At 33.6% G+C, this 72,089-nt stretch overlaps 3 protein-coding genes across 6 annotated transcripts in view; 2 read left to right on the top strand and 1 right to left on the bottom strand.

Moving 5' to 3' along the window:
• The window catches only part of LOC100796864 (protein CELLULOSE SYNTHASE INTERACTIVE 3), a 10,709-nt gene extending 472 nt beyond the window's left edge, over positions 1-10,237 (top strand). The window contains exons 2-8 of the mRNA XM_006575110.4: positions 1-66; positions 618-714; positions 937-4,006; positions 4,906-7,450; positions 8,207-8,661; positions 9,001-9,117; positions 9,514-10,237. The exon at positions 1-66 is cut by the window's left edge and continues 200 nt beyond it. Of these exons, the coding sequence (XP_006575173.1) occupies positions 656-714; positions 937-4,006; positions 4,906-7,450; positions 8,207-8,661; positions 9,001-9,117; positions 9,514-9,675 (6,408 nt within the window). The 5' untranslated portion in view covers positions 1-66; positions 618-655 and the 3' untranslated portion in view covers positions 9,676-10,237. The remainder of the gene's footprint in view (positions 67-617; positions 715-936; positions 4,007-4,905; positions 7,451-8,206; positions 8,662-9,000; positions 9,118-9,513) is intronic.
• Positions 10,238-28,693: 18,456 nt separating this feature from the next.
• On the top strand, positions 28,694-60,029 carry LOC100817131 (kinesin-like protein KIN-7C, mitochondrial). 4 transcript variants are annotated; one of them, XR_001384411.3, is made up of 26 exons: positions 28,694-29,099; positions 29,272-29,369; positions 33,086-33,175; positions 34,789-34,841; positions 35,704-35,769; positions 35,846-35,899; positions 36,789-36,848; positions 39,743-39,821; positions 40,095-40,162; positions 40,554-40,616; positions 40,721-40,825; positions 48,878-48,982; positions 49,086-49,193; positions 49,280-49,426; positions 49,634-49,816; positions 50,008-50,178; positions 50,460-50,696; positions 50,813-50,953; positions 51,042-51,158; positions 56,305-56,355; positions 56,450-56,497; positions 56,569-56,811; positions 56,969-57,700; positions 58,976-59,065; positions 59,593-59,663; positions 59,744-60,029. XR_001384411.3 is itself a non-coding variant. In XM_006575108.4 (26 exons), exons 1-25 carry the CDS (start codon positions 28,843-28,845, stop codon positions 59,611-59,613), a joined length of 3,387 nt encoding a protein of 1,128 aa, XP_006575171.1. In that variant the 5' UTR covers positions 28,694-28,842; the 3' UTR covers positions 59,614-59,659; positions 59,744-60,029. The 4 variants fall into 4 exon arrangements, 3 of the variants coding, with proteins under 3 accessions (XP_006575171.1, XP_014621899.1, XP_025980920.1); XM_006575108.4 differs by having other exon boundaries at positions 59,593-59,659; XM_026125135.2 differs by lacking the exons at positions 28,694-29,099; positions 29,272-29,369 and adding an exon at positions 32,896-32,954 and having other exon boundaries at positions 59,593-59,659.
• Positions 59,930-63,350, bottom strand: LOC100796332 (aspartic proteinase Asp1). Its single transcript, XM_014766414.3, has 9 exons — positions 62,956-63,350; positions 62,255-62,372; positions 61,937-62,163; positions 61,240-61,473; positions 60,995-61,133; positions 60,686-60,880; positions 60,532-60,604; positions 60,277-60,364; positions 59,930-60,191 (listed from the first exon to the last, which is right to left on the bottom strand). The coding sequence occupies exons 1-9, from the start codon at positions 63,138-63,140 to the stop codon at positions 60,086-60,088; spliced, it is 1,365 nt and encodes a 454-aa protein (XP_014621900.2). The 5' UTR covers positions 63,141-63,350; the 3' UTR covers positions 59,930-60,085.
• Between the last annotated feature and the right edge of the window lie 8,739 nt (positions 63,351-72,089).

Here is a 72,089-nt window from a genome sequence, read left to right as displayed (position 1 = left end):
AGGATGTGGCGGCATTGGAGGTAGCGCGAGGAGGGAGGAGTTCTGCGGCATTTGCATTCCGGCGAGGTAGCTTCTTTTGGTTCAGTGGATTTTTTTTCTTCTTATTTTTACTTGTGAACGTGTTCCTCTGTAGTGTGATGAGTTGTGAAATGTTTTGTGGAATGTGGCATTTCAACCAAAGTTTTAAATTCCTTCTGTAGTGTATTTTGATATTGTGGGAAATTGCGAACAAATGCAGCGGATACAGCCACAATTGTGGTCGTGGTCGTGGATTTCAGTGTAATGTGTGGAACTTAGGAACTGAGATGTTGGTTGGGTGCTTTGGATTTTGGATCACTTGGCCTTAGTGTAAAATATTGTAGATTGTTGATGGCATTTTGATGCGGTGCTATCTAGACAAATATTGTTGTTGTTGCAATTGGTAGTGTGTGATTTGTTTTACTAAAGTAGGTTTCACTCAGGTATGAATGTTTTTAAACAACGGTTCTGTCAACTGGTCTTGCATGAGGAACTGAATGTATCTCCTTCTGATGTCTATGTGGCTTCTTTTTTTTCTATATATTTTTGGTTGTATGTCAATTTGGGATGGCTAATTTTTAGAATGTGTAAATTTTCAGGTGTCCTGCAAGGAGGGTAAACTGGCGAATTGGTGCAAATGTCAAAGTCTCCCTCTCATGAACAGAGGCAGTCCATTTATTCTGCCTCTCAGCCTGGGTCAGTATTTTAGTTTTTTTCCTCGTTAGTTAGGAATTTATTGTTGATGAAAGTCTGATGTAAAATCTAGAAATAACATTAGTGGTGAATGAGTGCTAAACTTTTTAGTAAGTAAAAGTAGTTTATGGTTGGTTATGACTTGGCTGAGTTTGATTGTACATCCTTCACTTACAAATGTGAAAGTAGTAAAAGTACTAACAAGTGGAAGTTAAATGTATGCAGGGAGTTTAATGAGGCAACAGGAATGGATGATCCAGAATCTACAATGGCAAAAGTTGCTAATTTTGTGGAGCAACTGCATGCCAACTTGTCATCACCAGTTGAGAAAGAAACTATTACAGCACGCTTGCTAGGTATTGCCAGGAGAAGAAAGGATGCTAGAGCAATCATCGGTTCTCATGCCCAAGCCATGCCATTGTTCATAAGCATTCTCAGAAATGGAACCCCTCTTGCAAAAGTTAATGTTGCTTCCACTCTCAGTGTCCTGTGCAAAGATGAAGACTTGAGGTTAAAAGTACTTCTTGGTGGCTGTATCCCACCATTATTGTCTCTTTTAAATTATGAATCCACCGATGCCAGGAAGGCAGCAGCTGAAGCGATATATGAAGTTTCCTCAGGTGGTCTTTCTGATGATCATGTTGGTATGAAAATTTTTGTTACAGAAGGTGTAGTTCCAACCTTATGGAATCAACTAAATCCAAAAAACAAGGAAGACAAAATTGTGGAGGGTTTTATTACTGGAGCATTAAGAAATCTTTGTGGCGACAAAGACGGCTACTGGAAAGCTACATTAGAAGCTGGAGGCGTGGATATCATAGTAGGGCTCTTGTCTTCAGATAATGCTGTTTCTCAGTCAAATGCAGCTTCTCTATTGGCACGTTTAATGCTGGCATTCAGTGATAGCATCCCCAAAGTAATAGACTCTGGAGCAGTCAAAGCTTTACTTCAGCTTGTTGGTCAGGAAAATGACATTTCTGTAAGAGCTAGTGCTGCTGATGCCCTAGAGGTCCTCTCTTCAAAGTCTACCAAGGCTAAAAAGGTCATTGTTAATGCAGATGGTATTCCAATCCTTATTGGAGCTATAGTTGCTCCTTCTAATGAGTGTATGCAAGGTGATGGTGGCCAGGCTCTGCAGGAGCATGCAACTCGAGCTTTAGCCAATATCTGTGGTGGCATGTCTGCTTTAATACTATATCTTGGAGAACTTTCACGTTCTCCTCGCCCTGATGCACCAGTTGGTGATATAATTGGCGCTCTTGCTTATACACTCATGGTCTTTGAGGAAAAAGTTGATGTTGATGAGAAACATTTTGATGCAACTCAGATAGAGGATATTCTAGTAACTCTTTTAAAGCCTCAGGACAACAAACTAATTCAAGAGCGTGTCCTTGAGGCTATGGCTAGTCTATATGGAAATGTCTGTCTCTCAAAGTGTCTCATTCAGGCAGATTCAAAGAAGGTTCTGATTGGACTTATAACCATGGCTGCCACTGATGTGCAAGAGTATCTGATACTTTCATTGACAAGCTTGTGTTGTGATAAGATTGGAGTATGGGAGGCCATTAAAAAAAGAGAAGGTATCCAATTACTAATATCATTGCTTGGATTATCCAGTGAGCAGCATCAAGAGTACTCAGTTCAGTTGCTAGCAATCTTAACTGACCAGGTCGATGACAGCAAGTGGGCAATCACTGCTGCTGGAGGGATTCCACCATTGGTGCAGTTGTTGGAGACAGGATCACAGAAAGCAAGAGAGGAAGCAGCAAATGTTCTGTGGAGTTTGTGCTGTCACAGTGAAGATATTCGTGCTTGTGTTGAAAGTGCTGGAGCCATCCCAGCATTCTTGTGGCTTCTTAAGAGTGGTGGACCAAAAGGACAGCAAGCTTCTGCCATGGCACTCACAAAGCTTGTCCGAGTAGCTGATTCTGCCGCAATTAATCAGCTATTGGCATTACTCTTAGGAGATTCTCCAAGCTCAAAAGCCCACATAATCCGAGTTTTAGGTCATGTTCTTACTATGGCTTCGCAGAATGATCTCCTTGAAAAGGGTTCTGTAGCTAATAAAGGCTTGAGATCTCTAGTTCAGGTCCTCAATTCATCAAATGAGGAAACCCAAGAATATGCAGCTTCAGTTCTAGCTGATTTATTTATTGCAAGACAAGACATCTGTGATAGTCTTGCGACTGATGAGATTGTACTTCCTTGCATGAAACTTTTGACTAGCAAAACTCAAGTTGTTGCCACTCAATCAGCTCGAGTGTTAAGTGCTCTGTCTCGTCCAACAAAGAACAAGGCTGCAAATAAAATGTCTTATATTGTAGAGGGTGATGTCAAGCCACTAATCAAGTTAGCTAAAACATCCTCTGTTGATGCTGCTGAAACTGCTGTTGCTGCATTGGCCAATCTTCTCTTTGATCCTTTTATTGCTGCTGAGGCTCTAGCGGAAGATGTTGTTTCAGCTTTAGCAAGAGTTCTGGCAGAAGGGACCTTGGAAGGTAAACAAAATGCATCTCGTGCACTTCATCAATTATTGAAGCATTTTCCAGTAGGTGATGTTCTCAAGGGTAACACTCAATGTCGTTTCACTGTGCTTGCACTTGTTGATTCCTTAAGAGCTATGGATATGGACGGCACTGATGCTGCAGATGCTTTAGAAGTAATTGCACTGCTAGCCAGAACTAAACAGGGGGTCAACTACACTTACCCTCCATGGTCAGCTCTGGCTGAAATGCCATCAAGTTTAGAACTTCTTGTCTGCTGCCTGGCTGAGGGGCATTCCCTTGTGCAAGAGAAAGCAATTAAAATTCTATCAAGACTTTGTGGGGATCAGCCAGTTGTTCTTGGTGATTTGTTATCTGCTAGTTCCAAATCCATTGGTTCATTGGCTAATAGAATAATGAACTCCTCCAGTCTAGAAGTAAAAATTGGAGGTTCTGCCTTACTAATTTGTGCTGCAAAGGAGAAGAAAAAGCTTTCAATGGATTCACTTGATGCTTCTGGGTTTCTAAAACCATTAATATATTCTTTAGTTGAAATGATAAAGCAGAGTTGTAGCTATTCTTTGTTAGAAATTGAAGTTGTTGCTTCTAAAGGTTTTATGGAGAGAAGTTCTTTTCAAGAAGTCGATGAGTTTGATATTCCTGATCCAGCCACTGCCTTGGGAAGCACTATTGCCATGTGGTTGCTTTCAGTTATTGCTTCTTTCCATATAAAGAGCAAGCTCACAATTATGGAAGCCGGTGGACTTGAAGCTCTCTCTGACAAACTTTCAAGACATACTTCAAATCCACAGGTATATTACATTTATGCTTTTTATTAAAGCTTCCTTTATCAGTTCTCTTTATCTTCTGTCTAGCCTCTTCTTTAGTGTAGGTACTCACATCCATACCTGTAAGTAGCAAATACTGAAATGTGGCATCTCAGGCTGTGTGATGGCAATGCTTTATGCTTGCTGGAAAATATCTATTTGCAATGTAGAATTCATTATTAGTGGATCAAATTTTGGATAGTGTGTAAGAAAGAAGCAGATTTGGGAAGAAAGAGAACAATGAAGAAAACTTGTGTTTTTAATTGAACATCTTTGATGAATGGCATATTGAAGCATATTAATTCTTAAAGTCATTCAGAAAACTTCAGTGTAAAGAAATAAGTGAAGTTTTCACCAAACAAAACTTAGAATTGGAGATTCACCAACCAGTTTCTAGCAGGAAAAAGATTCCAAGCTAAGCCTAGCCTGACATGAATCAACAAAAATATGTATTGATTTTAAACTTTTTATTAATATAAATTTAAATTTTAATATAGAAGTTCCTTATCTCATAATTTTAACATGTGCTCTCGAAACTGTGTATTTTCTTTTAAATGCCTTTTTTGAGAATTCTTTTCCCTCCTTTTGAATTTAATTATAACTAATTTTATTTTAATTTGGACTTCAGGCCCTCTTATTTCTATTAAGCTTGAGCTTAAGACTGAATTCTGAAATGATTAGTAAAGATTGAAAAGATTAAAGGCTCAATTAATGTACATTGTACATTCTGTTTTTTTTTCCAAATACTAGATTTAGGTCGTATGGTTGTTGATTTGTGTTACTGATCTACATATCTCAATTGCCTAGTCGCTTTTGTTTGTTTCATCATGGCATGAGTTAAGTTGGTGAATTAAATAGATTTCCTGCCTTACCGCTTTTGACAGGCAGAATATGAGGATACAGAAGGAACATGGATTAATGCCTTGCTCTTGGCCATTTTATTTCAAGATGCAAATGTCATTCTATCTCCTGTCACAATGCGCATTATACCTTCTATCGCTCTTCTGCTAAGATCTGATGAAGTAATTGATAAATATTTTGCTGCCCAGTCTATGGCTAGTCTTGTTTGTAATGGTAATAAGGGAATAGATCTTGCCATTGCGAATTCTGGTGCTGTTGCTGGATTGATAACTATTATTGGGCATGTAGAGTCAGATATGCCTAATCTCATGGCTTTATCAGAAGAATTTTCTTTGGTACAAAACCCTGATCAAGTTGTTTTGGATCACCTTTTTGAAATTGAAGATGTAAAAGTGGGGTCTACCGCCAGGAAATCTATACCCCTCTTAGTGGATCTCCTGAGACCAATACCAGAAAGGCCTACTGCTCCACCAGTTGCTGTTAGACTCTTGATATGCATTGCAGATGGAAGTGATAGCAATAAATTAATCTTGGCTGAAGCTGGAGCTCTGGAAGCTTTGAACAAATACCTGTCCTTGAGTCCTCAAGACTCAACTGAGGCGGCTATTTCTGAGTTATTGAGAATATTATTTTCCAATTCTGACCTTATTAAACATGAAGCATCAACTAATTCATTGAACCAACTCATAGCTGTTTTGCGTCTTGGATCAAGAAATGCTAGATATAGTGCAGCAAGAGCACTTCATGAACTTTTTGATGCCGACAACATTAGAGACTCAGAATTAGCTAAACAGGGCATTCAACCATTGGTTGACATGCTTAACACAACATCAGGTAATGAGCAGGAGGCTGCTCTCATGGCCTTGATCAAGTTAACTTCAGGAAATTCTTCAAAAGTATCTCTTCTTCTTGATGTGGAAGGAAACCCACTTAAATGTTTATACAAAATACTGTCTTCTGCTTCGTCTTTGGAACTGAAGAGCCATGCTGCCCAACTCTGCTTTGCTCTTTTTGGCAATAGCAAGATCAGAGCAGATCCAGTTGCCTCAGAATGCCTAGAACCCTTTATATCACTGATGCAGTCTGATTCTGAGACTGCAATAGAATCCGGGGTTTGTGCTTTTGAGAGATTATTGGAAGATGAACAACAGGTAGAGCTTGCAGCAGCCTACAATGTTGTGTATCTCCTTGTGAGCTTGGTTTCTGGTACAAACTATCAGCTTATAGAGGCCGCCATATCTACTCTTATCAAATTGGGAAAAGACAGGACTCCAATTAAACTAGACATGGTGAAAGCTGGCATTATTGATAATTGTCTCAAGCTACTACAATTAGCACCTAGCTCTTTATGCTCCACAATAGCTGAGCTGTTTCGCATTTTAACTAATAGCAGCGCAATTGCAAGAAGTTCAGATGCTGCAAAAATTGTAGAACCACTTTTCCATGTTTTGCTCCGCCGAGATTTCAACTTATGGGGACAGCATAGTGCCTTACAAGCACTTGTAAATATATTGGAGAAACCGCAAAGTCTTGCAACCTTGAAGCTTACTCCAAGCCAAGTTATTGAGCCCTTAATTTCTTTTCTGGAATCCCCATCCCAAGCTATTCAGCAGCTTGGCACGGAACTGTTATCTCATCTTCTTGCACAGGAACATTTTCAGCAAGATATTACGACAAAGAATGCAGTTGTGCCCCTCGTACAGCTTGCAGGAATTGGAATATTAAACTTACAGCAAACAGCGATAAAAGCATTGGAAAAGATTTCCACAAGTTGGCCAAAGGCAGTTGCTGATGCTGGAGGTATTTTTGAGCTTGCAAAGGTTATTATTCAAGAAGACCCTCAGCCACCACATGCACTCTGGGAATCAGCTGCTTTAGTTCTCTCTAACGTATTACATTCCAATGCTGATTACTATTTTAAAGTTCCTGTGGTGGTTCTTGTGAAACTTTTGCACTCAACACTTGAGAGTACAATTAGCATAGCCCTTAATGCTTTAATAGTTCATGACAGAAGCGATGCTTCAAGTGCTGAGCAGATGATGGAAGCTGGAGTTATAGATGCTCTGTTGGACCTTTTAAGATCTCATCATTGTGAAGAAGCATCAGGTAGATTACTAGAAGCTTTATTTAACAATGTGAGAGTACGAGAGATGAAGGTGTCTAAGTATGCTATAGCACCTTTGTCCCAGTATCTATTGGATCCGCAAACCAGATCACAGTCTGGCAAGCTTCTTGCTGCTTTGGCTTTGGGAGATCTTTCCCAGCATGAAGGACATGCTAGATCTAGTGCCTCTGTTTCTGCATGTCGTGCATTGATAAGTTTACTTGAAGATCAGCCAACTGAAGAAATGAAGGTGGTGGCTATATGTGCATTGCAAAACTTTGTCATGAACAGCAGGACCAATAGACGAGCTGTTGCAGAAGCTGGGGGCATACTGGTGATTCAGGAATTGCTTTTGTCTCCAAACACAGAAGTTGCTGCACAAGCCGCTTTACTGATCAAATTTTTGTTTTCTACCCATACATTGCAAGAATATGTGTCAAATGAGTTGATCAGGTCTTTGACAGGTACATCATAATTGTCCCTATTGACAGTGTTCCATGCTTTACACTTATGCATACTTTTAGAGCAACTACTTTTGGCATGGCTCAGCTCTAATCATGTTTTTTTACATTGTCTATTAGGTCTTTTGTTTAATGGATTACACACAAATTCATTTAATTGCACATTTTTTAATGGATCAATCTCATTCTTGTATAAAAGCTTCATGTTGATATTTATTTAATTTACAAGATCATGTTTTGAGAAATAATTGTAGTTGTTGATTATGGGAAATGCCTTTTATTTTAAATGTTTCTTTTAACTTTGTTGTTTGAACCAATATTATTAGAATTTGAAAAGATGTCTTCAACCTGTGATTCAGCCTATGTTTCATTTTGGACTTTTTGGAAGTAGAAAAAAAAATCAAGTTTCGATTTGTTGAGATTTTTACAAGCATTACCAAGTTACTATTTATAATGGATGTTTTTCAGAGAAATTTGAAATTGTCAATGAGTACAATCCTGTTTTCTTTTCTCTCCTAGTATATATGTTGTTCAACGTATATTCTGCTTTTAGTTTCATTTTAGAGAAATGGATGATGTCTAAAGATTTTCTGCTGTGTGACTGCAATTCAAATAGTTTTTTTTTTCACTGTATCAATCCTAAATTTATATTAATAAGAAAAATAAAATTTTCACACATAGATTGGGGTGTTATTGCAGTGCTTTTCTTTTACATCTATTAAAAAATTACATTTCATCGAAAAATATTTTGTTATGCAGCTGCACTGGAAAGAGAGTTATGGTCAACCGCCACAATCAATGAGGAGGTTTTGAGAACTCTACATGTGATATTCATGAACTTCCCTAAGCTCCACACATCTGAAGCAGCAACTCTTTGCATTCCTCATTTGGTAGGGGCACTTAAATCTGGTGGTGAAGCGGCTCAGGACTCTGTACTTGACACATTTTGCTTGCTAAGGCAATCTTGGTCAACTATGCCAATAGATATAGCTAAGTCTCAAGCTATGATTGCTGCTGAAGCCATCCCCATTTTACAAATGCTCATGAAAACCTGCCCTCCTAGCTTCCATGAGAGGGCAGATACTCTTCTGCACTGCTTACCAGGTTGTTTGACTGTCACCATTAAGCGTGGAAACAACCTCAAACAAACTATGGGAAGCACTAATGCATTCTGCCGGTTAACAATAGGCAATGGTCCTCCAAAACAAACCAAGGTATTGTCATCAAAATCTTGAAATCATTTTACTTAAAATATTTGTAGTTCAAGGAGTACCCTACACTTAGCATTCCTGTCATAATTTTCAACTTCTCAAATTTTCAGCAACTTAAAAAGCATTCAGTTTTGATTATAGAATTCCACTTGATTGAATCATATAGGGTGTAATTTAACTGTGAGTCACTTGTTTTTCATATGGCAAACTGCAGATTTATTTTTCTGTTGCCAAAATTTATTTACGAAGAAGTTATTAATTGATTTGTCTGCTGTCTCTAATGAGGATTAAATTTTATCATAGAAGATTACAAATACCATTTATGTCTTTTGCTTCTGTTAGGTGGTGAATCATAATACTTCTCCAGAATGGAAAGAAGGATTCACTTGGGCATTTGATGTACCTCCAAAGGGCCAAAAGCTGCACATCATATGCAAAAGCAAGAATACTTTTGGGAAGGTAACTAGATATTTATTCCGTAAGTGATTTACTCATTCTCTATTTTTCTGTGTGGTAAGTGGTGAGTGATTGATTACCTATTCCTTTTCTGAAAGGATGAATTATTACATTTCTTTGTATGATGGATACTAGTATTACTTTGTTGATATCTGGAAGGATCCCTATCTATTTCTGTCAATAACACTACCTTCTTATTCTTTATTCTACCTTGCCTGAGGGTGAAATACTTGGTCTATCTCGTTTGAGTCAGTGAAAATTGAGGTGGAAAATAAAATATGCTTCATTCTTGGTTGAAAATAATATTCTTTTTGCCTTTTTTTCACCTTACTCAACCAAGCACATGCTAAATCTGTATTGCTTTAAATACTCACTGGAAGTGTTGTGCTTTTTCTCCAGACAACTCTTGGAAGAGTCACTATCCAAATTGATAAAGTTGTATCAGAGGGGGTTTATAGTGGATTATTCAGTCTTAATCATGATGGTAACAAAGATGGTTCTTCCCGAACACTTGAAATTGAGATTATATGGTCCAACAGGATTTCCAATGATGACATTTGAAAAGTATAGCAAGCTACTTTTCGGGTGGAAGCATAGAAAGGTAATCTGCAACATGCATGAGATGTTGGAAATGGTTTTGCTTGTAATTATCCGCACATTTTGGATGATCCAATTTTGTAGTCTGGCAGATTAAGTTGCTTCAGTTGTAACTGTAAATTAAAATTATAAATGTCTAGAGGCAGCAAGCGTTTGAAAAGGATGGTCCCACGGTAAAGTCAAAAAATGTTTGCAATTGTACAGGTCAGTCCACAGGTATATTAGAAACTTGAATCATAGGGAAAAAATGGCATTTTAATTAAATTTGTCAAAAGTTTTTTTTTTTTGGTATAAGTCTTTGATGTTGGGATGTACACTAGCTTCTGCTGTAAAGTGGCTTTGTTTTATGTTTGTAAGCCACAAGAGATGATAAACTGACAATATGTCATTGTCCCCTTGTGTCGGGAACATGCTCTTTTTTCACCACCTTGGCCCCCACCCAATAAACAATTCCCTTTTTATGTAATTGATCCATGCACATTGTTGTAGGTTTAAATTCTATTTGAATATTAATTCTTAGGGATAAGCATAAGTGCATAACTGTTTATCATTATTTTTTTCATTTTCTGAAATCAATGGTTCGCATCCTCCTGCAAATTTCCCTCTTGTCATTTATCTCTCAATATATGAGCTCCATACCCTGGCCATCATTTTCTGTCGTCAAACTTTTATGCAAGACTTAAGCTACTATTCATTTTTTTGGCTTTAACATATTTTTCATACCTGAAACCTGAAAAATAAGTTGTTTTCAAATTACTATCTAAAATTCATTTTTTGTTAAATAATTACTTGAAAAAAAAATTGTTTCAAATCTGCCATCAATCTCATTTTGTTGAGTAATAACATGACATACAAAGTGTCACATCATTAAACCTAATAACTGATATTTTATTGTTATGTCATCGTCATGTCATTACCTTCTTTCTCTTCTTCAACCGAAACCATCACCACCATGCCACCATATCTTAGTGTAAAAATCAATAATCTTTTTACATATGATAATTTTTAATTAGATGATAATGTAAAACTATTTTATATTATCGATGTATAACTTGTTTTCAATCAAAATATGTGATAAGGTTAACCAATCTAGATTAAAAAACAAGCATAATGGCAAAGTATGTTTGTAACACATATTTTACACCATCAATGCATAATTTGTGACCAAGTATGACATAAAGTTGTTAAAAGAAAGTGAGAAATTGAATTATTGAATCACTCTTCCACACATCAATCAAAATGACTAGAATGTGAGCTTAATTTTCAATGATATAGCTTGTGATTCAGGATTTACATATTAGAAATAGTTTATTTGAGAAAAGAAAAAGAACATGAATTGTTAATGTAGATATAAAGCAGATAATAGAAAGTGAAGAAGCATCGAGCCACTCTTTGACACATTAATCAAAAATGTTAATGTGGCAAAAAAAGTTAATAATTGTGAATGTAATAATTTTTCAGGGTATGAAGCTGCACATGCCCTAAAAGGCAAGATGAAACAAAAGAGGAAACAGCACCCTTAGAGAAGAAAGAGTGGGGCAAGAGGACAGTGGCATTACGGGGCCAAGGCTTAGTCATAATAACTTAAAAGAGTCCCATATTGCAGATCGACTATCACCTAACGGGTACCTTGCAGCATGAAAATGACAAAGCATATTTAAGTAGGTAGAGGGGACACATCACTGATCATTTTGGCTGAATCATTCACAAGGAGAAAATAAAGAACTACACGAATTCATTCAGCATTGAAAAGACTTGAGTAGCATTATGCATGGGGGGCAAATCTGAATAGATCTTCTCACTTCCTGTCATTTTTTGAATTTACGAACAAGATACAGCTATTTATATCATATGCTTATTTACACTATCAAAACAAAATGAAATTCAGTCTCTTAGAAAATAGGCAGGGGAAGATAATATAAGTTTGGCCACCTTATTGATCTCCTCTTTAATGTGCACAGGCACAATCATATTTTTTTTTTGGTAATCATGTTATTTGGACAGAGTATTCACCATCTTATCTTTGTTGATGATTAATTTTTATTGAGAAAATCTGATTGATCACTTATGATAGGTTTTCTTTTCTAATCACATTTTTTTCATCCACTAGGCTGGAATCCCATATTTTACTTAAGAAAATCAAGTCCAACACTACTTGAACCAATGACTTATTGATATAAGCACGACCATATAAAATACAAGATTTTATTTCTCTGAAGATTGTTGATATAGACCCTTTCTCTGTATTTCTAATTCACATGAAATTCCACTCTAGACACTGCTCCAATTGCAATGTAACCTTGTCTTATCAATATTTATCAGGGAGGCGAGCACCAATAACGTACTTTTTAACATGTTTTTAATACTATTATTAATTAAAATTTATTGAAAATTACAAAATAAAAAATGAGACTCATTAAGTAAGAAATGAAACCCATAAAATTGTGATTTTGGAAAAATTTCAATCCATAATAAAAAAAATATGTTTAAAAGAGTGATATATTACAAGCATTTCTTTATCATGAATATATAAATACATTGAAACAAGTTCTTCCAAATCAGCCAAATTTATATGAAGATGTGAAGTTGATTAAAAATTGAAACACTATTGAGTACTGAACGTCAATTAGTCTCAATTATTACTTCGCAAATCCCATTTCAAGCTTCAGCTTAAGAATATAATTATTTGTGCACAATCTGACAGTAACATGTATAATTATTTGTGCATTTATCCCCAATGCAAAAAAAAAATGCATAGACTTTTACACCACATTTGAATATTAAATTAATTATACATTAGTTATTATTACAACTTCTAGAGAAAAACTGATTTTGTCAGACCACGCAGAAGGAAAATTAACATGGAAAAGAGTAGGATAGCAATATAATACTTTATGCCATTGCCAGCCAAATCATTTATCAACTAAACTTGATGAAACAAACCTGTGATACCAAGACAATGAAAATAAGATCAATTAAACAAACTGCCTAGCAATTGGACAGTCATCAGTGGCATAAGGCTTACATTGTCATTTCTCTTCCAATGTCTAGCAGGGCAATCCTTTTTTATTTTAAGCAAAAGGGGGGGATCGAGAGGGGCAAAGGAAAAGTATAGGTTGACATCCCAACTATGTTGGCACTCCAACCCCTACCTCACCAAAAAGACCCCATCTAAATATATTAATGAACTGAGATATACAAAATAATTTGGGAGGGCCAAACCATACCCAAACGAGTTAGACTAAGAAAATCTATAGATAGGCAGCCCCTAGCAGGGCAATCCTTTCTTTGTCTTGATTTTTATATATTCCTATCTGAAATTCAAGTAAAAAAGAAAGCAAAATATTTCTTAGAAATGTCTTATTGACAAAATTGCTTAGAAATGTTAAAAACCATTATGAGTAAAGAAAAAACTATTTTTTGTAAAAATATCTGCAAATTGTTCATCTAGAAGCTAGTATGATTTTATTTTTTTTAACACATACAAGCTAGTATCATATTTGCTCGTGTTTTTGGCAATGGATTCCAGTGCAGATAAACAGCTTCTTCTGTTATCTGCAGAGAAGCCATGTGTTGACTGCACAAATTGTAAAGCAGCTGAATGTCATCTAGGATCCACCTGATAAAATCAAACATAATTGAGCATATAATTATGGATAACACCGTTCCCATAGTTGAGAATTTCAAATTGATAGTTGAGAAAGAAATACGAATAATAACAAGCTTTTGGATCCAAGAAAAAGAAAATGAGAAGAATAAAGGGAACAATTACTTAAGAAATGATGTGTCCTGTTTAAGCATTAGAGTTTGTTATATTCTATTTTGCTTTACTTTCCTCATACAATCCAAGTTCCAAAGGACAAGACTTTTAGAAGCATTCTTAAAATATGAAATGAAAAACTTGCATAAAATGTTTCAATCAGAAAAAGAGCAATTCATCTCCCAAAAAAGGCATCACTAACTATATAGTTGTGGTCAATTTAGTTGACAACAGAATAAACACAAAAATACGAGACATATTTAAAGACAAATACATTGCATATATACATCATGGAATAGATATTATCAATGGATCACTAAATCATGTATCCAAAATATATAATTTAATAGTGATATATTCTTGCTAGTCAACAAAGTTGGAGAATTTCAATAAAACTATTTAAGAATCTTTTGCCGGCAATCTTAATCTTTTGTCCTTGAATGAAAATCCTAGGCTTTCTAATCAGAAAACACTGGTAGTATGTACTTTATTTGTCATGTGAAGACTTCACCAACTCACCAAGTATCACCCTAGCTTCTTTCCTTGTTTCTTTCTATTACTTGTATGTACTTTATAGTCTTGGAGGCAATGATCTGAACATGCATACCTGTAACTGTATGGTTCCGTAGTCCTTACACATGTGTGAGTAGGAGAGGGTGTCTCTGAAACATTATAGTACTCATTCCAAAATGTAGTTTGATCCAGCACATCAGGTATAATTATTCCTTTATTTGAAAAATAAAAACAGATAGAGTATCCGATTTACATATCTAAGAAAGCTGAATCAAATTTAGAAACAACCGGAATAATGTTCATAGCCTTTCCCACATATTATCATTGTTTTTTGGTTACCAAATTATTGGTACGGAGCATATATCTACTACCTTTATCCATAACTAATCTCCATCAAAGAATCTGACTAATCATCTTTACTAGGATTCTTTCCTCCAACTATGTTTTTTCCATTCGCAGAACTTGAATCCAAGACTTTGCTTAAGGGACATATCATCATTATTGAGTAGAACAATTGATGCCAAGCCACTGTCTTCAACATCAAGTCTGGTCAAATTACAATGTGATAATCATCTTAGCCAAAAATTGAATCACAATGTTACTACTCTCAATAACAAGATAATAGATTGATTTTCCCGTAGCAGGGGCAAAAGCATTTAAGAAGAAATAGATTCACTTTTTGTTCTGATTCATATGAATTGAACTCAAGTACTAAGGGGCTTACACACTACTCAGCCAACTGAGTACCAAGTTTGAGTTACATCAATGCCTTCCAATATTATAATTCAAACCCATTATCAAGGTAGATCATGAGAATAAAATGTTATGCTGACCAAAAAAGAAAATGGCTAGCCTTATAGATATATTATATGTTTGAGAAACACAAAAATAATCAATAACACAACATTAATGTAATATTTTGACCACACTAATCAACTAGAAGAACCAATTAGTTTATAGTTTAATAACGGTTCCATTATTAGAATTAAGGAAACAATATTATATATCCATTTGCACAGGATTTTTTATATAGATATACATGAAAATGAATCTTAAGAATCAAGTAATATTTATTTTTGGTGAGGAGAGGTGATGGAAGGCTCTCTCCACTCCAAGACCAGCACTATCCACCAAACAGCCAGAAATTTCAGTGGGATTACAGATTACTACTATTGGGGATCTCATGAATCTGAACCTAAATCAAGTAGTTATCTTAAGTGGTAGGTTGACTATGCAAGTCAATCCCTATTGGCAACATATATTTTATCAGACAACTTAAGAATAAGATACTCATATGATCACTGAAAATCAATTATACGTTTTAGCAACACAATGCGCAGGTCAACGTCTAGTTGTATATAAAAGTCAACAGTCATAAGAGGTCCAATCTTGCATATAAACTATTTACTAGATGAGTTAAACACTAATTGTATAAACTCAAATTATTGGTAAATGCAATTAAAGCTTCCTAATTTCCTTAGTCGTCATTATATTGAAATTTAACGAGCACAAATCTCCAACTAAAAATTAATACATCACAAATTCTTGCAAACAAGATGTTGGATAATGTGAAAAAGCAATGCAATGGAATATATCTTCACACTTGAACTAACAAATGGATACTTGCTAACAGTGATAAGACTGCTTATAATGCTGCTGCTGAGAGATGAATGGCAACAAGGCTGAAACCAATTTTTATCGAGTAAATAGTCAAACTTGTTCCTAAAAAGTATGAAGTGCTAACAAGTTGACTTTAATATTTGAATGTGTAAAAAGTGAGATAAATTAATCTTGCAGACAATTTAATGATATATTGATCCCTAAACTTTGTTATTTAATGTCAAATTGATTTTTGAATGTTGCAATTTAATGACAAAATAATCTCATAAATTTAATGACAGGACTAACTTATCGTATTTTTTAGACATTTAAGAATTAAATTTATATTTTTCATCTTTCCATGATCAACATATCACTAGATCATACTTTCAAGGACAAATTTAGCTATTTATCCAATTATTTTTATCACTGGGGGTATCTATTGAACCAAAATTAACGATGCAGTTCTGCCCCCAGAAAACATATGATGTTTGGAAGAGCTTATTGAATGTATATTTTGGGTCCCCTCTCCAGGGGTCTTATTTGGATCTGATTCTCAAAACAGCATCCATATCTTCATCTTTTTTCTCTAATTTCGTTGGTCATCGAGGCCAAGGTCATGGTCGTTGTGGTAAACATATTAATATTATATTGGTCCATTTACTAAATATTATTAATTTGATTTTGTTGTTTTAAGGATTAACGGGATAGAAGGAATAAAAATCAAAAGATCTAGTTGGTATAATGTATGATAGAGTTCAAACAAAATTTGCTCCTTTTCTATACAGAGAGGTCTAAAACCTATTTTTGTGAATTTAAAGGCAAATGTAAAGTATACGACCGGCCAAAGATAAACAAGGGGAATGCCTTATCAGAGAACATCGTAATAAAGTTCAACTTAATTGAAAAGGCAGGGTCAAAACATCATCACAAAGCACAAAATCCTGGATAAGGGAATAAAAAATAGAACAACCTAAAAACTGGTACACAAAAAACAGTTACAAAAACTGGTTTCCTCAACCATGTCCATTATAGGATAAAATAAGTTAACCATAAATCAATAACAACAATTCACAAACAATATTTTAACTATAGTTGAAGGCTCAAACGCCCATGATCGGGATCAAACCTGCAAAACCACATAATATAGTTTCCGTAGCATGTGGAAATATTCTTCTTTGGGTGTTGGGCCTATCGGGCCACTGCTACCGGGTCATTATCAAATCATTTGCAAATGCACATTCGAGATGTCTACTCTTCAACCTGAGAGGGGTGTATTGAAAATCTAATTATAAAAATGAACCCTAATATTTAACGTGAAAAACCTTTCCATACCGAGAAAAAAATCACGGGACAAACTCCAAAAAATGTTCCACTGGAACAAATAATATTACAATATTCTCTCAGTTCTCTTTGACACACAAGAAATACAATATAATATTTTCTGTGAAATCTGCTCCTATTCTAACACTGTACTTTTACGGTACCAAAGAGTTATAAAGTTGATATTCACCCCAGTGTATTTTTTCCACACTTAGGATTTACTCAACACTTTAATTTTTCTCTCACTATTTTCTCACAATTATGCAGAAGCTTTGTTTTACTTATGCTCGATGCATTCCACCATCTGCAAAGCCCTCTATTTATAATGCGTACAATTGCACAACTTGTTGGCAAAAGCTGCACGGTGAAAAAAAAAACATTTTCAGAGTCTTTCAACAATAGCCTACACTGCAAGCTACAAGGCTGAGGGAGACTAGTAAATTTTTTCTACAAGTGTGCAAGTGCCTTAAATGCACCGTGACTTTGGCTGGCCTCTATAAATTGATGAGTTAGACTTAAACTCACACACATTGAGACATCCAAAAAATGTGCAAAACCACATAATATAACTATAACATCCTAAAAAGTCAAAGCCATCCAAACACGATACTCAAAAAGAATAAAGAACAAAAAAAAAAATATAAACACCCATTACCATAAAATTCGAGAGCCTAATAACCAAGGGAATACCGCGGCACAATTTGAGGTGACATTTCCTTGCGTCTGTAAAAAGGAACTTCATTATAAATTTTCAAAGTACAACGGTTTTGAACAAGGTGCACGCATGGCTTAAAAAAATAAAGTAAAACAAGGTGCATGCATACACGAGGCATGCTTGCTAACACCTATGTCATTCCAAGTTCCAATTGTGCCCAAAATATCTTTAACACTAGCACTCTCTTTTTTTGTTTGATAAACTCTGTTGTGTTCATTTCAAACACACCTCAACCATTTTTTTTTAAAGAATTAGCAATATCACACATGTTTGTATGATCTTCCATCACTTTTTCTTTTTTCATGTCTCTTAGTCTTCGATGAGATTTTGCTTCTGGAAAATTGCCAGCAAAAGACCTTTTAGGAGAAGTGTTGGAATGGACTTCAAATTTAAATGTAAAGTGTAACTTTATTGGTGGATATGAAGTTGTCAACCTCTTCTATTCTTCAAATGTTGATTGTCATGAACTTCAAGTTAGAAAAATCGAACAAATAATGCATAAAATTTGGCAGTAATGCAATAAGAGATAAATAGTAAAAAGATTTAAATCTAACATATTCCGAATGCTAAATGCTAGTTCATTCTTTTAGAATTTTAGAATGTGAGTTTAGGTCTATCTTATTTCCAAAAGTTAACTCAAGTAGTGAGAATTGTCCCTCACTTATATACTTTTACATGGCTTTATCTTTAGCGAATGTGGGACTTATATTTTTTTCAAATCGAGTTCTTAATCATTTGTGCACTTAAAGATAGGTAATTGATTTCTATACCCACCCCTAAGCATAGGTACTTGATTTTTATGTGTATATTTTGTTGACTAAATTTTTATGTTTTTATAATTAATAGTTTTAAATTTACTTATTGTAATTTTTTTTAATTTCTTAAAATAGTGTAATTTTTATTATATATGTATAGGTTTAAATGTTTAATTATTTTAAACTATTATTTTAAATCATTTTAACAATATTATGCGAGTAATCTATAGATTAAAGATTAGTATTACACTTGCAGTCAACTCAAATGATCAAAGATTTATGAGGATAACTCATAGTTCCACCAAGAAAGCAAAAACGCTAATTGCAATGGTAAAAAAACTTATAATAGACTAGGATTAGAAACATGAATATAATAATACTTTGCAGCAAGAAAAAAATACAGTAATATTATACTAGTCAACAATCATCACTACTAGAAAATCAAATTTTAACGACGATTATAATATATATTTAAAGATGGTTGTGGAACCATCTTTGAAGCTAATGACGTTAAAAGTGATTGACATACCACGATGGTTATGAAATAAACCGTTTTAAAAAATATGTCTCTTTTAAGGCAGGTTGTTATGTAAGAACCGTCTTAGAAGAGACACATTCTAAGACGGTTATTATGTAAGAGCCGTCTTAGAATGAGTCTCTTCTAAGATGGTTCTTACATAACAATCGTCTTTGAATAGACACATTTTAAGGCGATTTTTACATAAAAATCGTCTTAGAAGAGACTTATTCTAAAATGGTTGTTATGTAAGAACCTTCTTAGAAGACTCCCTCAGGCTGCTGACATTTATTCTTTGTTAAGTACCTTATAAATTCTTATTGAGAAGCTTATCTATTATGGGATATTGTATGAGTTGGGAACTCATGCAATGTGTATGAAAAGTGGAAAACATTGTTGTATTAACATGTGGTGGTGATGCAGGAATTTTTCCAAGACCAAGGTCTGTTCGAATATGGCTTATGCATCGAAAATAGTAATGGTGCTTGTCATTTAGCAAAAACAAATTGTAGAATGGGATCCCCTCATGCAAAAGAAGCTGAAGCACATGCATTGGCTGAAGTTCTTTATTCATAGAGGAGTTGAATTATCAACATTATGATAAACCAAGACAGGTAGTACATGGTTGATAGTGTTAATAGCAACAATGCCAATCTCTCTAAATTTGGACTTGCAGATAATTTGTTACAAGTATTAGTTACTAAGCTAGTACTACCTAATCCTCACATGTAACCAGCAATTATGCTTCTAACAATGAAAGTCATTATTAGACATGACAATCATAATGGAAAATGCTAGGGAAGCCCAAAAGACGAAACTTCCACAACCACATCAACATGTCACTGTCTAACTTAAGCATGTCTGCATAAAAGGCAGATGCTGCCTATTTGAAATGTAAAACTGAAACTGTTAAAAGAATACTGAAAAAAAAATCATTGTTCATGATTGAGATAGCAAGGTAGCTCCACAGTCAAAAAGAGTATATAGTAGTACTATATATTATGTGAATGTCACTTTAGTATTCTACAACCTGATCCAATTGGAGAGGTCTAAGTTGTAGGCATCCCTTTTTGTTTAATTTAATTTCATCTTAAAGACTCATGCATTCTTTTGCTGGTGAAAAGACATGATGAAAAACAAAAAATGATCCCAAAAGTTATGGGCCCAACAAAGTCATGGGTCTTCAAGGCTCAAGTGTAAGTAAGAGTTATTTCCATAATAAATCCAACCCAAAGTTTTTGTTGGACAACAGTTTTAGGCATTCATAGTGGCAAGTCACTTTCTCTAAGAGATACAACTTCATCACATGCCAACAACAGTGAGAAGGGGACATGGATATGATGTGCTAGGACAAATGCCAATCTCTGGTTACTATACTTCCATTATCAAATTGTTTTTCTATTGTTTCAACATCAGCTTAGGTTGTGGGAGACCAGAGTTCACACATAATGCATGTTCATGATATTCATCCTTCCACTATATATGGCTATTAGATTGAAAATTATAGAAATCATATATAGCTGCATCTTTCACTAAATCTAAAACCATAGCTTATCCAATTAATTAAGGAAACAAGTAACAATATTTACTTGCAATATATACAACAATAACTTGATCTAGCCAACAAAAATTGAAAGGGTATACTTAGGTTAACTTAATAGATTACACTGTCAAACATGAATTCTAACTTTATAAGTGTACAAGTTGCAGCAGCCAAACAAAACACTCATTTGATTCAGAATGTGCCTTATTTTTTTTATCTTTGATCTTTGAATGACCAATTATGAGCCTCACAAGAAGAAACAATGGGATAAAATGCAATTTTTCCTTTTGCCCTACATTTAGGGTAAAAGGGTTGACCAAAAGTTCTATAAATAAACATAAAGTTGTTGGATCAAGTGGCCTCGGAATAATTAAGAAGGGGGAGTTGAATTAATTATTAATGTACCTTGACTAATTAAAAACTTATCCTTCTTAATATTACTAGATTCAATTAGGCTTTACTACTAAGTTATGTAACTTAAACAAAAGTAAAGCATAAAAGTAAAGTACACAGCGGAAATTAAAAAGTGTAGGGAAGAAGAAGACAAACACAAGAATTTTATACTGGTTCGGCAACAACACGTGCCTACATCCAGTCCCCAAGCAACCACCGGTTCTTGATATTTCTTTCAACCTTGTAAAATCCTTTACAAGTAAAGATCCACAAGGGATGTACTCTCCCTTGTTTGCTTTGAACAACCAAGTAGATGTACCCTCCACTTGAACCGATCCACAAGAGATGTACCATCTCTTGTTCTCAGTTACAACAACCCAAGTAGATGTACCCTCTACTTGTACCACAAAGGATGTACCCTCCAATGTGTTAAGACAAAGAATTCTCAGGCGGTTAGTCCTTTGAATCTTTGTAAGGGGAAACAAAAGATATCTCAGACGGTTAGTCCTTTGAAATCTTTTGTTTAAGGGAAAGGGAAGAATCAAAAGAATTCTCAGGCAATTAGTCCTTTGAATTCTCTTGGAAAGAGAGAAAGGGAGACACAAAAGAATTCAGGCGGTTAGTCCTTCGTTCTTTTGAAAAAGGAAGAAGAGAGACACAAAAAGAATTCAAACGATTAGTCCTTGTTGAATTTTTTTTGGCAAAGGGAGAAAAGAATGAAAAGATATAGCACACTTTTGTTTTCTGCAGAATTTTCACTTGCAGAAGAACAAGGTTTGGAAAACAGAAAACTTAGAAATTTTTTTGGCAAAAGAAGAAGAAGAAAGATAAGTAGGAAAGAATTGTAAAGGTAGTAAAGGTTTTAAAGGTTTCTCAAAAGTTGTTTAAGAAGATTATTGAATGCAAGTCAAAGTCTTGATTTTATAGACTCTTCATGTCTGGTCAAGAAAACCATTAGAAGAGTTATAACCTTGAGAAAATCATGTCAAGAGTTACATATCTTGACCTTTTATTCAAAACTTGTTACTGATAATCGATTACCATAATCATGTAATCGATTACACAATGCATTTTATGAAAAGATGTGACTATTTTCAATCGATTACCAGAGAGTAAATACTCTGGTAACTTAGAAAAATTTGAGAAAACTCTTTTGTAAAACAAAATTGTGCTAAGTTTGCTTTTTGAAAAAAACCTTTTCAATACTTCCCTTGTGAAGTCTTCTTGATTTCTTCTCTTAAATCTTGAATTCATCTTCTCTTGAAATCAACTTCTCTTGAATCTTGAATCTTCTTGATTTCTTCTAATGAATCTTAAAATTAATCTTGATCTTGAACTTGTTGACTCAATCTTGAAGTCATTCTTTTGGGCTTTTTGTCATCATCAAAACTATTTGATTCATACTTGAATCATCATCATGAAGCTTGCTTCTACAAAAGCAAATTAAGCAAAAAAATAACTCTTTGTACTTACATATTACAACAGACCTTTGATCTGTATGTGATGTACCGAGGTTATAATCACCTACAAAGTTTGAACTCAGTCAAGGCTATTACAAGACTTCTAATGATGAATGTCAAACTTTGTGAGAGATAAGGGGCTGAATTTTCAAAACAACCACCACGATAAAATATGGACATAGCTTAATGACCTAAAATGACTCTCCCAATGTTTGCAACAACACCATCATTGTAACAACATAAATGTAAGAATTTCTGGCTAAGTGTAAGAGAATGTAGATAAGGATCCTTTTCATTCTTTAGGCATAATGATTACTGGGTAAAAAAGGGATTTATGTGAAAAAAGAATTTCTACTAAGTAGATTTAGGGTTTAAAAAACACAAATTCATAATATGAAATACATCGAAATAAGGGAGCACGAACAAACAAGAAATTATATTAAGGAGCATGAATCAAATATTGCTACTTACTAAATGAAGGCCAGAGCCACCTAGAAACAATACTTGCCACAACGGAGTGAAGGAGAATCCACTAGCTATCAAGACCTTGGGAGTGTCGAACGATGACAGAGCTTGTGGCACACTATCAAGGTCACAGTGGAGGGAACGAGGTGACAATGGAGCTTATGGCACTGTGCAGGTCTTGGTGAAAATGTAGATGTACGTTCAACAACAAGCTTAAGGGTAGCAGTCACGTTCAACAAGGTATGCACCTTCGAAAGTGAAATTAGATGAAATTAAAATCGCATGACTTCAAAGACGGGTGATTAAAAAATCGTAGTAGTCTATATATGAACAAAGATGGTTTTTATAAAACCGCCTTCGTAACATACACATCAAAGGTGGTTTTATAAAAATGCCACCACATCATGTACTACATCAATTTTTTTATAACCGATGTAGATAGCGCGATGTGGAAGGTCACTTTTGTACTAGTGCATAAATTGGATACATAAGGCCATAAGTTTGATTTCTATTATCATCATTATACACAAAAAAAAAAGTGAGTTTCAATTAACGAACCATTGAGTTTTTCAACCCAGTGTCCACTATAGCATGTGATTTATCGCGTGTGTGTATATGGTTAATTTTATTTTTACTAGTTATAAATAAATAAATATAATTGAATACAATTATTAATATATGGTTACTTTTTGCATAAAAAAATATTGTTACTTTTTATTAAGGGTAAATAACCATTTTTATTTTTGAATGTGTAGAACGTTGACAAATTCGTTTTCGGAAGATGGAAATTCAAATTTTAGTCCCTAAAAGTGGAAAAAAAATGTGACAAATTCATTCATCCACTTTCATCTATTATCGTTAATAAAATAGCTTATGTGACACAAAGGGATGAAAATGTCACAAAAATGATGGCCAACATGAATGTTGAATAGATTTGATCAAAATGTTACTAAGTTATCATTTGACCAAAATATCAGTAATTTTTTTAGACCAAAATATCAGTATGTTTCCATTGGACCAAAATGTGAATAAGTTACCATTGGATCAAAATGTCAGTAATTTTTCATTAAATCAACATGTCAGTAATTTTTTTTTGGACCAAAGTGTTAGTACATTTCCATTGGACTAATTTGTTAGATCCCAAATTTCATTTTATTTAAGAATAAAATATAATTTAATGTTTATATTTTCCTTTTTTATCGTTACAAACATAACATTACAATAAATACTCAAAAAATAGGAAAACAATCATAAGTTAGAACAAACATAATAATAAACATAATTACTTTAACAAATATTGTAACTCAAATGCAACCACAACAACACCAATAACATATTTTTTAAAATTTGATTAATTATTTTTATTGTTGCTTATAAGTTATTTATATTAGATGTTACATATTTATAAGATGAGATTAACTGCTCTCAATCTACTCCTCAAGTTGAAAATACTCCGACTCCTAATGCTAAAAGTGCTCCAACTCCAACTACCACTCAAAGTGCTCCAACTCTAGTGATGTGAGTGACTTTTACATATAACTTATTAGTTATTGTTAAATTATGTTATGCATAACTAGTCATTATTTATAATTGTTGTAGGAAACAAGCTTCATACCTCCACAGCTCCACCATTATCAACTATGTTTAGACCACCTCTGGTTAGGCCTTCAGCACCAATTTGAATTATATTTCCAGATGTATTATCTCATAGGATGAACCAACCGAATTACACGAGCTTCATACTCACATCAGGGCTTCCCCGCCGCCAAGATTCGAATAAGTGAAATATGAGATATGATTGTCTTTTGTTTATAGCAGATTCTGACTAATTATTATAATTTGGATAAATTTGTAATGATTGACACACAGTTATAATGTTTATTTTTGTACATTGGTAGAATGATATTTTGGAAAATTTATACTGTAACAACATTAGGTAGTGACAAAATCAAGTTGGGTCTCATTTTTTTTGTAATGATTAACTTAATAGTTGTGCATTTTGTTTGAGTCTCATATTTTGAGTAAAATACTGTCACATTAGTAATTTCATAACAACGGACAAATTATGCTTATTATTATGTTTGTTTTAACTTTTGCTTGCTTTCTTATTTTTTTAAGTATTTATTGTAATGTTATGCTTGCAACGATAAAAAAAAAAGAGGAAATGAAGATTAAATTATATGAAACAAAATTTGAGGTCTGACAAATTAGTCCAATGGAAACGTACTGACATTTTGGTCCAAAAAAATTATTGATATTTTTGTCTAATGAAAAATTATTGACATTTTGGTCCAACGGTAACTTACTGACATTTTGGTGCAATGAAAAATTATTGACATTTTTGTCCAATAATAGCTTAATGACATTTTGGTTCAATAATAACTTACTAACATTTTGGTCTAATTTATTCACAAATCATGTTAACAATTTTTTTTTATGTTTTCGTCCTTTTGTATCGTGTAGGCTCTTTCATTAACGATAACATACAAAAGTTAACATATGCATGAATTTGTCGCACTTTTTTTACTTTTGAGGACTAAAATTTAAATTTTCATCTTTCAAGGACAAATTTATTCGCGCTCTACACATTTAGTGATGAAAATGACGATTTCTCTTTTTTTAAAAGAAAACAAAATATTGTTACTAATATTATAAATTTATTTGGATATATAATTTTAATTAACTTTGTCTCACAAATATTACTTAGTAATATCACGAAGTTATTCACCATCATGTATGATTTACTATGTGTATAAATATAATTAACTTAGTTTTGTAAGAGGTCAAAAGTAAATGAAGATAATTGTGTACACTTAATGATGCAATTAATATTGAAATGTCTATGGATAATTAATTTTATTTTATAAGTGATTAATATAGTCATAAGATTATTATTTTTTGTTTTAACTCCCAATTCATTATTAAAAAGAAATCTTGACTAATCAAAATTTAATAATAAAATAAGTAAAATTTAATTAAGAATTATTTCTGATAATAATCAGATGATACCTGAATCATTCAATTTGAATTAATATAATTTTATTGAAATGTTTAATATAATTAATGTCGCTTCACAAGTAATTTTTATTAATGATAATATAATTTTATATTGTCATGTTTATTTATCGTTAACCACTTAAAAAAATGTTCCCTTAAAAAATATGTTCGAGTGGATGTTGAATTTACATGAGCCAGAGGAAGGATAAACTTTTTTTCCAATGAAAACTTTGGTAAAGGAGTTAATCTCAATTTTTTAAAACTTAAATTAGATTACCTATAAATATAATAGAAGATAAATACATGTTTAAATGGAAGCAAAGAAAATAAAGAAGAAAGGTTATACGTATAAAAATATTTTTTTTTATTGAGTAAAGAAAAAAAAAGGAAAAAAATGATTTTTAAAAATGAAAAAAAGTTTTCAAAATTTCAATTTTTATTATTTTTTTTCCTATAAACATGATTTCTTTATTAATATATTAATTAAGATTTACATTCTTACTTTTTTTTTTATAATATGCTTTCCAAAAATAACGCGACAGACCTTGATGTCCGTTTCCGGCAACGTACAACCAAATAAAATAATTAGTTTTTGAATATTTTGTTTATTGGTACAGTTGAAGGGGTCAATTTGTCTATTAATGACAGACAAAGGGTCTTGTGGTGTAGCAGAATTTAAAATCTATTTTGGCAGAAAAGCTCGAATACCAATGTTACCAACCAACAACATTCACTCAGTGACACTCTCTAAACAAACAATAGCGCCATTACCATACCACATCGCTCCACTTACACCACAAACCACTGTTGAGTGTTGTCCTGGCTCCACACTCCCATTTCACCCCCATAAAATAATTCATCGTTACTTATTGTTTAAAGATTAAATCTCTTAATTTATCTTTAAAAAAATTTCATTATTTATTTATTTATTGTGATATGCAATTTATAACCAATAAATTATTGATTTAAATGGAGTGGAATTCCAGTTTCTTAAACAAGTTTTTTAGATCTCATGATAAAAACCATACCAAAAAAATGATATTCTATTAAACTCAATAGATATTAATTATTGATAAAATTAAAGAATATTTTTAACAATAACATAATAAAAAATGTTAATTACTATCCTTAGTATTGATTAAGAAATTAATTTTTTTAACTAAAATATATAAAATTACATTATTCATGATTTTTTTTACGTTCTCTTATGATTTTTATAAAAATATTTACTTTTTTAATATTATTTAATTAATGTCTTAAAAATAATGATTAACAGAACCCTAACGAAATTATCCCAAAAAATACATAATTTGTAATCGAATGTGTGGATCAATTAACATGCAAATTTTCTACCTTAATTAACTAATAATCTTTAATTCACATATAAATATGTAACTTTATTAAATACTTAACTTTGTATTTATACAGTGATAATTTCAGTTCAAAGAATTTTGCTTTTAGCATAGAATAGACAAAATACACAATTTGTATATAAAAAAAAAAACACAATTTATAGTGTTAAGCTATGAGTCTTCTCCTCAAAAAAAAAAAAAAAACTACGAGTCTTCTTATGCTCTTGATTAAGCATTCTTAATATTCTTTTTCTTATATGCTTTAGAGATGTATTTCACAATTGATAAGAAAAAAAAAAACAGATATGTATTTCACACTTAACTAACAATTAGTTAAAATTTTCTCTATTACAATTTCAAATTACATTTATTTTATTTTTATAGATATAGGTAATCCTTTTTATGCAAGACTAGTTAAATGGGAAAAGAAAGTAGAGATTGACCTGCTTTGTATATACTTGATATTCTTAATTATGTATTTATTTCAATTTATTATCTTTTATCACTATCTTTAAATTAAATTTTGATACTTTTTAAAAAATGGTTAGTATTTAAAAATTACCTTATATTATTATGATTACTATTATTATTTCAATTATTGATTGTAAATCTAAAATACAACTTTATATATTTAAAGATATTTATTATTACAAATTTCAATTATAATAAAATTTATACATACAATTACAAATAAATTTATGAACATACTAAAATAGTAGTGAATTTTTCAAAAAATAAAATTTTTAATAATATTTTGAGCAATACATGTTTGAACTTTTTTCAAATTATTCATCACACTATTCCTTTTTCTGTTTTTATATGAATATTTCCAAAAACATTATAGTGAATTTTTTTTATATGTTATATTAGCATAGAAAAAAATTATTAAAATGATATTCTAAAAAGTTTTGTATAATCATTCAATTATAATTCATCATATATAATAAGTTTGTTAATCTTTAAAATTATTATCTTAAAATAAGTCAAACGATAATAATTAAATGATAAGATAAAATTATTATTTTATTCTCTTATTAATGCATAACTCATATTATCCTTTAATTATATATTACACTAGTACTTTCACAAGAAATGTTATTGTGATGATAAAAAAAAGAGATATTTGTACCATTTTAAAAAATCTCATGGATGATTATTATAATTTATTCTAATTTTTTTAATCTATCTTTTTTATTTCATTTATTATATGCCATAATAATTAAAAAAATAAACCCAAAAATAATATTATATAAATTATTGTATGAATATCACATTCCATCTAAAAACTTATATCAGAAAATCTAATTCAATCTATTGAAAAATATATATGAATTATTATAAATTTTTTATATTCTCTTTAATTTTTATGAATAAGAAACATCTAAAAATTAATTCTTTTAACGTATAATTGATCTAAATAAAACTTATTCAAACTTCTTAAACAATCAAGATGAATAATAAATACTTTATATCAATAATATAATTTATAAAAAAAATCCTTTTTTTTCCCTACACAATCATCATCATGGGACTAAAGTTTGGCTTTTATTTAAAATTTAAAAGATACTAAAAAGTAATTAAAAAATCAAAATAAATTGTGCCCTTTTTGGAGGGAGAAGACAGAGTCCAAACTCCAAAGTCTCTGCATTTCCATGGCCGGCACGTGATCCATTCACTCTCTCTCAAATTCTCACTCTCTCTCACACCTTCTTCCACCTCTCACCTCTCTTTCTCCGTCAATGTCTTCCGCTGCCCGCTCCTCCCTAAGAGCCTCCGTCTCGCCGCTCCGCTCAAGGAAGTCGCCGGCGGGAGCCGTCAAACCCGCTGGAAGACCTACCACTCCGTCGTCGTCCTCCACCGCTTCGAGGCCGTCCTCCTCTGCCGCGTCGAGGCCTTCGTCGAAGGCGTCAGTCTCTCCGGTGACTACCGCCGCCGCGCCTGACGTCAGCAAGGCGAAGGAGAATGTCACTGTCACCGTCCGGTTCCGTCCCCTCAGGTATAAAAGTTCATTAACGACTTGTTGACTGTATTTTTTATTTTTATTTTTATTTTTAATTCGTATGCTTTTTTAGTTTTTTTTAAAGGCCAATATTAATGGTTAAATAGTTAGTTTTTTTAGTTATTATTAATATAATTAATTTTGCGGTTATTGTGCGTGTTTTGGTTAGTGGGAGAGAAATTAATAAAGGGGACGAGGTGGCGTGGTATGCGGATGGAGACAGTATAGTCAGAAATGAGTACAATCCTTCCGTTGCTTATGGTTTTGGTTAGTATTTTTATTTTTTTATTCTCTAATTATTACTAATTTGTAATTACTAATTGTTCACACACTAAAAAGGGTTTGATTTTTTAGGCTAAAATATGTTTCTAATACTTAGAAATATGAAAATATTCGGTTTCGTCCTGGAAAATTTTTTGTTTTATTTTCGTCCTCATATTTTATAAATGTGTCATTTTTTGGTTTCAAGCCCGGTTCGATTATATCTAATCTTAAACGATATTATTTTTTATTTTAAAATTTAAAATACGAATTATGAGGTTGAAACTCATCACAAATTGTATAAAAGATAAAAAATACAGTAATATAGTTTGTGGCGTTTTTTAACTGCCACAAGTTGTATATAAATATGAAAAAAAAAAAACAAGCCACCAGCTGAACCATCACCACCACACCTGAAGCAAACAACCACCACCTCCAACCCAAAAGCCCACCATCTTTAAGTAGCCAAGCCAAATCCTAACTCCCAAATCAGAAATCTCAAATTTTCCAACTTTACCGTCTCTCATTCTCTTCCTCTGGGTACAATACTAACTCGCATCGGAATGATTCACAAATTAAGAGTGTGTTTGGATGAGACAATTTAAAATTTTAAAAATTTCAAATACTTTAATTGAAATTTTGTCATTTTCAAAATTTTGTGTTTGGATAAAGAAATTAAATTTTTTCTTTTTCAAAATTGGTTCCAATTTTGACCCATCCACACCGCAAAATGATTGCATGAAATTGAAAAGATTCTCTCCGACCTTCATCACCAGCCCCTCGATTCACTTCTCCGTTGCCATGTTTAGCGACGACAATGATGCCAGATCTTCCACCGACGGGGGGGGGGGGGGGAGGGATTGGGTTTTTTTGGCCGAATATTTTAAATCAGGCATGGTTTTACCCCAAAAGGAAAATAATGGGACCAAACCCCAATAAAAAACCCCAAATCCATGGATTGGAATCGAGATTAAGAAACAAAATAAAAAACACAAACCAATGACAAAATCTGATTCAAGAAACCCTAGATTAGAGAAGAAGAAAAAAAAGTAGAGATGAGAAATCAACGAACTAGAGAGAGCGACGAAACTGCCAAAGTGATAGTGAGGGAGGGTCAAGCGAAAGTGTGAGGGAGGGTCCAATGAGAGTGTGAGGAAGGATCGGAGGAGCCAATGAGAGTAGTGAGAATTTTGAAATCCTCTCCTTTTTAGTCAGGAATTAAAATTCCTTAATTTTAGTTAACTGAAACTTTTGTTTAAAATTTCTTAAATTTTAAAAATTTTCAAATAAAATATCCAAACACCAAATTTTATCTTAAAGAATTTTAAATTCTTGTTTAAATTACTTTCCCTGTTTTAAATACTCTATCCAAACATACTCTAAATGAATTTCGAATGCACCTGCAATTGGCGATCAATCTGCATGGCGGGATCCTTCATGGTGTGGTCGCGCATGTTGAAATTGAGGGACGAGAAGAAGGGCACTAAGAAGGCCTGGGCATGGCGAGTGTCAGTGTCGTGAGGGTTGGTGCTGAGACGATCTTCGAGGACCCTCTCGACTTCGTCCTCAGTGAGGGCAGTGCCAGTGTCAGGGGCAGGGGGAGTGAGTAGGGCAACAATGATGGCAGGGTGTGGTGGAAACGCATGAGTAAGGCGGTGGCAACGATGAGGATGCAGGTGGTTTTGACAATGGGGGAAAGGAATGAGTTTAGGGTTTGGAGGAGGGGGGGTCATTTTGGGAGGTGGCTTTGATGGAGGGTAACCTGAATGATGAGGAAGAGGGTAAGTGAGGTGGTGGGAGGGAGAAGAAGGAGGAGGAGGAGAGAGAAAGGGGTTTCTGGCGAAGAAGAGGAGAGAAGGAGAGAAAGAGTTCTTCTTCTTTAGGAGAAAGAAAGGAGTTTCCAGTGAAGAAGAAGGAGAGAAAGAGTTTTTAACATGTGTCAATATTTAATTGGCTAATGGACCGACTTGCCTGCACAGTCAATGCACAGGTAGGCTTGGAGTTGACCGAGTATGACTTCTGGCCAAAAAACAACACATTTATAAAATACAAGTATGAAACACAAACCAAAAATTTTGCAGGGACGAAAACCGAACATTTTCATATTTTCGAAGATTAAAAACATATTTTAGTCAATTTTTTATTATGCACCATGAGTGTAAGCTTTTTGTACACACATTAAAATTTTCTATAATGTGGATTAATAAGAAATCATGCTAGGAATGACTTTTAGGTCTTTATTATTTATTATTTATTATTTAAGTGCATACGCTATTTTGAAACTCTATTATTACTAGTTACTACTATTATATAGCATTTTTTGGTAATTATATACGTTCATTCTTTCATTTGAAATGCTTTTGTTCGAAAAGGAGAAACAAATAAAAATATGTAAATGTGCCACTTGGCTTGGCTCAGGTAGTTGGGGTGTTGGGATTTATGTTGGGAAAATGGCAATTTCGTGTGGCTTGATGAAAGTGTTCTATTTCAGTTTATAAGCTAATATATGTTAATTGATGGATTATCGAACTGATTTAATCAACAATGTTCTTATACTTAACCAAGTATCAGAATTCTGAATGTTGGTAGGTTACTTATGGGTTAAGTAAGTAAGTGAGTGTTTGAAAGTTTATTTAAATTTATAAAAACGACTTGTTACTTTCTTATAAGATTTATATTTTAACTTATTTGAATAATACGTACTTCGTAGCATATTTCACTAAGTTTCACCGTTAATCCTGGGATTAAGCTCATATTTAATAAAATCTTATTGAAGAAGTAATTTATTAAGCTGAACATATTTTAAATTAGTTTAATGCTTAGTTAATTGCTATACAAATTGAAAGTGAAAACATCTTGGGGTGAGCTGAATTTTCTGCTCACTTTCTATTTATGTTAATCCTACCATCCATTCATTAAGTGCGTGCTCAAATTAGTTTATTTTTGAGAAAATGATACTACCTCCTTCTCATATCTTTAAATGTTTAAGGTTAATATACATTAATAAATAGTTAATGGAAGTAAGATATTATAATATTTGGACTAAAATGTCCTTATTTAATGCATTGATCTTTGATGCCAATACCACTAGGAGTGGATATTAAATAAGGATATATTTGAGAAAAAAACATTAATTGAACTTTGAAATTGTAAAACATCAATTATTTTGGGATAAAAAAAAAGGTTAAAATATCTAAAGATGAAGATGAGGTAGTATTTTTTTTGTGCATGTTTAAATTAAATTGTTTTGAAAGAAGAAAAAAAACAATTATTTTTACCTGTTTATTGAAATTAGCTTATTTTAAGAAAAAATAACTTTTTTGGAAGTTTTTTTTAAGAGAATTATAAAAAATTATTATTTGTCAAAAAGAATCCATTTCAAAACATGTGCTAATATATTTAACATATTATAGTTTCTTTTCTTTTTATTTTAAATATTTGGAGTGACGCTAGTTCATAGAACAATTTAAGTTACACTACATTGTAATCCGGCTATAATCACAACTTTAAATTACAAAACGTCAGAACATTTTATCTGTTCCATTAATTCAGAAAGCTGTTGTGTCAATGGTAAAAAGTAAAAACATACAGGTGAGACATGAGACTTTTTGTGGCTTCTGAATTGTGTCAAACCAGCATTACTCAATTGCAGAGTACATTACTGGTTGATTTTGTGCTTTCTTTCTATGGCATTTCTTGTTACTATATTTTTCGTGTCACAGACAAGGTATTTGGGCCTGCAACAACAACTCGGCATGTTTATGATGTGGCTGCTCAGCATGTTGTCAGTGGTGCTATGGAAGGGATTAACGGTAATGCTTTTTCTGTTAGTTATACTTGTGTATATTAGATTGTCTTTTTGAAAGAGGAAGAAATTAATGGATTAAGGGCTTGTTGTAAGTTAATGATTGGAATAGGTGGCTTGACTATTCATTTATTCGTCCTTTCCTTTGAGTTTTAATTTTAACATACTTTAGTGTATATGATCTGTAAGCTGTCTGCATGAGCAATTGAATACTAATAATCTCAGTTGATGATGGTGACTTGGTTGGAGTATATAATCAAATCAAATTTAAGAATAAAACTCCTGTTCCACTTGCGCTTGAATACTGTACAGTGTATACACATCACAATGCAAAACATACTTATATAGCACAATTCAAGTACCTATTTTCTGGCTCATATTGATACATAAGGTGATAGACTTAATGGTTGAAGAATATAGGTAAGATTGCCTATTTTACAAGTTCTCAATTGTTTCCAACTAAGGTAAAGTTGTGCCTTGGTGACTTGTTGGTCATGGGTTCGAATCCGGAAACAGCCTCTTTGCATATGCAAGGGTAAGGCTGCGTACATTATCCCTCCCCCATACCTTCGCATAGCGAAGAGCCTCTGGGCAATGGGGTACGAAGTTTTTTAGAGGGCGAGCCCTGGTGCAGCGGTAAAGTTGTGCCTTGGTGACCTGTTGGTCATGGGTTCGAATCCGGAAACAGCCTCTTTGCATATGCAAGGGTAAGGCTGCGTACAATATCCCTCCCCCATATCTTCGCATAGCGAAGAGCCTCTGGACAATGAGGTACGCTAGTTATCACTCGTGAGACAACTATAGTTCATGGCAAAGTAAGGAGACTATGGTTCCTTTCCCCATCTGTTTACTTTTTTGGTTCCTCTTGATTACTTACAAGTTACAAAAGAGATGAAGGTCAAGATACTACACAACCTTATTTTCCTTAGCACTCTTTTGGCATAAATAAACATGGTAGTGCTTCATTTTACCATGAAATAGCCTGACCTGCAACTCATATTTGTAAGGCTAAATTGTAATTTTGGTCTCTCTTTAATTTCTATTCCATGATTTTAGTCTTTCTATTTTTTTCTTTGATTTTGGCCCCCTTATTTTGGAAAATCCATAATTTTGGTTCAGACCTCAATTTTGCATCTTTTATTTTGGTCTAATTGAATCCTAGACCTAATATATTAACTTAAAGTACCGTAAAAAATAATTCATTAATTAAAATGTAAAAATAATACTACCTTCGTTCCTTTTTACAAGAAACAAGTCATAATTTACACTATAACTTGTTTCTTATAAAAGGAATGGAGATAGTGATAAAAAAAACATATGCAAAATTCAGGATTTGATCAAAATTACAGATTTTTTTAAATAAGGGACCAAAATTGCGGATAAAAAATTAAAAGGGGACCAAATTTGCAATTTGGCCTATTCATAATTAGACTTTTATGAGAAGGGATGCTGGTCCCTCCCAAATATGGCATTAGTTTAGTCTTAATAAATGTTAATGTTGTTTCTGAGGTGGAATCATATTATTTTCTAGCAAAATACGTTGGTAAGCTCTCTCTCTTACACAAACCTAACATGACACCTAACACAATATTGACTGAAAGTTGCTTTGATGATCTGCAGGTACTGTTTTTGCATATGGTGTTACTAGTAGTGGAAAGACTCATACCATGCATGTAAGTGAAAGACACTCAGCCCAGGAATATATATACAGAATAATTACATAGGAAAAATAAATACAAGATGCAATTTACAAGAAGGAATAATTAAGTTAATAATTCTAACTCTATTCCCCAAGACCTAAGTTACAATAAATCTAGACAATTTGGAGAGTGGAGCGGGCATGTGTACTATTTTGTGGTTTCCAACAGTTATAAATCTAGTCCCATAATGAAAATTCACACTGTTGGAGAGTGATATATATGCATCAGCATGGACTAGGGGAGTAGGAGTCTAGGAGTTTAAGAAAATAATAAGTCATAAAATGAACACTATATTAACAAGAGCCAAAAAGGAAAAAACATAGAATCAAGGCAATAAACTCAAATTCTGATAAGAGATATGTCTATATTTTTCAACCAAATATTCCCCATCAAACAAAATGGTACATCTTCCATGGACAATGAACTTTTGCCGAATCATCTATTACAGCCACAGGGAAGCAATATAGTTCAAAGCATATCTAAATAGATGCCAGAAACAGAAATGTTAGGGATTAAAGATAAAGAGGTCAGGTCATACGTATGACAAGATAGTGCTAAATCTTTAATTATTTAATCTTGCCCCTTACTCCTCTAATACAAAATGTCTTGTTCAAATTTTCTTCTAGAATTTAGCATGAGCTGTTTCCCTAGCAAAAAATAAAAGCAATGTTCTTTCAAGTAAGGTGATCATTCTGCAGATCAATAGTCCTCCTTTGTCTTTAAGGACTTTAGTTGGTTGACACTAGAGTAGCTGGGGCATTGCTTCGAAATTAAAAATTTTATTTTCTGTTTCCTGACCTGTATACTTTCTAAATTTGCTATATATTTTTCCCAGGGGGAGCAAAAATCACCTGGAATTATCCCACTTGCAGTGAAGGATGTCTTTAGTATTATACAGGAGGTAAAAAGTTAAAAAATTTTCCAGACTGGACTTGAAATCCATTCATATCCTTGACAGGTCATGTTTGTCATTTCAGACTCCTGGACGAGAATTCTTATTACGCGTCTCATATCTTGAGATTTACAATGAGGTTAGCATCATGTACTAATGCTATGTTTTATTGAGCTCTCATCTTTATGTACCAAGATTGTGGGAATTCATCTTTGGATTGATGACCAAATTAACTTCACTATTGTCTGAGAATAGCCCAGGCAGGATATGAGGGACACAATCTAGATTAGTTATTGCATAAAAATGGATAAAAAAATGAAGTTTGTTTAAATGCAGGAATGACATAAACTCATATGAAATGATTGCAAGTGACATAGGATGGCGGCCATTGTCATCAAACACTTTTGGTGGAACATTATGTGAGAGTGATCCTATTATACAAGTAGAAGCATGGAAGTTTGAAAACAGATTTTTAACAGTATGAATAGTATAGTTATTTAGTCATTTAGTGCTTGTTTGTTTAACAGATGAAATGGAAGTTACATGTTTTCCAGCACATAAAACCTCTGTTGGAACTTGGAACCCAGTTTTCCGAAAGAAAAAAAAGAAAAAGAAAAAAAAATTGCTTTGCACAAACTCCATTGCAAATGGAGATGCCAATAGGCTTTGTGCAGTCAACGTTATAGTGACAAATAAATGAAATAATCTTTGGCTGCTTGCGATGGACTGAAAATAATTTTGGCCAAGACTTATCTTGGTTGCATCAGTTGTTACTTGTTAGGGAATATAAACATAAGAGGGTGTTTGAAAAAGGAATTATTTTAAATATCTTTTGGCACAATGTCTCCAATTTGACTTGCAACTACAAGCCTCATTTTTGGAACCATTTCTTTTTATTTTTTGCTTCCCTTCCCTCAAATTTCTATGTAGATTAGTCCTTCAGGCATGAATCTATCATCTATCCTTGGTCATATGTATCTATATCTTAATGAGTATCACTTTTCAATTTTATGTGCTCTTTATTGTAGGTCATTAATGACTTGCTGGATCCAACTGGGCAGAATCTAAGAATACGAGAGGATGTTCAGGTATTTATACTTCTTAAATTAATATTGGATAGTCAAGAGCGGTCATACTGTCATTATTTATTTTTTGTTTTTCATGTCAGCAATTGCTTATCCAAGAGTCTTTTGGCTTTCCTTTCCTTTTTTTAAAGCACACTATGTTGCTAGCTCCTTGTTCTCATTGCCAAAAGTTTCACTCGGTGAATTTTACAGGGCGAATTTATCTTCAACTCTGAATGTCTGAATGTTTGCCTGTTGAAATTATAAGGTTTAAATAGGGAAGGGGAAAAGAGAGAATTGAGACTCTGAATAATAGGATATTAGATTTTTGTCTTAACCCTGTTCATAAGGGGAAAGAGACCCTGGTTAATCTAGAGTTCGACCGGGAGGTAAGTGAAGTCTGATTAAGAATTGTTTATGCCAAGGATCGAACTCGGGTAGTATTCGAATGATTCAACCTTAACTTCAATACATTAATCACCTGTGTCCAATCACTTGATTAATAGGATATCAGATTAGTATGGTGTATTCTAATTTGATTTTGACAACCTTAGTCCTAATTCTGCCGAAAGAGATCCTAATTCAATTCGATATCAATATAAATCATAAATTTACTTAAAACTTAATTCTTACTGTAATTACTTCAGTTGTAATAGCTAGAAGCTAACCATATTTGATATCTATGTGACACCCTCTACCTCGATATACATATAGTGAAAGGAAACATAGAATAACAGGAGTGATTTAAAAATATTTACTTCACAACTTAATATAAAACTTCTCAACAGAGTAAAAGATTCACATTCGCCGATTAACCAAGTTATAACTTATCGGTAAGAATATAAAAATATGTTCCAGCTTCAAACAAAGACCGTACCAGTATTACAATTGAAATTCCAATGAGAAACATAAAAATAAATCATGTTCAACTACATATCTCAAACTGACATATAATAAAAACAACATAAAACCCTAAGTCCCGATGTCACAACTTAAGGTGATCGACGGCTCAAAGCTCCCATTTTGAGGGGGCCTCCCAACTTCTTAAAAAAAAATATTTTTTTTATTAACTTCATTTTGGTGAAGTTTTTGATATATAAGAGTTTTGTGTATTATTTTATGATGGTTGAATTTATAAATTCATGAAATTTTTTGATGAATTATTTATGAAATACGTTTCCATTGTTTAGGGGTCCCTTTTTAGTTTTTGCTTTGGGTCCCAAAAACATCCGAGATAGCACCGCACAATGTTATAATCCCAAAACAACATGTTATCACACCTCATGAATCATATAAACATCACACAATATTAATATTTACATGACACAAAACATGTATATATTAAATCAAATTATGTTATTTTAAATTAAAAATATTTAATAAATAATTAAACTAAAAAATGCATTGAAAGTATTTATGGTTGAATCTTAATATATTAATTTTCTTCAATTTAATTATTATTTGAACTATTAATTCCTAATTTATTTTAACAATTCATATACATATATACGTGTTATAATCATCAACAAGTAATAAGCTTATGAGACCAAAACATGACAAAGAATGTTTCCAACAATTTAATTCTCATGCTAATCTAATAAATTTTGTCCTATTCTTGATATAACTTTATGCTTATCCAATTGATTCAAGAGCAGAGCGCAACCTTGCACATTCGCATGGTATCATGAAGTATTATATAAAAATCTTTCCGACCATCATCAATAAGCAAAATAAGGAGGTTGTTGGTAGTTAATTGAACGATAATATATTAAAATCAAGTAGATATTTCATGACACAAATATACTAAATGCGCACTCAATTCACGATAATAAAACAATCAAACATATATTTTATAGGTACGAGAAACAAGAGAAAGACACACATTATAATCACAGATAAATTTTTAAAGCACGGAACAAGAGAATAGAGCACCACAATTTCACAATAATTTCGCATCGGGACATCAATGGGTCTGTTAAACACAGTCAGTTCACGATGAAAAGCATGAGAACAAAATTGAATTTCATAAAACAGTCCAAAATAGCCCAAAATTGATCTTATAGGGATCTCTAGACATGTTCATTCTAATCCCCAACTCATTACCTTTAAACGGGTTCACGTGTATAGTCTGACAACGATAGGGGCGTCTTTAGCGGTTCCCTAAGATTTCTCAACTTTTTTCTCTGGTTGTTCTACTAGGGTTCCCAAGCGTTAGAGAAAAAGAGAAATGATTGGAGTCTCAATTTCACTGTCTGTGCAAGGGGCATATTTTTCTCTACAATCATTATTTCACAAATCCCAACGACGAGAATGTGTGAAAATGAGTTCCGAAGATGATGTCCAAATTTCAGGACGATCCAACGGTTAACAAGTACGACATCGTTGTTTTACTGGGCCTATCATTTATTCTATTTTTTTAATTTTATTATTTTATAAAAAAAAATTATATTTTACTCTTTTATTAAGTAAATAACCAATTAAACACCCCTTCATTTTTTAAAACATTATTTTACTCTATTTATTTTTTAATATTATGAAACTCTTATTTTAATTAAAAAAATCTTTTTCTTTCATTTATTTAATTTCTAAAAACTATTAATTTCTTATCCACATGACTAATCATTAAAACTCAATTTCAACCCAATATCTCACTCCAAAATATTTACTTAATTTAATTAATTATAAAAACTCAAAAAAGATACTTAATAAATATCAAGATATATTTATTTACGGAAAACTGGAGTGTTACAACCCACACCCAATATTGAAGATTCTTAAAAAGAGTGTGTTGCTAGCAATATTGTTTGTTACACACAAACATCTATTGGTTGTTATTGTTCTTATCTCAGATATGCAGCTTGATATGCGTTTTAATTGAATCATATAATGAGACTACAAGGTATATATAATGGTGACAGGGTACATATGTTGAAGGAATCAAAGAGGAAGTTGTGTTATCCCCTGCTCATGCCCTTTCTTTGATTGCTACTGGCGAAGGTATAATAAACTTTATGTTTGTCTTCCCTTTCTAGTTTCTTCTCATTTTAGACCATTTGTAGCATTCATTTCTAAGTTTTTCCTTCACAATGCTTTATGTTTCCTACTGAAGCATGACCATCTTTTGTACTTAAAATTTGCTGCCTACTGCAAATTTTATGACCTGCTTTCGAGAGTCGTTTATGGTTGTTATATTTTCTTTGGTCTTGTATTGTTAGATTCTTATTTCTTCTAATTCATGCATTTTAATGTCTAGTTTCTGAAATAATGCAGAGCATAGACATGTGGGTTCAAATAATTTCAATCTAGTCAGCAGTCGAAGCCACACTATTTTCACCTTGGTATGCCAAGATAATCTCCATATATTTTAAGATTTGAATGCATGGTTCTTTGTCATTTAACACTCCAAAATTCTGTTTAGTGGGCTTAAATTTAAAATGTGTTCAACATTTGATGGTCTTATAATAATAAAATTTTCTATCTGTTACCAAAAGTCCTTGCTAGAAATTGATGACATACATGAACATATTAGATATTTTAAAATTCATAGGAAACAAGGCATAACATAACTATGGTATAACATAAAATTAGTTGCATTGAGTAGCTATATGTTAAACGCTATTCATTATGAATGTGTTTTCATCAATCATTACTTAATGGATTGTACTTTGTTGTTGTTTCTATTTCTTTATGGGGCTCATGCTGCTTTACTGATTACATTATTTCTTTCAGACTGTTGAAAGCAGTTCCCGAGATGAAAATATAGGGGAAGAGGATGTGACATTGTCCCACTTGGTAATACTGATAAGACCAGGATTATTCATTACTATATTGCTCCAGTAAATGCATCCAGCATTTTGTTTATTACCACTTCTAAAAGCTCCTTCCTTCTTTTCCAGCACTTAATTGATCTTGCAGGGTCTGAAAGTTCTAAAACCGAAACAACTGGTTTGCGGAGGAAAGAAGGCTCCTATATTAATAAAAGCTTGCTAACTCTTGGAACGGTAATATTATGCCAAATTTTTGCTTGTCTTAAATTTTTTTGAACTCCTTTTACCAGCTGTGATCCTAGTTTTAAATGTTAGTTTTTCTCTTTCCTTCGTTTTACGCACAATATTATTGTAGTCATTTCAAATGTTTACTTTTGAGGTTAGTCTATTAAATATAACAATTTCCCCCTCTTTAGCAATAGCTTTGGTAATAATTTGTTCTTGAGTTTTGTTTGATTTTCTTCATCAATCATTTCTTAGCCTTTAAAAATCCTTATTTGCCCCCATGCCCTGTGAGTGATTTAATGAGTCCCTTCGTCTCTAAACACTTGTTTGGAGGGCATCACTGAGTGCAGTAAATCTATACCATAATGTCAAACTTAGAGAAATTGGGGTGAAAATTATGCGTTCTTGTTTGGAGAATACAATCTGATTTTTAGTCTTGAAGTTTGTTAAAAAGCTATAAATGGTAACCTATAGTTGGACTAACTAATTAAGGATATAATTACACAATTACAGTTATACAATCATGCAAGATATGTTGGATTAAAGGGCCAACAAATCTGCACAAATAATGCCAAATAATGTGCCTATTAATTCTATTGACATCCCCCCTCAAATTGATGTTAGTGAATCTACAAGCATCAATTTACTGACTATGAAATTATGCAGTTGACGTGTCAAAGATTTGGTGAGGGTGTCGGCTTGTTAAACAAATGTTGAGATATGAGGCACAGTGATAATTCTGCGGTCATAGGCTTCCCTGATAGAATGACAATCGACCTCTATCTGCTTTATTCTTTCATAGTATACAAGATTTGTTGCAATCTGTTTGACACTTGTATTATCAGCATGCAATGGAGTTGGTGTTTTTTGTGAATAACCTAGTTCTGAAAGAAGGCTCCGTAACCAAATAATTTCATAGCATGTTGCAAACATGGACCAATATTTTGCTTCATTGGAGGATTTAGAGATCGATTCCTGTTTCTTGCATTTCAAGGAGATAGAGACATCTCCTAAAAACTTACACTAGTCAGTAGTAGACTTTCTTGTGTCGGAACATCCAGCCCAATCAACATTGTTGTATGCTTGAATTTGTATTGTTGCACCTGTAGGAAAGAAGAGACCACGACCGGGAGTGACCAACAAATATTTAATGATTTGTTGTACTGTTGTTGTGACACCTCTACCCTGACGTACATATAAATAACAAAAACATATAAAAATACGGAATTAACTAAAATGATTTTATTCAATTAACATAAAGGAGTTTATGTGAGTAAAAGGATCCCATTCGCTTTAATATTACCAAATAAAACTTATTAAAAACATATCCGGCTCAGAACAAAGTCGTCAAAATTTACAAAAGAAATTTTGTTAAATCAGTGAGGTAAAATAAAAAAATAAAATAACATCATACAATTAAAATAAAAAATCATCCTCAATGTCACATCTTATCAGAGCATTGTGTCCCGACGTCCTCTAGCATAGTCATATGCTCCCATGAACACAAGGTTCGAGATTATCACAGGTTCCAAACACAAATAACACACAGAGAGTGAGTTATCACATTTCTAAAAAAAATACAAATAAACAAAGACATGAACAAAATAAATTATGGAAGTATTTATAACCTAGCTCAACTTAATATAATCCCCGTTACTTCACCACTTTATCATTTAAAATTCATTTTTCAATCATCAATCATATTACACATAAATCACACACTCTAGTGAAGACATAATAACACTCATCAATTTCATAATAGACAATTAGCAAGTGTTATGCAACAATTATACTAAGACTTAAGCCTATAAGCAATGTGATACTATGTCATGAGAAAAAGAAAGGGTTTTGGAAGAGGAAGAAGCAAAAAATGAAATTAAGAGGAAGCGTAGAGAAGTATCGTTATTCCGAAAACTGACCTAATATGTCTCTATTTATAATCAGGTACGCTCAGCCTATTATTTACTCTATTTTTCTTTATTTTTATTATTTTATAAACAAGAATTCTATTTTATTTCTTATCAATGAATAAATAAAATATCCTTTTTATTTTCCTTCAAACCATTATTTTAATTAATAAAATTATTTTTCCTTATTTATTTAATTATAAAAATCCCATCTTTTTTTAAAACTCAATTTATTTTAAAATAAAAAACCTTTTTAATTTTTTTTTTACGAAAAATAGGGTGTTACAGTTGTAAGTGTCTAGGATTTTGCATGAATTTGCTGACTGTGTGGACAACAAAAGAGATATTAGGTCTTGTGATGGTTAGGTAAATGAGACTTTCAACCAACTTTCTATATAAAGTTGGGTCTTGTAGGAATTCACCTTCATGATGTCTTAACTTGACTTTAAATTCCATGAGAGTGTCAACCATAGTTCAATGGTGAGACCAACTAGTTGAATTAGATCCTGAGTATATTTGTGTTGATTGACAAAGATGCCTTTTTGTTGGAATTGTACTTCTAATCCTAAGAAATAAGTGAGCTATCTAAGATCTTTCATGTGGAAAGTTGTATGCAACAACTTTTTTGATTGTAGTGATAGCCTCTTGATCTGAGCCAATGATGATAATGTCATCCACATAAACAAGGAGGATCACAATTCCTTTTGAGGTCCTTTGTGGAAAGAGAGATGGACCATAACTACTTTAGATGAAGGAAAAGCCAAGTAGTGTTGTTCTAAACTTTTCAAACCACACTCTTGGTGCCTGTTTTAATTCATACAAAGAACATTTTAGCTTGCAAATAGTATTAGGCAATGGTGAGGGCATACCAATAGGAAGTTTGATGTAAACTTCTTCTTTGAGGTCTCCATGAAGGAAGACATTTTTGACATCTAACTGATAAATTTGCCAAGATTCAATTGCAGCAATGACAATAATGGTCCTCACAATAGTCATCTTGGCCATTAGTGCGAAGGTCTGTTCATAGTCTAAGCCAAATTATTGCTTATTTCCAAAAGTAACCAATCTAGCCTTGTATTGATCTATTGATCCATTTGAACACAATTTTATAGTAAATACAAATTTACTGCCAAGAGGTTTAACCGATGGAGGACATGGAACAATATCCCATGTCTGATATTCCTCTAGTGCAAGAAGTTCAATTTCTACAGCATCTTGCCAACATTTATGCTCCATTGCCTGTTTATATGAAGAAGGAATAGGAGCATATGCTAAAGTTGTTGTCAAAGATAAAGGTACAGAAAAATCATACTTTTTTGGTGGTTTACGAATGTGAGTACTGCAATGTAAAGGGGCTAGTTCTAGTTGAAGTGCTGGATCAGCAGCCAAAGAATGATCGGGAGGGCCTTGGAGGGATTGAAGGATGAATTTGTGAAACAGTCGGACGTCTTTGGTAGACCATGAAAGTAGGACAAGCTTGTTCTTCTACAAAACTATTAGGAAACAATGACAAAACAAATTTGGATGTAGAAGAGTGAGTGTCTTGGTTAGTAGCAAAAAAATATGTATCTTCTTGAAAGATGACGTTTCTAGAAACTCGAATCCTATGTAAATGAGGATCATAGCATATAAAACCTTTTTGATGGGTTGAGTAACCAAGAAAAACACATTTAACAGATTGAGCTGTGGGTTTGGTGTGTTCTAGTGGCTAAAGATGAACATAGTAGACACAACCAAAGGTGCGAAGAGTGGAATAATTAGGTGGCTTACCAAATAACCTTAAGAAAGGGGAATCATTATTTAAGGCTTGAGAGGACAACCAATTAATAAGGTGGATAATAGTTGAGAGAGCTTCACACCAAAAACAGGAGGGCACAAAGGAGTGCAATATTAAGGTATGAACAACATCAAGAAGATGGTGGTTTTTTCTATCAACTACCTTGTTTTGTTGGGGTGTAGAAGGACACGAACTTTGAGATAATATATCATTTGCCTGCAAGAACTCTTGAAACAAATGAGAGGTGTATCCCCCCCTCCCTCCATTGTTAGAATGCAGAGTTTTTGTAACAGGCATAAAAGAATTTGAATGCAGAGAATACTTCAGCTTTAGAGTGCAAAAAAAAAAGACCCATGTGAAACGACTATAGTCGTCAATAAAAGTGATAAAATACTTGTAATGTTATAGGTGCGATTCCCTATAAATCACTGTGAATTATGTCAAAAGGCTGATTTACATTTGATTGATGAACTGGAAATGGTAGAATTTTACTTTTACCAAGTTTACAAGAATTGCAATCAAATTGAACAACACTAAAAGATGGGGAATGTTTATTGCCGAGAGCTTTGGATTTCATAAGTCATGAAGTACATTGGAATTTGGGTGACCAAGATGCTTATGCAATAATTGGAAATTAACAGTTGCAGAATTACTAGAAATAAAAGGCAAAAAAGAAGGTGACAACGATGAATAAAGAGGAAAAAGACATCCAACTTTAGGCCCTTTCGTGATCATCTTTCATGAGTGTTGATCTTGCACAAGACAACCAGATTTTGAGAATTCAACTTTGCAATCATTGTCAACTAATTGACCAACTGAAATAAGGTTATTGGTGAGATCAAGGAAAACATAAACATTGGTAAGAGATGAGGAAGTATCACCAATTGCTGTGATAGGTATATTATTTCCATCTGCAGGGTGTCTTTGCAAATTACCAGAGTAATTTGTAACATTGGTAAGGGCAACAACATTGTTGGTCATGTGATTGGATGTGCTAGAGTCAAAATACCAAGAAGAGCTAGGTAAAGAAGCTTTACCTCAAAGACCCAAAGCAGAAAATGTTGAAATGATAATTTGTTGAACCATTTCAGGGGTTAAAGTTGGCATAGAAGCAGGCAGATTTTGATCCACAAAAACAGGAGTAGTAGAAGAGCCAACAGTGGCAGTGAAGGCTGTTGCATTTCTCCGTGGTGGTCTGATTTGACATTCTTTTATGATGTGACCTTTTTTGCAGTAACTGCAAAACTTTAGGACAGTGGAAATCAAAATGTTCATGGCTTTTGTAGCAAAAACATTGGACAATACACGTTTCGTCCTCGAGGTCCGCCTTGTACTACATACGTCACAGGAAGGGAGACAAATTTCTGCTGTTCCATGTTTGTCTGAGTGAGGAGACGTTCTTCACGAAGTAGTTCATTTAGGCATTCATCCAAGGAGGGGATAATAGCCTGGTTCATTAGGTTGGTTTGAATGCCCTCAAAATCATATCTCAATTTCATAAGAAATTGATTTCGTTTTGTGGTGTCATGAACGTTTTGGACTACAGTTTGTCCTTCAGTTGACAAATCTTTATAGATAATGTCAGTATATTCAACCCAAAGATTCATAAAATGAGAATAGAATTTAGAAATTGAGAGACTATCGTGTTGAAAAATGACAATTTCATGTTCAAGTTGGAACATGCGAGCAGTGTTGTTCTGGTTATAAATTTTCTTCAGGTAGCCCCACATCTTTGTTGTCGTGGTAAAGGTTTAAGGTTGAGGACGATATTAGGCTCAACAGAGCCTATGATCCAAGTTATGACTTGTGCGTCTTTGACCTCCCATTTGGCATGTGCCTCCTTGTGTGTAGTTTTGTTAGTAGCAGGATGAGTTCCGTCAACATGACCCCATAGCTCCTTGTCTTTGACAAAGATTTGGAACTGGAATGCCTAGGTGGAGTGGTTCTTTCCATTAAGACAAACAAAGAGAACATCGTACTTTTCAGTAGACATGATGCTAAGAAAAATCACAGGAGGAGAAAGAACAAGAAACTGGAGAAATCGAGAGCAGAACCAAGATCGACTTGAACAATAACCCTGCTGTGAACAGTACTGCGACGTGAACAATACCGCTTAAGAGACTAGAACTGGGAGTGTAGCGAAAAAAAAATAGGTTAAGATCGATACCTAGACTGATACCATGTCAAGCTCAGAGAAATTGGGGTGAAAATTGTGTTTGGATGGATCAATTCAGCAGGGGAATTTATTTTTTCAAGGAATTTAAAATGATTCATTATAAAATAGCTTGTTTGGATAGAATATTTGAAATGAAACTTAATTTTTGATATTTTTATGAATCATTTTGATTGACTAAAACAATAAGATTTCAAATTTTCTTAAAAAATGTAGAATTTGAAATTCTTTTTTTAGAGATGCTCACTCTAAATCACGTTCTTGCTCGCGACCGTTTCTCGCTCAACACTCACAACTACAGGTGACCAAAGTTTTTACGGTTGACATCGACATAAGTTGTTTTTCACTAACGTTGGCTGAGGTTTTTTCGGTCAGAATTTTTTTGTATGATGTCAACCAAAACTATTTTTTATCATATCGGCTAAGATTTTTTTTAGATGATGTTGGTTAGGGTTATTTTCTCACTGACGTCAATTATAAGAATTTTTTGCTGACGTCGGCCAAGGATTTTTTAGTTGATGTTGACCAATGATTTTTTTGGCTGACGTTAGTTAAATTTTTTCTACTGACATCGGTCATAATTAGCTTTTGAGTAGACACCTACTAGGGTTTTTCAGCCGACGTCAATTAGGTTTTTTCAGCCAAAGTTATTTTTTAGCCAATATCGGCTAGGTTATTTTTCAGTTGATGTTTGCTAGGGTGTTTTGCCTGATGTCAACTAGATTTTCTTAGCCGACATTGATTAAGATTTTTTTTTCCAACATCGACTAGGGTTTTCTGGCTGACATCAGCCAAAGCTATTTCTTAACCACATTAGTTAGGTTTTTTGGTTGATGTTGACTAGAGTTTTTTCTGCTAACACCAGCTAGGTATTTTTTATCGACATCGGGTATGACTATTTTTAGTCGGCATCGACTAGGTTCTTACAGTCGACATCCACTAGAGTTTTTTCGGTCGACATTGGTCAAACCTATTTTTTAGCCAACATTAGTCAAGGCTATTTTATAGCCGATGTTGGGTGGGGGTTTTTGTCTGACATTGGTTAGGGCTATTTTTTAGCCAACTTCGACCAGGAATTTTTCGGTCAACGTTGACCAATGATGTTCTTCGGCTGACATCGGGTAGGTTCTATTGGTTGGCATCGACCAAGCTATTTTTTAGCCGATATTAGGTAGATTTTTTTGTCAACGCTTGCTAGGATTTTTTAGGCTGACGTTGGCTAAAAATAGCCTTGATCAATGTCATTCGAAAAGACCCTAGCCAGTGTCAGCCAAACAAACCCTAGTCGACGTTGGTAAAAAAACCTAGCCAACATTGGCTGAAAAATATACTCAACCAACGTTAGCCGACAAATAGTCCCGGCTGACATCAGTTGACAAATATTCCTGGCATACTTTGACAAAAAAACCCTATTTGATGTCGACCGAAAAATAGCCTTGGTTGATGTCGGTTTAAAAACATCACTGGTTGTGGTTAGACAAAACAACCCTAGTTAAAATTATCAATATTTTGTATTTTTAAATTATTAAAAATTGAAAAATATATATTTTTTAATTAATATTTCAAAATTAGATTGTGTTTGTTTTCTATAAAGTTTAGTATTAAAATTTCATCTATTTAAAATATAAAATTGAAATTTTGCATATGGAGGAAATTGAATTGCTCTGTCCAAACAAAGAATTTAAAATTGAAGAAATTTGAATTGATTTATCCAAACAAAGCATTTGAAAAATGAAAGAAATTAAAATCAAAGCAATTCAAATTCTAGGCATTTCAAATTCCCTGAAATTTTGAAACTTCCAATCCAAACACAAGGTTAGAGAATTCTCATTTAAATAGTATGATACAATTTGATTTCTAGCCTTAAAGTTTGCTAAAAAGCTATAAATGGTAACCTGCAGCTGGGCTAACTAATTAAGGATATAATTACACAATTACAGCTATATAATCATGCTAGATATGCTGGTTTAAAGGACCAACAAATCTGCACATATAATGCCAAATAATCTGCCTATTAATTCTATAGACACATAAGGCTTTACTTGACTAATCTTGGTTGCATTTATGCTGTCAGCTTGTAGTTTTCTCTACATTTAAAGAACTATTCATGGATGCACTGATGTTCTTATGGTGTGTAACATTCCCATTCTCAAATTTTGTTAAGTGAAGTAATTAAATTTCTCTATCTTGTTTCTGCATTGCAGGTAATTGCTAAATTAACAGATGGAAAGGCAACTCATATTCCTTATCGAGATTCAAAGCTCACTCGGTTGTTACAATCATCCCTTAGTGGCCATGGACGGATTTCTGTTAGTACAATTTCTTTTTGAATTTTCTGCTTGTTGTAATTTGTAAAAAATTTTGCATGGCTAACTAATGTTTGAAAATGACACTATGGTTTGGTTGTTGAAGCTCATTTGCACAGTTACTCCTGCTTCTAGCAGTAGTGAAGAGACACACAACACATTAAAATTTGCACACCGGAGTAAGCATGTTGAAATTAAAGCTTCCCAAAATAAGGTTAGTTTATGTGAAATGCTGAGAATGATAACCACTTGGTACAGTGATTTCATGCTTGTAACTTTTAGCTGATTCCCTTGTGCTAGATTATGGATGAGAAATCTCTGATCAAGAAGTATCAGAAGGAAATTTCTGAGTTAAAGCAGGAGCTGCAGCAGTTGAAGCGTGGCATGGTTGAGAATCCCAATATGGCCGCATCTTCACAAGAAGATCTGGTTACTTTGAAGCTTCAGGTTTGTGCTGATGCATATATCTTGGATCATCTAATAAGTGTCACTGTACTTGGTGGGAGACTTTATAATATGCCAGAATAAAATGTTGTGTCTTGAATCTTAACCCAATGATATTTACTTTCCTCACTGCATATCAAAACTGATATCTTTATTTGGCATGGTGTTCCTTCACTTCCCCATAATAAGCATTTCTTCATTATGTAATAGCTTGAAGCTGGGCAATCCAAATTGAAGTCGAGATTGCAAGAGGAGGAACAAGCTAAAGCAGCATTGATGGGAAGAATTCAGCGACTAACCAAATTAATCTTAGTTTCTACAAAGAATGCAATGTCATCAAGCATTGCAGAAAGGCCCAGTCATAGACGAAGGCATTCTTTTGGGGAAGATGAGGTGTGTTTTTCAGAAGGGTACTCTAGTATGTGCAGCAGTCAATTATATGCTTTGGAATTTGATCTTTTAATGTCCCGACTTTTAATTAATGTCCTGTTTTCAGATACAAATTTCCAGTTTCTTGGAATGGCCAGTGAAATTGTAAATACTATTTGTGATAATGACAAATGTTTGTCTTTCTCTGAATGCAGCTAGCATATTTACCAGATAGAAAACGTGAGACCTGGATTAATGATGACACAGGGAGCCATGCTTCAGTTCCTTCACCAGAAGAAAAGGATGACATTACCAATTTAGATGAATTGGGGAAGGATTATAAAAGAAGCAAAAGGCGTGGAATGCTTGGTTGGTTGAAGCTGAGAGTAAGTTGTTTTCCTTTTTTAATTTGAACTATATTAATTTTATGTTGAAATAATTGACTAACTGATTGATAAGTACAGAAGTTAATATCAATGTATAAAATAATAATATACAAAAACCCCAATTCATAAATAATAGGTCACTAAAGATTAGGGACTTTCTGCCAAGCTGAATTTTGTGTGGATTAGGATTTGGCAATTGGTATTGCTCTATATAAATTTTATGTGAATTTAGTATCTTATGTATATTGTTATCCAACCAACAATATTTGCTACTGACACAGAAACCTGATAATATTGATGGATTATCGCCAAATGTTGATAGTGAGGGCTCTGGAAATGGGTCACCTGCATCTGCTTCAAAATTAACTCCGAACAGAGTTATGCTTCATGACATGAAAGATTCACGCAGGAGTTCAGTCAGAAGAAAGGATAATGCTTCATCTCTAAATTCTTTTCCAGGAAGAACTCAAGCAGGTGACTTGTTCAGTGTAACTGTTGGAGGTCATCAACTTCCTCCGGTGAGATCTCAAATACTAGTGATTCATATTGCTGGAAAGGCACATGATACATGTATCTTGAAACCGGTGAATCTCATGGATGTGAACCATAACTGTGTTGAATGACTATCTTGCAGACTGGAACTACTGTTACAGATCAAATGGATCTTCTGCGTGAACAAATAAAAATGTTGGCTGGAGAGGTGGCATTTTGTATTAGTTCTCTGAAAAGACTGTCTGAACAAGCAGCTAACAAGCCTGAAGATATCCAACTACAAGTGAGCTTTTTATTTAAGATTGACAAACATAGAACAATTTTAATATTTCATAATAAAACTGGGCGGATTATTTTGGTGATAATGACAGGAGGGCATGCATAAGTTGAAGGGTGAAATTAGCCAAAAGAAGAATCAAATCCGTATCCTAGAGCAACGGATGATTGGATCAATAGGACATGCACCAAATAACAGTGAAATGTCTCAGGTAACTGAAACTAAAATCTACTTTAGACCACCTTATAAAGGCAGCTATATTTGGTGAAAGACAATTGAAAGAATTCTATCTCAAAACTTGTAACATCTGGCTGTTCTTTCATGCTATATGAATTTGCATTGTGATAAGAAGTTTAATACCACCATATATCATTATAGATGTAATTGTTAAAATCCCAGAGTATATATTTCATATTATCCATGATGAACAAAAACAGAATTATGTTTAATGCAGTGTGCTACAACCCATGGTGAACAGGTATATATAATTCAAGAACAGTAATAAAGAAACACTCAAAAAACTTGACCTGATCATTTATCTCTTATTTAAGCTTCATGGATTTTTTTTCTTTCTCAAACTAGTAATTGTCATCATCAACCACCACATCGTCATTTCATCCTTGCTTTCTCACATCCAACATTATGTTTTGTGGCCCTCAATCACCTCTTTTTACTGACTTGTCCCCTTTTTTTTTTGACATCTCTTGCTCTGGAGTTAAGTCTTTGAACTTGTTTTTTCCTTTTTAACACTTCACTTCAGACTTGTTTATTTAATATTTCAGTATTGTTTTTTTTTGGAATAAATTGTTATACAGTTTATATAATTCATACTAAATACATATAAATGCTCAAAAATTAAAAAAATACTAAAAAATCTTGACATGTTCATAATTAACAATGAAAATTTATAGGTCTTAGCTCTTAAGCAAACATACAAATAAATAATAGTAACAAAGGGTACCACGTCTAACCAAAGAGATAGAGAAAAAAAGAGTGAATGAGTTTGAGTCTTTAGGATATAGATGACCAAAATTACCTTCTTAAAATGCCCCTCTAACCATAGTCTGGATTTTGGACACCGTCAGCATAGTGATGCTATAATGCCGATAAATGCTGCTATTGCGGCCACTACAACTGCCACAGCGAAGTGTAATGGCAGTGCACTATGCACCTCTACGCCACTATTGCACACTATTGACAACCCTGATATTAACTGAGATGGACAGCAGTATATAGATGTATTGATCTCTTTGTAAAATTTGGAACACTAACCCTTATTTATATTAATCATAATCCTAGTTAAGCTAATTAGGGAAACAAATTGTGATAAGGGAATGTGACCAATTCTAAGAAATAAAGAGGAAATAGGGAAATTAATCCTTGACCATAATCTAAGATATTTTCATATAGCACCCCGGTAATTGAGGTGGGCAATGGGGACTACTTCTGCTGTTTTGTTTGGGTTATTGGGTATTTACAGGGTCCTATACTTGACAAATGAGAACCTAACCTATCATTTGATTGTCCTCTCCCTTGTTGAGAGATTCTTCCCCACTTTTTTCTTTTGGGTGAAAAATAAAACCTTTTGGACCCAAGGTTTTGTTGGACATTTTAGTGTAATTGATCTCTTTATTGTGTTAAAATAAGAGTGCACGCTTGTTTTAATGTAATAACGAGATGTTCGGTTTAGGCAAAGGTTGGAAGTTACATGGAAGTTACTAAAACTTCCATCAACGGTTGGAAGTTACATGGAAGTTACTAAAACTTCCATCAACGACAATTTTTAAAAATAAATAACTTCCATCAACCGCCAATAACCACCTGTTCTTTGATTATAAATAATCATCCTGGTTCAGAAAGCATAACGTGTGAAAAACTCACAAGACCAAAACAAAACTCTTGAATTATAATCTTCTGATTTTATCCGATTGAACAATTTTGGTTGAACCCCGAAATTTGATTCAATCTGAAAGTGTTTATACACGACTTCAGATTTATCCAGGATTATCTCGATTTTCAAAATTAACCAACAAAAGATTGAATCAAATCTTTCGAGATGACGAACGATAGTTCGAAGATGACAAGCAAGTTTGCGAAGTTGGACAAGTTTGAAGGGCAGGATTTCAGAAGATGGCAGAAGAAGATGCACTTTCTCTTGACAACATTGAATGTGGTGTATGTGCTGAGTACACCGATGCCGGTGTATATGGAAGGCGAAACTCTGGATCAAACAAGGAAGCGTTCAAAATGGGAGAACGACGATTACATTTGTCGTGGACACATTCTGAACGGTATGTCTGACTCTCTCTTTGATATTTATCAAAATGTTGAGTCTGCTAAGGAATTATGGGACTCTCTTGAATCCAAGTATATGGCAGAAGATGCCTCAAGTAACAAATTCTTAGTTAGTAATTTCTTTAATTACAAAATGATTGATTCGAGGCCTGTTATGGAGCAATATAATGAACTGCTGCGGATTTTGGGTCAGTTTACTCAACATGATTTGAGAATGGATGAATCCATTGCAGTTTCATCTATAATTGATAAACTGCCTTCTTCTTGGAAAGACTTCAAGCATACCTTGAAACATATGAAGGAAGAGTTGACTCTGGTTCAACTCGGTAGTCATTTCATGATTGAGGAGTCGCTGAGGGCTCAGGAAATTGACAAAGTCAATGATAAAACCGTAGCAGGTTCCTCTTCCGTTAATATGGTAGAGGAAAGTGGAACAGTTAAGCAAAATTACAATGCTAAAGGTAACAAACGAAAATTTCAAGGAAATAAGAACAAAGGTCCAAACAAACAGACAAAATTATCATGTTGGAAGTGTGGGAAACCTGGTCATTTAAAGAGGGATTGCCGGGTGTTCAAAGGAAAGAACAAGGCTGGTCCAAGTGGGTCTAATGATCCTGAAAAGCAACAAGGTCAGATTGTAGTGAATAATTTTAATTCGAATACGAATTCGAATTATGTATCACTAATATCTGATGCATTCTATGTGCAGGATGATGACGTTGCTTGGTGGTTTGATTCGGGAGCAACAAGCCATGTGTGCAAAGATCGTCGTTGGTTCAAGGAATTTAGACCAATCGATGATGGCTCTATTGTGAAGATGGGCAATGTTGCAACTGAACCAATCCTAGGATTAGGTTGTGTTAATTTAGTTTTTACTTCCGGAAAAAGTTTGTATTTGGATAATGTCTTATTTGTACCTGGTATTCGTAAGAACTTATTGTCTGGTATGGTTTTAAATAATTGTGGTTTCAAGCAAGTACTTGAAAGTGACAAGTACATCTTGTCAAGACATGGTTCGTTTGTTGGATTTGGTTATCGTTGTAATGGAATGTTTAAATTAAACATTGATGTTCCTTTTGTTCATGAATCTGTTTGTATGGCCTCGTGTAGTTCTATAACTAATATGACAAAATCAGAAATTTGGCATGCTAGATTAGGACATGTTCATTACAAAAGATTAAAAGATATGTCAAAAACAAGTATGATTCCTCCTTTTGATATGAACATTGAAAAATGCAAAACTTGCATGTTGACCAAGATCACTAGGAAACCTTTTAAGGATGTTAAAAGTGAGACTAAAGTCTTAGACCTTATTCATAGTGATTTGTGTGATTTGCATGCTACTCCATCATTAGGTCATAAAAAATATCTTGTTACTTTTATTGATGATGCATCAAGGTATTGTTATGTATATTTATTAAATACAAAAGATGAAGCTCTTGATAAATTTAAAATTTATAAGAAAGAGGTAGAACTTCATCAAAATGGGCTAATCAAAACTCTTCGTACGGATAGGGGAGGTGAGTATTATGATCCGGTTTATTTTCAATCTACTGGAATAATACATCAAACTACAGCTCCCTATACACCACAACAAAATGGTGTAGCCGAAAGGAAGAATAGAACCTTGAAAGAAATGGTGAATTCCATGTTATCCTATTCAGATTTAAGTGAAGGATTTTGGGGTGAGGCTATGTTGGCAGCCTGTTACTTGTTGAACCGAATTCCTAACAAAAGGAATAAGGTTACCCCATATGAACTTTGGCACAAAAAGACACCAAATTTGAGTTATCTCAAAATTTGGGGATGTAGGTTTGTGAGAACTCAGCATAATTTGGCCGATCATTTAACCAAAGGGTTAAGTAGAGATCTCGTGAAAAGGTCGGCTGTGGGATTAGGATTAAAGTCCATCTGAAATCTCTTATGTTAAGATACCCAATTCCCATCTAATATGACATTAGGTGCTGAATTCAATGTGGAAAGCTTAACATGTAGAGATTGGAACACATCATCGAAAGTATCCCAAAAGGTATGTGTTCGGTTCTGCAAGTTAAGGAGGTTGAAGTATAACTTCTCAATGGTTCTTTTGAAAAATTGCATTTGCAGGTGCAAGAAAGAAAAAGACTACCTATATAAGCATGAAGTTTAGCCGCTTCAAGAAGCTGGGACTTGGCTTTGATATGCTTATGAAGGATAGGGACACAGGCTAGTAAAACTAGTGTCGAGCAAGAGTAATGTTATAAACTATTGTGCAGATTATCTTCATGTATTCATTATGAATAGAAAGGGTTCAATCCTTAGTGACACCCTGATATTCGAATATTTGAAACGTGTAATTTGCTAAGATGAAATTCAATCGTCACGATATTTCATCTATGCAGTAGTTTGTGGTATGTTATGACTTTGGTGATTTGATCGGTAATTACACTAAAATGGGGGAGGTTTGTTGGACATTTTAGTGTAATTGATCTCTTTATTGTGTTAAAATAAGAGTGCACGCTTGTTTTAATGTAATAACGAGATGTTCGGTTTAGGCAAAGGTTGGAAGTTACATGGAAGTTACTAAAACTTCCATCAACGGTTGGAAGTTACATGGAAGTTACTAAAACTTCCATCAACGACAATTTTTAAAAATAAATAACTTCCATCAACCGCCAATAACCACCTGTTCTTTGATTATAAATAATCATCCTGGTTCAGAAAGCATAACGTGTGAAAAACTCACAAGACCAAAACAAAACTCTTGAATTATAATCTTCTGATTTTATCCGATTGAACAATTTTGGTTGAACCCCGAAATTTGATTCAATCTGAAAGTGTTTATACACGACTTCAGATTTATCCAGGATTATCTCGATTTTCAAAATTAACCAACAGGTTTTTGTAGAATTTTCTGACTTTCAGTAATTTGCGATAACTCTTCTTTTTGAATGGTTCTTAATGATGCTTATATTGCAAATTTGTTATGTATTGACGAACTTCCTTTGTTTTATCTAAAATAAAAATTGGGGTGTAGTTTATGGGTAAAATCAACTAACACATAACTTCAATTTCTAATGTAGGCTCTATCCAAGCTTACCACTGAGCTCAATGAAAAAATTTTTGAACTTGAGGTTGGTTGTCTTGTCCTCTTGATGGTTTCAATTGCATTTAGCTAGCATAAATCTGAGTACTAAGTTGTTCTCTCATATTGATTGAGCATTCAAGATCAAGTCTGCAGATAACAGGATACTTCAAGAGCAACTGCAGTTGAAGGTATATTACACAATTGTATGTCCTTTTAAGGGGACTTGTTGCAATTCCTGACATTTGCTAAAATTCTACAGAATTCAGAAAACGTTGAGATGCAAGAGACAATTATTTCACTAAAGAAACAAATAAATTTGTTGCTGGATAAAACCTCAACTTATCATCAGCGCGCTGCTGATAATGAGACTGACTGTTCTAGAGACATATTAGGAAAGACTGATGAAGCACAATCAGTCAAAAACTTGAATGCAATAGTTTCTCAAGCACACCCCAAGCAAGGAAGTAATGATTCAATTATAAATTCTCAAATTCTTGTGCAGGTTATCTCTCTCTCTCTCTCTGGCACCTTCTGCAGAAGTAAACTTAAACTATTATTGGCATAATAGATAAATTTGAGAACGGATTCCTAGATTTTTTTGCTTGTTTGTGTTTCAGTAGGAGTGGTTTTCTTTTTTACTATTGCATTCAATTGTGCAGGTAGCAGAAGTGGAGAATTTAAGGCAAGAAAATGTGAGATTAGTGGAAGAGAAAGATGGGCTTGAAATTCAAAGCCAGAAACTTGCAGAGGAAGCTTCATATGCAAAAGAGTTGGCAGCAGCTGCAGCAGTTGAACTCCGAAACCTTGCTGAAGAAGTGACTAAACTTACTTATGAAAATGCAGAACTGAGTGGTGATCTGGAAGCTGCAAAGGAAGCCTCTTGCAATTCAAACTTTTCTCCAACATCTTCATATGATTGCAAGCAAAATATTAATAATAGTTTTCAACGAGATGGGAAATCGAAAAAGTTGGGGAACGAAGTTCTTATTGAGGACTTGCAGAAGGACCTTAATGCTAGACTCCAAAGAGAAGCTGCATTAGAAGCAGCTCTATCTGTGAAAGTTGAAATAGAAGATGACCTAAGAAGTACACTTGATGAAATAAAACACCAAAAACAAGATTTGGAATATGAGCTTACAAACATGCGGATGCTGGTGTCAAAGATGAAAAAGTCTGGGATTAATGTTGAGGACAAGTCAACTAATGATGTGCAAACCAAGGTTAAAAATGGGCATCCAACATCTAATGGTTACTCTCATAGAAAACAATACAAAGAGGGTGAAATTTTAGGGAGCATGGAAGATATGATTGCATTAGAAGAACTGAGGGCTAATTATCAAAGAGAAAGAAGAAGATGCAAAGAACTAGAAAGTCATATTTCTATATTGAAGGTATCTCATTCTCATGATCACATTTCATATTTCATTTATGTTCCATGATAACATAAATCTGCATTGATTGAATTTCTTCCTGACTTAAGTAAGATCAAGGGTGAGAAAATGAGTTTAGGTGACTGCTTTTTAGAAGAGAGATGATGAAGAGAAAATTGGGATAAGGTAGACTGGAAAGGAAAGATCAATGAGATGTACTCATGATATGATTAACTAAATAGCAAGTTCTATTAGACTGTAATTAATACAAATAGTAGTAATTTCTTTCAAAGAAATATAATTAGTAAAAAAACATAGATAACCTTTGACTTAAATATATTTTTAGTCCCAGCATTTTTTTCATTTTCGTCCCTGTAATTTTTTTTTTTAATTTGGTTTTTGCAAAATGTGTTTATTTTGTTTTTTGTCCTTAAAGTGCTTCAGATAGCCCTTTGAACAGTGAAAAAAATGTTATCTAAAGCACTTTAAGGATGGAAAAATAAAACAAACACATTTTGCAAGGATGAGAATCAAAAAGGCATTGAATTACAGGGACCAGAAATGTATTTAAGCATAAACCTTTCAACAAGGATAGATCAGACTTCAAGCACAACTACATATGGGTCTGAAAGAATTAACCTCAAAGTGAATACTGGCTTTAGGATTCTACTTTTTTTTTGGAATTTAGACATTGAATTAGGGAAAGCAGGAATATAAAAAGTGCAAAACATAATTGTTTAAATATCTGGAATCTAATAGCTAAATCTCTAGCAGAGCCTAACGGTGTGTTTGATTGAGTGGAATGAAATTGAGAAAAAATATTTGAATTAAAGTAGTGTGTTGGAGGTGTGGACCTACACTAATTTTTGAAAGTTTCCCTTCCTTTTCACTCCATTTCATCTCTCCCAAACATACCATAAGGTTCTGAAATAGCTATAGGTAGGATTTTTTAAAGACAGGAATAACAAATATGGGTTAGGGTACCAACTTCCAAGAAGACTAGAAAAAGAAAATTCAGGATACTGTTCCACTGTGTAGAAAGATCAAATTCCATAGAGAATAGTTATAGACAGGTTGCTAGTTACTTGGGTTTTTCGAACCTGATCTCCCTTGTTGCGATCTTCTATATACATTCACAATAGATTTGCATTTTGGAGAGTAGAAATCATAAATGGCACAGAAGGGTTAATTTCGTAGGTTGTCATGCATCTTGCATCACATAGCCTAGACTTGTTTTTTTTATTTCTCTTCGTGAAGACAGAATTGCAAATGATAGCACTTTTAACTATGGAATAGGGTGAAGATATTGCTGGTCTGGATGTTATGGCCCTTGAAGAACTTCAAAACCTTCATATTGAGGCAATAACAAAGATTTGCCATGCTAAGGTGACATCTCTCACTTGCCTGCCTTTCAACAATAATTTTCCATTGCCATGTCCTAATGAAACAAATTGATTTTTTCTTCTGCCCGTGAAAATTTTAATATATATTTTGAGGTCAATTTTTATGTTCATTTATATCCAGGAAATGTAAACATTTACTCCATCTTAGATGCTGTTTCTGATGAGTTATTACTTATTACCTATAGGCCTTCTGCTTGATACTAGATATATTTTAAAATTATGAATATCAATATTATTAATTTTCAATGTGATAAGAGGCAGTATATGCCAAGACAAGTCCCCTATAAGAAGTTAAATTCCAAATTATAGATTTTTATTTATCAGTTAATGAAAAAGGAAGTGGCATTTCTGGAGGGAAGTAAAACGAGTGACATGCACATGCTATCCTTTTTTCTTATTCAACTTTGACCAGCATACCTGCGTGTCTGTTATATTCTGCCTAATATTATAATCTCTTGCGAACAAACTGTCATGACTGATTAATGTTATTTTACATTTTACAACTTGCAGTATGCAAATCAAAACTTGTAGCATCATGCTGTTGGCTGCTGTGACTGTCGTACACGGGGTTTCTGAAGTTGGTATCAATTCCTAAAAGTACAGTCATGAAATTATGTACCTAATCCAGGGTCTTTTAACTTAATATGCACTATTATTTCAGGTACATTATACTTTGTAACTTCACAAAATACTGGCAATCTTCTCTCAATCATCCTTGTGCTGGTGCATGGAAGCAGTGAAGGCCAATCAGTTAGTTTAGGCGAATAACTACTTGCTACTGATGGGAATTGAGGCCCCTCAGCTTCATGATTTTTTCTCAAGCAAGGATCAGTAACTGTAGCTTGTATCGTTTGGAAGTTATCATTTACAAATTCACAAAATGTAGCTTATGAAGCATAAAATATTGTAAGGTGACAAAAATATCTATGTATATATATGTTGTACTATATGGAATTATACATGCTATTTAATGTACATCCAAGCACCCTCCTTCCCTAGCAATTCATTCACAGCCTGTTTCTTCATATGATGCAGGGCAACGGTCCCCAAAGATACCCAAATTTGTTGCATATGGGTGTGGAAAATCACCTTCCAAATCACGATCCACACTGTTTGAATGAACATGAAAATATTCCCTTGTAAGACTAATTGGCGTTCACAGTTATATAAGAAATGATAAGAGAAATATATTACTTGGGAAGCCTATCACAATTTGAAGAAACCCATCCAATCTGCTGTTTCTCGTTGTCATAAATCACCATTTTATCTTGTAAAGTGATGTCTGAGAGCAATAAAAGGCATATTACCATCAAAAAAATTGTTGAGAATCAGGAATAAATGTCATTTATAATAAATGACATTTAATAAATGACATTTATTCCTGATTTCCAACAATAATCAAATAAGAGAAAGGAATTTTTTATACTCTTTTAAATTGGCATGCCTTACCTCCTATTATGTTCAGATTTTCTAGTCCTACTTCAGTGCCATCTAGAATCCCCAAGCAGACATTGCCATGTTTCTGGTAAAGGACAGCATGTTAGACAATTTCATTTGTTTCCTTAACTAGAGGCAGAGTTGTTCAGTCTTAAAAGGTGCTCACAGTGATAATAAGGTAAGATTCTGGTGGTAGGTGCATCTGCAAATTCATGATTTTTTTGAAGCTCAATGCTAGGGGCTTGAAATATTTCTTGACATCACTTAACGATTCGAAAGACTTTGCACCCTTCCAACAAATTGGAAGTGATGGGTCATCAGTTGCTCTTTTCAACTGTTTTCCCTTTAAATCTTTAGTTACCTGAATTATGGATCAAGGAATTATTAACTTAAGATGGCTGACTAAATATCTTAGGCCATATAAGACAACGAGATTGATGATGAAAATTGAGCCTCTCTCTAGTTTCTATCTTACTAAATCAACAACAGCTTGATAGGCTTGTGAGTTGAAGTATGTGTAAGAGCTCCCACTATCGAAGATAAGTTCAAGACCCTTAACAGCAGTAGCCTTTCCATTGAAAACCAGTTCTGCTGGTCCTGAGCTGTAGTGTTTTCTGAAGCAATGATTGTTGGCAACTTTTCATGAACGGCAACAGATGATGCAAGTGTGAAACAAAAAAATCTCAGAAGGAACAAATGGCATCAATTTTTAAAACTTACTCCGAAGAACTCGACAACATGGATGTCCAAACAATTCCTGAAGAGGGAATGAAATCATCTCCGAAGAATAAAAACCCTCCTCCTTGTGCACTTAGGCAGTGGCCAACAACATTGCGGATCAGACCCAAAGAATGAAGCTGAGACAAAATGCTTGCTCTGCCATTCCCAAGGCCAAGGACTCCTGACGTAGCAGGTGGGGAGTTAGAACCAGAATACTTTTGATCATATCCGCACCTAGCCATTCATCAGACAAAGAAACTCTTAATTATTCTCAAAGATGAATGGAAAACTTTAGCTCCAAGTTGAAGTCATGGTAACTTTTTTCCTGTGAGTAGATCAATTCTGTCCTGTTGCTCTATTTACTGAAGCATAACTTCACCATATTTTTTTTTTACATCACAACTTCAATACAAATTATCTAATTAAGTCCCATTTGAATAAACTTCACTATAAACACTTGTAAAAGAAGAAAATAAGAAGATAAAATCAACTATGGTGTTAGATGAGAGAGCTAATATAAAAGTTAAGTGCATAAGTTAGTTTTAGGCTATGGGAAAAATTTAATTCATTTTACCACTTTACCTTCCTGTTTCCTTCTCCTATTAATACTGATGGGTAAGTTTATCCAAAGCAGGCCTTGGTAGTTGATACCACCAGTGTCACTCATGAAGATGGAAATTGGAAACAAAACACTTACCCAAAGGCTACCCTAGGGCGCACCACAGAGCCATTGGTGAATTGAAAAGGAATGTAATCCCGGACTAGCACACCCAGAGATGATCCATGATCTGCATACTCAACCTCATAGTCACATGGGTCATCTGGGGAAGGACAATTATAGGCCATTGATAAGTGCACTTCAGAACACAACTGGTCCACACATTGCACAAGGTTGTGATTGGGTTTATAAAGTTGATCACGAGGCTGCAAAGATTGCCACCACGTAAATAACAAGATAAAATGATTTGTTATGGTTCATACTTCAGAAAAAGGCCTAATCTAAGTTTAAGCATACCTTGGTGCAACCTTTACATGGTGCATCACACTGAACCCAAGTAAGGTCACTACCCGAGTCAATGTCAAGGTCATAAAGCTTGGGGGGATAGCCAATGTTGAGAGACACTGTGTAATGCCTGCATAAAGAGGAATACAGATATTTTTCATGGAACCCGTGTAATTTAAACCTAACAAGAAAAACCAATTCACTTTAGAAATTCAACTACCATGTTTCCTTTTCTTTTTCTTCCAAAACATGTATAAGAAAAAAGTGACTTTTTGTGAGATGGAGTCCAATCCCCCCCAAATAATAATAATAAAAAAAAAAACAAGAAAAAAGTTAAGAGCCTCAGTCAAACCTAACTTTTATTCTTTCTCTAAATAAATTAGAAATTGAATGGCAGGTGAAACTCAATGAAACAGCAGATATACTTGATAATAATCTGAAAACTAGATCAGGAATCAAATCTATAAGAACTGAAAACTCCATTTTATTAAGTATAGGAGACAGATAAAAGAATGTTTCAAAAACTTAACATAGCTCAACTCAGAAGACAAATATAATGACTAGAACAAAGTTATCCAAAAAAAAAAAACATTCAATTACACAAAATAAGAAGTGAGAGAAAAAAAATTAACAATAAAAGCAAGATGATACTATTACTACTTGATGATAAAGTTTGAATAAAACAAAACAATTATTGTAGAATCACAACATACCCAAGAGGGTACACATTTCCCTGAAGTTTGAAAACAGCAGAGGAGGAAAGGCGATGATGATTATTATCAGAATATGGGGTTTTGGGCTTCTTGGCGTTGCGGGGTTGAGCTGAGAAAGAGAGTGGTAAAATGGCAGAAAATAGAAGAAATGGCAAAAGCGTGTGCAATGCTATTATTCCTTTCATTTTAACATCCTCACTTGGAAAAAAAAACTTTATTTTCTGAGAGAGAGGGAAAAAGGGTGCAGTGATTCAAGAAAGGGTGTCTCAGAAACAAATGGTGAAATCGAAAAGGAAATGAAAAAAGGGAAGGAGTTTTGGACACTGAAATAGAGCATTCTCTGCGGTGTGTCTATTTTATTTTCTGGCTTGTTTTTGGTCGGGGGTGGGGGCAGTTGGCAGATACCAACGTTATTTAATGCTTTATTTAGAAATGGATTTTTTATTTTAGCTTCTTTAATAATATGAAATTTATGAAGAAAAATATATATTTTGTCAACTTCTTTTAAAATATATTTAAATTTAAATAAAAAAGTTTCGATCTAATTATTTTATTTTATTTATTTACTTTTCAATTTTACACTCTACAAATAACTTATATAATGTAAATTATATTTATTGATTATATTTTAATTTAACATAATGAATAGATATCGACAAATAATACATTTTTTTCTAAGATTAAGATAAATCAAATATAATAAATTCACCTAAAATCACATTAATTTATTTTATTTGATATTTCTTTATTAATTGTTTAGAGATATTTTTGGTTCCTCCCAACATGGTGGATGCTTCAAGTAGCATAAGGAATGTGGGCTTGTTGCTCCTAAGGAGCAGAACCTACAATCACCTGCTGCTAAAGTCAGAGTTTTGTAAAAGATGTATAAAAATGTGAGCTTGGATCCATACATGTAGACATGAAAATACCTTTATATAATAGTATTTGGTAGGTGGAGCAGCACTTAAATTAAGGGACTTGCTAGATGCACCCAGCACACTTTGAAAATTCCAATAATGTTCCTCGCTATTTTTTCTTTATATTGGCACCCGTTCTGTGTTTTTTGTTGTGTTGAAAGCTTGGGTTTTTTTTTTTTTATTGTGGTGTGTTTTTTCTCGTTGGTGGTCGTTTTTGCAAGTGTTGAGAGAGGTAGCGGTTCGGTGTAGGTGAAAGTCTTACCGGTGTTGGTTTTATTTCGACAGAGGTACACATTTTCTAGCTTTTCTGGGTAACTGGTGTTCTAGTAGATCTAGTATTATTAACATGTGGATAAAGTTAATCCGTAAGTTGTATACGGATGAAGTACATCCATAACCAAGAATTATAACATACGAATGTAGTTTATCTGTAAGAATTATACGGATGTAGTTCATCCGTAAGCTTTATACGGATGTACTTCATCCATATGTTGTATTTTGAAGCTTACAGATAAATTTCATCTGCATAAAGCTTATAGATGAACTACATCTGTATGATTCTTACGGATGAAGTTCATCCGTATGAAGCATACAGATGTAGTACATCCATATGCATTGTTTTTTTTCCAGAATATTTATTAAATTTTGAAAAATTTAGATTTAATAACATTATTAATATGTTTAATTTTTATTACATATTTTTGAAATTGTGGATAATTTATTTATTACAAATTATTTATAGTGTAAGTAAAAGATTAAATTATTTAGGTACAATAATTGAATTTATTTTAACTAGTAAAATGTTAAATTAGTTGTTAGTTATAGTTTTCTATTTTTTTTTTTGTTAATTAGGGTGCAAAATTTTTATTTATTTGAAGTATTTTTTATGTTAAATGAGATGTTTCCTAAAAAATTTTATTATTGTGTTTTTGTAGTCCCTGTCGTGTAATTTTTTTGTAGAATTTATAAATTATTTAGTTATTGCAAATTAAATAAAGTATAAGTAAAAATTGAAATTATTTAGGTGCAAAATTTGTATTTAGTTTAAGTAAATTATTTAGTTATAAATTTTGAATGTAGTTGTATAAGTTGGTAATATGTATGTAGTTAATATATTTTTATGATATTTATCAAATTTTGATGTTAATGACTAGATAAAAAGTACTACGAGGGACTAATTTTAGTTTTGCTACTATGGTGTGCTTTAAAAGATTATGTAGACTTGTGTATGATGTATAATTTTTTGATTTGTTGTTAAGATGAATGAAGATCAATGGACGTATGATAATACAATGTCTCAAGAAGTTGATATGGATTAGGAAAATGAACAAGAATGAGGTGTGAATGAACCACATGTTGATTGTTCATATGCTTTTAATACTTCTCAGGTAATAATGTTCATTATTTTGAGTCATTTGATTGAATTTATGTTTTGTATAAAAAATAAATTGTCTGGGTTGCATTGTAGGTCTTTGGTACCCGAGATTATGTTTTGCAATAGGCTCGATCGGTTGCCCATGAAAACGGATTTGCTGCAGTCATTATGAGGTCAGACACACATACTGGTAGTAGAGGAAGAAGTTCATTTGTGTTAATTGGTTGTGAAAGGAATGGTCAGTATAAGTGTAGGAACAAAGAATTTGTTATAAGAGCCATTGGGAGTAGGAAATATGGTTGTCCCTTCAAGCTTCGTGGGAAACCAGTGATTGGAGGGCAAGGTTGGATGATGAAGTTGATCTGTGGGATTCATAATCATGAATTGGCCAAGTCTTTAGTTGAACATCCATACGCTGGGCGATTGACTAAGGATGAGAAGACAATTATTGTTGATATAACAAAGTCGATGGTGAAACCAAGAAACATCCTACTAATATTGAAGGAGCACAATGTCAATAGTTGCACAACTATCAAACAAATATACAATGCAAAAAGTACATATCGTTCTTCCATTAGAGGAGGTGATACTGAAATGTAACATCTAATGAAACTTCTTGAACGTGATCAATATATTCATTGACATAGATTAAAGGATGAATTTGTGGTACATGATCTATTTTGGTGTCACCCTGATGTAGTAAAGTTATGCAATGCATGTCATTTGGTGTTTTTGATAGACAGTACCTACAAAACAAATAGGTACAGACTCCCACTACTTGACATTGTTGGGGTGACACCAACATGGATGACATTCTCTGTTGGGTTTGCATATTTGGAGGGTGAACGTGTTAATAATGTTGTATGGGCTTTGGAACGGTTTCGAGGTCTATTTTTAAGATGTGATTGTCTCCCTGTAGTTATTGTGACTGATAGAGACCTAGTATTGATGAATGTAGTGAAAACTGTTTTTCCCGAGTGTACAAACTTGTTGTACAGGTTTCACATCAACAAGAATGTCAAGGCCAAATGCAAATCCTTAATTGGTCAAAAAAATGCTTGGGAGTATGTCATGGATGCCTGGGGTAGTCTGGTTGATTGTCTTTTTGAACAGTAGTTCGCTGAGTGCCTTCAGAAGTTTCAAATGACTTATTCACCTTGGTCAATGTTCGTTGACTATGTTAACGAAACAAGGATAATCTCACACAATGAAAAATTTATTACAGCCTAGACGAATAAGGTGATGCACTTAGGCAACACAACAACAAACAAGTATTAAAATGTTACAATTTTTCTAGTAATGTTTATTAATTCATGGAATTTAATTGTAGTATATTTTTACTGTTTTTTGTATATTTCAAATGTAGGGTTGAATCTGCTCATAGGGCTTTAAAAAGAGTATTACATAATAGTCTTGGAGACCTATGTAGTGTTTGGGATGCCATGACCATGATCACGCTGCAGCACACTCAAATTAAAGCATCCTTTGAAACAAGTATACATGTGGTTGGACATGTATTTAAAAAAATCTTATACAAGAGGCTTCTTGAAATGGTTTCAAGGTACGCTTTAAATGAGATTGTTGCTGAGTTTGAGTGTGTACATTATGCTGGCAAGAATCCTTCTTCTTGTGGTTGTGTGATAAAGAACCACATACGGTCTTCCTTGTGCATGTGAGCTATCTAGGTATGTTGTTGGCAACATTCCACTCGATTCAATCCATATGTTTTGGAGGAGACTTAGTTTTTCAGACCAAGGGTTATGTGAGGCTGAAGTCACCATCAAAGAAGAGATCGAGATCAAATCTAAAAGATTTGAGGAACTTAATGTTTGTGGTAAAGTTACTCTCAAGATTAAACTTCGAGAAATTGCATGCCCCGATGTAAACTCTATATGTCCTCCTCTGTCAAAGGTCAACACTAAAGGTACACCGAAGAAACCGATGAACAAAAATCAAAGATCCACAAAGCGTGATCCGTCTTATTGGGATTATGTTGATGTTTTTCATTCTGTTCAAAATAGCAACTCTTCAGTGAAACATAGTGCATCATCTTCTGACCCACCGAAGCCAACAAGGATCATCCCGATGTTGGATCAATTTGAGTCATTTATACAGGGTTTCATTGACAACATTGTGGATGTGAAAACGGACGGTAACTGTAGATATTGAGCCATTGCCGCTTTATTAGGTATGGGCGAAGATTCTTGGTCGTTGGTGCGCAACCAATTGATTAAAGAACTTGGCAAATGGTCGGATGACTATATCAACCTCTTCGGTGGCACAGAGAGATTTGAAGAATTAAGGTTGTCTCTACTTGTTGATGGGTTTTTCAAGGTATTTTGTTTTGGTTTTTTTTTAGAACAAACTTTAAAGCGTGGATATTTTGTTTGATGTGTATATTTTGTTTGATTCAGGTTAGTATGGATAAGTGGATGGATGTAACGGAGATGGGATATATCATTGCATCAAGGTATAATGTAATCCTTGTATCGTTGTCCCAACAACAAAGCATGACATTTTTTCCTCTTAGAAGTCAACCACCACTAGATTCTTCTGTGCACCGCATTATATGCATCAGTCACATGTTTGAAAATCATTTTGTTCAGGTACATTGAAGATAGTTAATCTAATTTTTAGATTTATGCAATCATTTGTGTTCATTTGAGTTAATAATGTTTGTTCACTTACAACAGGTTTATTTGAAAGACCGTTGTCCTTTACCGCCTCTAGCATTGTTGTGGTCTAGGAATTCTCATCCTCAGGCAAAGCAGTGGCCAACTCCATATATTAGTAGAATGTAGTAGTACAGAAGCTTCCTGATGTTGAAAATAGACTATGTCGACCTAAATGAAGACTGAACATGCATCGTTGTTGTGGACTGTAACACTTCTTTATCTAATTTTATTAATTATGTGATATAATTTGTTGTCAGACATTTATTCTTAATTATTAAGTAATTATTGCGTTAAGAAATAAATTAGTTGGTGCAACTAAAATCAATTACGCATGTATGATATATCGTTGTCATAATTGACAACACATTGTCAAATGCATGCGTATTAAAGTTTGAGCATGATACGACATTGATTGACTTGACAACATATTCTGATGCACGATACAGCTTGACACCACATTAGTTTAGTTGGAAACACAAACACAAAGCATTTGCACGCGTCTCTATTTTTTTAAAAAAAGTGAAGCAATGTTAGTTAAAACTATCTATATATATGAGACACGCCAACACCCTAAAAAATCACACATTCTCTCCTAATTTTTATAAGAAAATATGGCATTTTTGGAAGAAACTAGCAGTCAGACGATTGTCAACTCAAGGTTGAGTTTTATTTTTTCAAATGGATCGATTATTCACAACAATAGTGGTGTTTACTTTCAAACTTCCACTCCAGTACCCATTCGAGTACCAAACACTTGTGATTTTGCAACGCTAAAAACCAGAATACACAATACCCTCCAGCTAACCGACAAATAATTTTTGGATGAAATTTACTATCGACAGCCATTCATAGATACAGGTAACCAATTTCGCTTTTAATGTATGCAATTGAAAAATGATGATGATGTTAACACAATGTTAATGTGTAATCATCAATTTTCGTGTGTTGGACCGATTGAGTTATTATGCACCATTGGTAGAACACCAGATGAAATATTAAACTTATTTGAAGGCACTATGACCCCTACTTATGATGTCCTTCTTTATTACAATGGGAGGTGGAACATGTCACGCCAAAACAACTTTGTAGGTTACGCATTCATAGGAAAAAATCCAAAAAAAATTGACATTGCTTCAAGATGTACCATCGATGAACTGAAGGATTTGATAAAAAAAGTTGCACCTCAAGGGATTCCCCCTCATGGTATTCATGAATCACAAATGGTAAGACGATTGTTTTTTTGACAACCAGGTCATTTTGAGTATTTAGACAAAGTTATCAAATTTGAAATTATTAAGCTGAAAACTAACGATGACGTGCTGAAGGTCTTAGTACAGTCTAACTATTGGAAACAATTTGGACCAATAGAAATTTTAGCTATTTTTAGTAAACAGGTAATGGAAATGGAAGATGACGTGTCTATCTCGTGACATGCGATGGAAGCTTGCTTGTGAAGCTTCTATGGAGGTTGGATCTTTGAGCTTCAATGGTGATTTTCCACCATGGAGATGCAGCGGAAGGCAAAGGAGAAGAGGAGAGGGGAGACACCATCCACAAGGGAATAAGCCATGGAAGAAGGAGCTTCACCACCAAGAATGTGCCTTGGATAAGAAGCTTGAAGATGATGCTTTAATGGAGGAAAAGAAAGAGGGAAGGGGGGAGCACGAAATTGAAGGAATAAAAGAGGGAGAGAAGTGGAACTTTGAAGTGTGTCTCATAAGACTTTAATGCATCAAAGTTACAACAAGTGTTACACATGCTTCTATTTATAGACTAGGTAGCTTCCTTGAGAAGCTTTCTTGAGAAAACTTCCTTGAGAAACTTCTTTGAGAAAACTTCCTTGAGAAGCTAGAGCTTAGCTACACACACCACTCTAAAAGCTAAGCTCACCTCCTTAAGAAACTTCCTTGAGGAGCTAGAGCTTAGCTACACACACCTCTCTAATAGCAAAGCTCACCTCCTTGAGATGAGAAGCTAGAGCTTAGCCACACACCCCTATAATAGCTAAGTTCACCCCCATGACAAAATACATGAAAATACAAAAAAGTCTCTACTACAAAGACTACTCAAAATGCCCTGAAATACAAGGCTAAAACCCTATACTACTAGAATGGCCAAAATACAAGGCCCAAAAGAAGAAAAAAACATATTATAATATTTACAAAGAAGAGTGGACCCAACCTTGGTCCATGGGCTCAAAAATCTACCCTAAGGTTCATGAGAACCCTAAGGCCTTCTTCATTAGCTCTAGCCCAATCCTCTTAGAGTCTCTTGCACATGGCTCTGGTAACAGGTCCTTTCTTAGGGAGGATTGCATCAACATGATTGAATGCAAGTTTTATTTCTGAGTTTTTCATGCAAATTTTATTTCTTTCCACTATGTTGAAGTTAATGTAATGTTTGAATTCGAGAAGTTGTTCACTAGTTTTTCAACTAAGTTGTTCAGTAATTATTTCCACTATTTGGTTGACCCATGATGCAATACGGATTAGAATGTCTCTTTTCGAATGATATCGAAGCTGGTCATGATTTTAAATATTTAGTTAACTAAGTAAATTTCATCTCAAGGATAGTTTAATGTGACCTTACCTTGCCTTGTATTACTTAAAGGGTAATGACTAGTTTAACTAAAGAAATCAACGCGTTCATGAATTAAAGAAAGGTTACGTAAAGAATTTGGGCAAACCTATGATCAGGTATCCGACCATTTCCTATATCGGTGTTCAAGGTCTACATCAATCCATAATTTAATCTCACTTTATTATTTTGAGTTTGAGTTTTTAAAATATTTGGATCGAATTGAATCTAATCCGATTAATGTGGAAGCAAAGCTTTCAAAGTTTATTTTGATGATGCTAAAGACTCAAGTCAAGAATCAAGTGTCAAGCAAGTTTCAAGAATAAAAGAGTCGTTCAATCAAGAATCAAGATTCAAGTGAAGATTCAAGAGAAGACTCAAGATATGCAAGAATTTCAAGAAAATCATCAAGATAAGTATAAAAAGATTTTTTCAAAAGAAAAGATTGAATAACATAATTTGTCCAAAAGAATTTTTCAAAGAAAAATCTTTTACCATAGTTTTTACTCTCTGGTAATCGATTACCATAAGGCAGTAATCGATTACCAGAAGCCCAAACAGTTTTATAACTGTTTTACAAAGTAGTAATCGATTACCATGGGCATGCAATCGATTACCAATGTTTTTGAACGTTGAATTTCAAATTTCAAGAGTCACAACTTGTAATAAAATATTTTCAAACTTGTGTAATCAATTACACAATATATGTAATTAATTACCAGTGTTTCTTAACATTTTGATTTTTAAATTTAAACATGAAGAGTTACATCTGTTGATGTGTAATCGATTACACTATAATGGTAATTGATTACTAGTGACTTATTTTGAAAATTAAATTACCAAAAGTCACAATTTTTAAAGTGATTAGTTTCTGAAGATTTTTTCAAGAGTCACAACTTTTAAAGTGACTAGTTTTCAAAAAGAGTCACAACTTTTAAAGTAACCAGTTTTTAAAAGAGTCATAACTTTTAAAGTGACTAGTTTTTCAAAAGAAGTCACAACTTTTAAAGTGACTAGTTTTGAAGAAATTGTCAAGAGTCACAAACTTTTAACCTGAACCATCAAATGATTATAATATGTGACCATGGCGTGAATTCTAAGAAGAGAACTTTCTGATTCATTTCTCAACATCTTTCTAAGAGTTTTTGTTCAATACTTACTTTGTCAAGAAAAGTTCATTGGGCAAAAAACTTGTGCTTATTCAATTCTCTTATTCTTCTTTCCTTCTCCCTCTTGCCAAAAGAATTCAAAGAACTATCTGTCTGAAAATTCTTTTGATTCCCCAAACAAAGAATTCAAAGAATTATTCGTTTGAGAATTCTTTGTCCAAACACTTAATTCAAAGAACTAACCGTCTGAGAATTCTGTGTAAGAAGCGGGTAACTTCTTGGTTGTTATAGTGAACACAAGGGAGAGTACATCCTTTGTGGTTCGCTTCAAGTAGTGGGTACATCTACTTGGTTGTTCAAAGAGAGCAAGGGAGGGTACATCCCTTGTGGATCTTTGCTTGTAAAGGATTTTACAAGGTTATTGGAAATCTCAAGAACCGTGGGTTGCTTGGGGACTGGACGTAGGCACGGGTTGTGGATG

Source organism: Glycine max, chromosome 13 (assembly GCF_000004515.6).
Source record: "Glycine max cultivar Williams 82 chromosome 13, Glycine_max_v4.0, whole genome shotgun sequence".
NCBI lineage: Eukaryota > Viridiplantae > Streptophyta > Magnoliopsida > Fabales > Fabaceae > Glycine > Glycine max.
The sequence above is the reverse complement of the archived record's forward strand: the minus strand, read 5'-3'. Positions and strand labels throughout refer to the sequence as shown.

Coding starts and splice junctions, on each gene's coding strand:
- LOC100796332 (XM_014766414.3), bottom strand. CDS start 63,140: ATGAAAGGAATAATAGCATTGCACACGCTTTTGCCATTTCTTCTATTT. Junction 62,373..62,955: donor GGAAATGTGTACCCTCTTGG/GTATGTTGTGAT, acceptor CTCTTTATGCAG/GCATTACACAGTGTCTCTCA. Junction 60,365..60,531: donor AAATCTGAACATAATAGGAG/GTAAGGCATGCC, acceptor TATTGCTCTCAG/ACATCACTTTACAAGATAAA.
- LOC100817131 (XM_006575108.4), top strand. CDS start 28,843: ATGTCTTCCGCTGCCCGCTCCTCCCTAAGAGCCTCCGTCTCGCCGCTC. Junction 33,176..34,788: donor TGCTATGGAAGGGATTAACG/GTAATGCTTTTT, acceptor GATGATCTGCAG/GTACTGTTTTTGCATATGGT. Junction 56,812..56,968: donor ATTCTCAAATTCTTGTGCAG/GTTATCTCTCTC, acceptor TCAATTGTGCAG/GTAGCAGAAGTGGAGAATTT.